The following is a 72089-nucleotide window of genomic DNA, read 5'->3' on the forward strand; positions in this document are numbered from 1 at the left end:
TGGTCAGCTTCATCATTTTAACATTTCTTTATAGCTTTGCATTCGGCCTAGTGCCGATTTTTATACTAAAAGAAAAGTGTGGCGAGACATGCCGTAATTTGCTCGATTCTGGTGCCGGTGTCTATAGAGCTCCTCCATTGATTTACATGGGTAATATTAAAATTGAAATATCTCAAGAACCGAATACCGTATGACGCTGAAACAAACTTTGAAATAAAGCTCTATCTGTTTTATGTCATTTTGCTGTTTGTCGGATTCATGTGATTTTACTATTAACTGCAGATAGCTCAAATTTAAATGCCGTTGGTTGTCGTTTTTGTCTGCTGAACGAAATCAAGATAGAGGGTACTGCCACAAAAAAGCTTTCCATATACTTTACGTGCTGAATAGGGGTCGCCTTTTGGCCATAAGTCGAGTTACGTCCAACTTTGAAATATATATTTGATATCATCTTAAAGGAGTATTTCGTGATCCTAGCATCCTCTTTTTATGACATTTTTCAGTAGATATCCACGAAAAAAGCTTATTTCCAAAATTTCAGCCTTGATTCCGATTTTGCGTTTGCGAGTTATGCATGTTTATGTGTATTACACTGCTCCATAGACAATGTGTTCTAATTTCGTTCTGGTGCACCAGAACGAAATTCAAATTTGGCGATATTTTTGCTAAACGAATTAATCTGCAAGAAATATTTGGTACATAAACATTATGTAGCCAGAGGTATCCAGTGGTGTAAAAATCTCAACTTTTTTGGGAAAAGTGGGGGATGAGGCTGTGGATCACGAAATGCCCTTTAACTAGAACAAAATTCTGCATAACATTTCTGAAAATGACTACACATTTTACATGTTTTAGGTCCGACTAAATTTTGAGATAATTAGTGCTATATAAAAAGGCCACATTTTCCCGTGTTTACATCCGACTGCTAACCGCGTTCTGACCTCGTTTGTTCATGCGCACATAATCGTATCACTCAAATTTTCACATTTTCTTTTCAAATTTGTTGAGATCACATTCACAAGTTCTTGTAAAACACTATTTTCAACACTGCAATTGTTAATATTGTACCGATTTAGTTTAGGCAAAGTCCGGGGGCAAAGTTTGGGACTACAGGCGTGATAAACTTTTACCGGAAACCGCTTCACAGGCGGATTAGTGATATATGAACCCTAAAGCGATATTTTATAGAATCATGTTACTGGTGTGCTATCTTCTGAAGATCAAATTAAAATTTCAAATGTTGCTACATTTTGTTTTGGTTTATAATTTTAATTGCATGTGGTTTTTTGTTCTACCTACTGAATACTAGTATAGCTGAAATAAAATGCAGGCCTATGTTTTCATTGTCCCCTGCGCGAGATATATTTTCGAATCAAATTAGGCCTACTGGTGCTATATCTACTGAGAATCAAATTAAAATTTCAAATGTTGCGACATTTTCTTTTGGTTTAATTTGGGACTATATGCGTTAATTTGGGACTATGTGAGATTCTAAATGCTAGGCCTATCTTCAGTAGATATAGCGAAAAAAATCCTAAAACGCGCACAGTTTCTCTGCGCGAATAAAAAAAATCGGCATTCGGCCTATATGCCGCGCTATTAAATAAAAGGGGGAGAGGTAAAAACAGAGAAACAGGCAGATGCGGGAAGTGATGAGTCTGTAATATCGCTTTAAACTTTCTGATCGGGACTGATGTATTGGAAAGAAAAAACTCGCCGCTACATGATGAAGTAAAAGTTTAGAGAAAATAATGTAAAACATTACTTCTAGAGTAGAAAGATGCAATGACTAGGGATGAGATTCTAAATGCTATCTTCAGTAGATATAGCGAAAAAATCCTAAAACGCGCTCGATTACTCTGCCCGAATAAAAAAAAAATCGGCATTCGACCTATAATGCCGCGCTATTAAAAAAAGAAGAGGTAAAAATAGAGAAACAGACAGATGATAATCTCTGCTTTATAAGTGCCGTTTTACATTTTGGTCAGCTTCGTCATTTTTACATTTCTTATAGCTCTGCAGTCGGCCTAATGCCGATTTTTCTCTGAGCGCGCAACCCCGTTCAATGCAGTTTTGCCGTTTCGAGCCGTACTGAATCATCATCTACAACGCGTGCTAGGCAATGTTTTTTTTTCTTTCTTTTTTTATTTATTTTATTTGCTTGCTATCTTCTGAAGATAGTAATTTTGGTCAGCTTCATCATTTTAACATTTCTTTATAGCTTTGCATTCGGCCTATTGCCGATCGAATTGGCTGCACGATTTTTTAGGCATGTGCCTACTATCATGACTATATACGACACGTGCAATTTAAGTTTTTTTCTCTCCTCCTTTTCTCCCTCTTTTCTCCCTCTTCTCTTTTTTTCTCCTTTTTTCCCTTTCTTTTTCTCTTCCCTTCTCTTCTTTTCTTTGCAAAAGAGTGGGGCGCCCATGGGCGCCCCAGGCTAAACTAACCGAGTATATGGAAAATGCCATACTGCCGGTCGGTTTCACAAGTTGCCGGCTCTATCATGCCACTCGCCGCCTGTCTAACTCCATCATTCATGATCAATAGCACCCTCGACAAAATTGCTCTCAAAACTTTCTAATTAACAAAGTGCATGAGGACGCTGCATTACTAATGAACATAGCGGCCTAAAGAAGGCATGTTTTGCGCAAAAATTTTGAGCCGGCCCTTAATAATTTTATAACCCCTCCTATTTTTGGTGTCAAAAAGTTTTGACCCCCTACCCTATTTCGGTATAAAAATGACCCCCAGTATAATCATGACCTCCCATTCCGAAGAAAATGACAGCCCCTTTTAGGCCTACGCTCTAAAAACTGTAGGGAAACGTAAGGAACACAGTCATACAGGGTGTCCCAGAAAAAATTACCGGGCCAATGAATTTGGACGTAAGTCGAGAAATAGACATCAGAATCCAAAAATCTAAACATCAGCGTGTAGCCCATCTTATTCTGCATTTTATACGCTAATTTTCGAATGATTGCGAAGAAATGAGCGATTACATAACGCATGCGTCAATTCACTTCATTCTAAGTTTGAAAGAAAGATCATTCAACACAATACGCAATAGTGGTTAACTGTCAATGGGTTTCATATTTTGTACCGTGAAATCCTTTTCGTTCTTTTTATATAGGGGCCTAATCTGTTTCTTGCAAAACATTTGATTAGCTTTGTTCAAATGGAGTCATATTGTTACACCCAAATTGTAAAGTGTGCACATTTTGTTGATTTTGTAGCTTGAGATTACAAAATTGAATACTCACCATTCATGCGCGTGGAGCCCGGGCGTGGAGCGCGCAAATTTTTGGAATGTAGGTACCGTAGGGCCTACATGCCTTCTCGTACATACCCCGTAATTTTACCCTCATATTTTTTTGACCCCAACCCTATTAAAGACTGAATTTTTGACCCCCCCAATATTTTCCACCCCCCCCCCCCACCAAAGTATTTATGAACACTCCCTTAAGGGATCTGGAATGAGCGTTTTGAGCGTTTCGACCATAGACATACCACCTAGACCTGTAACTGCCCATCCCTAACCATGGCAGTGGGTGAAGCCACGTATCCAAGGTGATTTTGGTCGGGTGGTCGGACGCGGAGAAATAAGCGTTCATGTCTGGAACGAAAAACGCGATCGTTTGCGTGATTGCTGCGCCGTTATCGCCCGCGTCAAACGCAACATGTTCTGCAGACGCGAACATGTCTGCTTGTTTGCGTCCGGGTTGCGTCCTTGTCAAAATCGTTGCTAAGCAGTGTTGACTTCACTACGCAAACCAAAGTTATAGGTCTAGGTTCTTGTTTGTCTGGGGTTTCGACAGTATTTTTTGTGGGACATGAGAGCACATCAGACATATCGAATTGCATTCTGAATACGAAGAATGTCTTTCTGATATCAGATAATTTTCATTTTTTGACATTCACGATATAATACAAATTTTATGACAAATGATTAAAACTTGATATTTTTCACATTTTTGATATATAACAGTCCTCGAAGTAAATTTTGTAAATCTAATGACATATTCTTAAAGTGTGTGTAGCTGGGAGGAAAAGCCGACGATCAACTGAAAATATTGACCTTTCGTATTGAAGATATGGATTTTTTCCCCAAAAGACCTTATTTTTTTTGGGTGCCAAGTTTTGGGAAAAAATCCATAGGCCTATCTTCAATATTTTTCAATTGATCGTCGGCATTTCATCCCACCTACATACACTTTAAGTATAGATCATCAGATTTATAAAGTTAACTTCGAGTACTGTTAAATATCAAAAATATCAATTTTTAATCATTTGCCATAAAATGTGTAGGCCTACGGTACACATTGCGAACTTCAAAAAATGAAAATTATTTGATATCAGGACATTCTTCGTATTCAGAATGCAATTCGATATGTCTGCCCACCCCTTAGGTGTCAAAAACGTCAAAAATCAGGAAAAAGGGTAGGCTTATACTTTTTCAAGCAAAATAGGCCTAGGTACCAAAAGCTACCAAAGTATAATGGCAAAATAAAAAAGGGTGAAATGTTAAGAAACATCAAAACTATTGATAATTAAACAAGAACCTAAACATGAATTTTTACTTTCTTAGTGTTAAAAAAATGGCAAAAATATGCCTACAAATGTAGGCCCTATAGGCCTACTCGCTGAATAGACCTATTATGTTACTCGTTTAGGGTGCGTTTCAATAGTAGGCCTATGATAGGCCTAAGTCCATAACGTAGGGCCTAATGTTAGTCCCGAAACAGCCGGGGGGGGGGGAGAGGCGGTGCGCCGCCACTGTTGGGGGGGGGGGCTCATGGATCATGATTATAATAGTTCATCATTTGCCCGGCCGCTGGCTGGGTTCATTGGCCATGATTGCCATTGAAATCGCAATGCTCCTTTGCCTCCGAATGATGAAGCTTGATGATTGCCCTGAATTACGCAATCATTGATCATCAAAACACTGCAAAATGCCGTTTTGTTATCGTATCCCCGCCTCGCCCGAGTTTAACCCGAGTTTAGTATGTCAAGAGCCAAAGGTCACTCAATCATAGTTATTAGTAGTAGATAAATAAAACCTAGTTAAAATAAATTGCTGCACAATGTTCAAATTCTTTACAAAGAAGATGGTTAACAATACAGAGATACATTTTATATTGTAAAAATACCAAACATTATATATAATAAATATCAGGAAAATAAACTACCGAGATGGTGTTTTCCCAGGGGTACATTTTCAATGTAAAATCGGGCCTAACTAGGGTTACTATAACCTATTGATTATTATAAACCGAACAAACCGCAAAATACCGCGCATGCACAGTGGCTTTATGAACAAATCGGCGATCATCATTCCGTTCCGACTCTTTTTTGTGGATTAGTGGCTTGACAACGTACCATATTTCTTCGTTTATTTTGCCGGTTTCGACCGAAAAACCTCGCCTAATGTGTAAGCTCAGTTATGTAAGTATACATGCCATTTTATCATATTCGTTAGTGTTTGTAGTTGGTGTAAAATTCATTTCTACGTGACAAATAATGCGACAACAACAACAATCGTATTCGTAATTCTGTGTGTGTTGGGTTTTTATTGTTCATTTATTGTGCAATTCCATTCCACGCGCCGGCTTTATCCGGCCGACCATGTATTAAAATATATGGCTTGGCAAACTATCAAACTCAAAGTAGTGCAATGGGAAACCTTTGCAGTGAAGTAAACAGTACTTGCTTCAATGTTCTTTGTTTCTGATGAATAAATGATATAATCTGAGACTGGGGCCTGTAATTTTGATTTGTCAATCTGTGTGCCTAAAATATCATAATTATTGCATGCATGTGCATGTTATTTTATTGTGATCATTATTTATGTCTTTATGATTAAACTGACGATCGTAAAATAACACGACCAAAAATCGCGGCCTATTACGACGTCGTGTCATTTCCCGACGTCGCGTCATTTGAGGTTGGTACTGTACTGGTAATGCTGGTTTCATTATATGGACAGAGAGATGTTTCAGATTCTTATCAAAACCCTGGCATAACCCCCTGGTGGAATATTGCACCCAGCATTTCACAAGGAAAATGCATAGACCAGCAGTGACCAGTGTAACATCACAGCTAGTTCTAGTAACTATAACTCAGCATACTGAGTTATAGGGCACTCTATTCATATCTGTACCACAAATAAGAAACATCACAATATGTGGGCTCATTTTGGGCTCCAAGGCAAGGATGTAGACGAGGAACTCTCAAGGACAGTTTTGGCCTGCATGGATGATTTTAATCCCCATTGTACCAGAGTTTGGGCGTACATGGATGATTTTAATCCCATAATATACTATACTACCATACCAAAGTTGAGATAATTGATCTACATTGATCTCAACTTTTGGGTGGGTTCAACATCCCCTGAGTTGGCAAAACCTGCAATCTTCATGGAGTAATTTACTTAGTGCAAAAGTGGTCAAAATATTGCTCTGCAAAATTGCTTTATTTTCATGATTTGGATTTATCATATTGAGCAGCATTCTACTTGTGATGTTTCTACACTGTGTAGAGAGGGTCTACAGCATCTCTGAGGTAAAACTGACAAATACAAGGTATATTTCTTGATGCTTGAAGTTTGTTTTTCTTAAACGTACAGTGCATCCCTATGTACCGCTGCAAGACTTCAGGTCCGTAGATGTCATTATGTTTATGATAAAGACTGAAGTCTTGCTGGCAAGACTAACATCACAGCCTGCTCTCCAACTATTAGGATGGGATCCTAGTTCCAATAATTGGAATTCGCGGCTCCAATCGTGAGTTCCAAGGAGCTATGTGTATTGTGTATGTGTCGCCGCAATTTTATATTGTGCATTCGTCACCATGATACATTATATGCACATGTACAATAACATAAACATGCATGGAGTGGACTTTTCGCTGCTCATAAAAATCACTCAAAAATCATCTTTTTAATATTTCTTTGGACGAAAGACGAAAATAACAAAATCCACTTGGTCAACAATGTTATTATTTTGATTTTATGCTCCAAATAGTCAACAAAAATATGTAAAGGAGGGGACATTTTTTGACACATTTTCCTTCATATCTCAAAAACGTTAGGTAGCATCACCGCCAAACTTGCCATGAGACAAGATACTAACCCATTGCTTCATGTAAATGCATATTTGTGTAGATTTTACTTGTTTTGGTAAACTTGCAAGTAACTTCTCTTAGTCAAATTCAATATTTGAGCCATTTCCATCAGTTAAGGGGGTACTACACCCCTCGATAAATTTGTGTCTATTTTTGCATTTTTCTCAAAAACTAATAACACCCTGGTAACAAAATTAATGTATATTATAGGGGCAAGAAATCCAATTACTACACTGGAATTTCAGTCACCCAAGTCAAGCGGTTTGTTATTTATGATAAGAAATAAGGTACCGCTAGGATGTACCTCGTTTCCTATCATATATACTGAACCGCTTGTCTTGACTCACTGACATTTCAGTGTAGTAATTGGATTCCTTGCCCCAATAATATACATAACTTTTGTTACCAGTGTGTTACTATTTTTAAGAAAAATGCAAAAATAGTCACAAATTTACCACAGGGGTGTAGTACCCCCTTAACATGATTCTGCGAAAAATTGATGTTTAAATAATATACAATCTGTATATCATTTGAAAGCTCTATATGACAGCAATATTATTAGACAACTTTGGAGTTGAAAAAGGCAACATCAAATCATTGTAATGCTGTTTGTAAACTTTGGTATAATTTGGCCATTTTCCTTCATAATATCCAATTAAAAAATAATATTTGAAAAAAAAACCAGTGGTTAACTGGCTAAATAATTGTTAGAACTTGAAAATTTGATATATATTTAAACTACTTTAAAACAATCACATTTAAAGATACTCTGATTTTGAACCCTCGTGAAACCCACTTGTGTACCCAGATTGTGAAACAGTCCACATGCGCACACCCATCCCTCTCGTCTGGCTTCAATCAGGAAGCGTTGAGAGTACCGTCCAGAACTCCAGATCCAGATCCAGAGATTGACTGTCGAGAAAGTACATCTACATCTATGCTGATAGTGATACTCAGCAAAGTCCACTTCTGAATGTGAAGCTGAGGTGAAAACTGTGAAGCTGGTGAAAGGTTGTGCGCTATTTTACAGGTGCAAGTAAAAACTGAAGCCCTGAAGACGTCCAATGATGGAGCTATGATGACGTCTGGAGGGAAAGCCGTACTGCTGTTGGCATGAAGGAGAATTTGTAGAAGTCTTTGGTGGAGTGTGTGGTGAGAAGTTGGTATCTGGCAGGATGGTAAGATCTAAGTCTGGGAGACTTGCATCACATGGCACTTGTCTGAGTTGAACCTCATCTGCCATTTTCTTGTCCATGAATGTAGCATATCTAGGTCTCTCTGTAGTATTCTGCAGTCATCCTAGCAGTGTTAATTAATCATAGGCCGATTAAACAAACAATCATCAGTGAATAGACGAATGGATGACGAGATGGAATCTGATATGTCATTAATGAAGGTGAGAAATAAAAGTGGTCCCAGAACTGTGCCTTGGGGCACTCCAGATTAAGGCTCTGAGTGAGTCCCGGGAATTGAGTCCCGCCCGATAATCTATTACCCGGCAGGAAATTTCCTGCCCGGTACCAAATTTAAGAAAATTTTTTTTTTTTTTTTTTTTCAAAGTTTTCCCCGGTTTTGTAGTGTCTCTGGACCTAGACCTAAATGCTGGTTTTCCTAAAAAAAAAAAATGAATTTTGCACATTGTTTTGTGTTTTTAATCTAAAAATTGATACATAGTTTTCATGTCATACTCTATTAATTAATTAATTTATTTATTTATTCTTTCTTTATCCAGGGTAACCTCTTCAGTATCTTGTACTGATCTCCAAGAAGGCCCTGCACTTAATTACAAAATATACAATACTTAATAAATAACATATCAAAACAAAGCTTATACTTTCTAATACAGAAATAATGGAAACAAGGAAAACATTTTAAGAAGACATGTTAAATAGAACATTGAGCAAATACATTTTTAAACATATGAAGGTTCATTGACTCATAATTACTGCGTCCATCAGATGCAAGTTTGTTCCATGCCTTGGCACCTCTATAATGAAAAAGTACGCTTACCCTGATTATTGCTCCAAAGTGGAACAATAAGGGTTTTAGAACTTTGACTTCAGCGTACATTTACCATGCATAGACTCTGTAAAAGAAAATTGGGAACTCAGATAATTTGGAGCAAGACCTTTCAGACATTTAAAAACTACAATGAGGAGATGGTTTTCCCATCTTTTATCAAGTTTAAACCAATTCAGAGAATACATTAAATCAGCTATAGGAGTTCTAATGTCGGCATTGAGCAGAATTCTAGCAAGTCTATTGTGAAGTATCTGGAGAGAGTGGGATAAATCAGCATTACAGTTTGACCATACAGTACTACAATAGTCAAAATGGGGCATTACAAGTGCATTGGCAAGCATATTTAAAGTTTTAGGAGGAAGATAATATTTTACTCTACTGAATAATACCAATACGCTTGGAGATATTATTTGATACAAAAGTTACATGATCATTCCAACTTAATTTTGGGTCAAGTACAACACCCAAATACTTAAATGTTTCAACCTTTTCAATAACATTATTTGCATGAGAAAGTGAAATATCATCAAATTTGTTGAGAACATGATTAGTACCAAAGACCATGAGTTTTGTTTTTTAACATTAAGAGTAAGTTTGTTTTCATGAAACCATTTACCAATACAACTCATATTTTTGTCTAATTCCTGTTGGAGAATAGCAAGATCAGAAGAGGAACATAAGAGAGTGGTATCATCTGCATACATCACACAATTACATGACACACTATCAGGCAAGGAATTAACATAAACAATAAACAACAGAGGCCCTAAGATTGACCCTTGTGGAATTCCTATGTTAATGCTTTTGAAGTCAGACAAAGAGGAATTTACATTAACTCGTTGTGCCCTGTTACTTAGATAAGATACAAACCAATTCAGGGTGTGATTTCTAATACCATAGTCATATAATTTGCTGTAAAGAATTTGGTGATTGATAGTATCAAACGCTTTTCTTAAATCTAGAAAAATAGCTGCAGTTGCTATACCATTATTCATGTTATGGAGAATGTAATCTGACACATCAAGAAGAGTAGAGTTAGTTGAATGGTTACGTCTAAATCCAGATTGGGCTGGGTTTAAAATATTACACATAGTTAAGTACTTATACAACTGATCATGTATAGCCCGTTCAATTATCTTACTGATTATGTTTAAAACAGATATTGGCCTATAATTACATACATCAGATTTACAACCATCCTTGTAAATAGGTGTTACTTTGGCAAGTTTCCACTCAGAAGGAAATGTTGCCGTCAATAATGACAAATTACAAATATGAGTAAGTGAATGACAAATTACTGGGGCAGCGAGTTTGAGTAATCTCACATCAAAATTATCAAGCCCAGTTGATTTATTGTTAGGAAAATTACAGATCTGGTCAAAAACATACTCTTCGGTTATTATGTCAAAATCAAACATATTATGAGTTACATTAGAATTATGATTGTCATTATAATTACCAATATCATCGGTATGTAAATCAATATCATTAACACTATCATCATTGACACTACTACTAGTACCACATGTATCAATATTGCATTTATTACTATCAAATTTCTGTGCAAGATCATTGCCTATTGAACTGAAATATTCATTAAATTCATTAGCTGTTTCCAAGTCACTGTTAGTTAAACCAGTATCATTCTGAACTGTTTTGACACAGGAGTTCTTTTTTGGAATCAATTTCTTAATGGTACTCCAAATCTTTTTAGAATTGTTAACATTTTGATTAATTGCATCAGTACAATATTTCTTTTTTAAAGACTTACCCAAATTATTCACCTTATTTCTGAGAGTTTTAGCTGCTTTCCAATCATCAGGATCATTGGTCTTATGTGCTTTAGAATAATAATAGTCTCTATCTTTTGATAACTTATGCATTGAATTTGAATGCATTTTTTTTTTTTTTTTCGGGTACCCGGGTACCCGCTCGAAAAAAAGTTTGGGTACCCGGGAGCCGAATTTCCCGAAAATGAGAGCCTTACTCCAGATAGAACATCCGATACTTCGCCGTCCACGGCAACTCGTACAGAGGAAAGCCACAAACAAAGATAGTCCCTGAACTGAAGGAACTCAGCTATGCAGAGAGATTCATTGAAGTTGCCATCATTGGCATAGGAGAGGAAGAGGTGTCTTGATGACAAAATAATGCATGGCTTCAACAACGTTCAGAAATCCAGCTTTATTTGTGTTGGCTAAAGAAGATACATGTCACAAGAGGCAACACTGAAGATTCAGAAGAGGCATTCAAGACTCAGCAAAGGCTTAAGGGTCAAATCCTTCACCCAAAGAGTACATGTACTGATGTAGTAACTCTGTGGAACGAGCTCCCGGATCATGTAGTGACAGCCAAGTCAGTCTACGAGCTCGAGAACTTTCAAGAATGGTGTTGAATTTGATGTGGTACTCTCCAAGTGGTACTACAACAAGTAGCCCGGGTACTCACACCTCGGTCACTACAATTTCCACTGAACATTCTTCTCAGTATGAAAGTCTGAGGCTCCTAGGCAGCTGGTCCAGGGTACACACACTGTATCCAATTTTTTTCAACAAAATATCACTTCTTACCGTTCTTCATGTGAATGAAGATAAGACTTTAAACAAAAAAAATTTTGGTGCATGTGTGAAAAATGTGGGTACATTTGAAGGTGTAAAAATTACCAAATGTGTACATCCATATACCGACTAAAGGGATGTTGCAGCCAAACAAAATTGCTTCACCTGCCCAATATCTTGCAGTCACCTGCTGATGATGGTGACATAAAATGTAAGAACTTGATAAGATGGGCAACTACCTGTACATGTAGCATGTGAAATTGTAGTCTTGATTCACGCCCGTATCCACCCGGGGCCACATACTGTATGTTACGCGTGTAAGTAACAGCCGACGACGGTGATCGATTATATACTGATGGTGGTGCTCAAATATACGGTCTTGATCAACCTGTATTAAATCTCTGAGATTCCAGATTTTAGACTACCAAATATAGAAAATAATGAGATGCCGATTGCCGCTGAATATTCATGACTTTAGCCATCCAATCATGTACCAAGATCTTGTTTGTTATAAACATTCGCGCCACGCCTGTGACAGCTGTTTCGAAAAACACAACCTTCTCGACCGCAGGATTGACAGCAAATGGGCAGTCTGATTATCGTACAAGTCTACAACCACCAATGAAAACAGCCTATTTCGTCAGTGCATTGGGTCATTATTTACGTACAAGTTTGTAAACATTAATGAGCTACACAAGTTGGCAGACCATATCACGGTTTGTACATGTACCATAGTGAAGATATAAAACTGACAGTACCAATAGCGTGAATGCTCACTATAGCTAAAATAATAGTTTCTCGATCATGAGAGCTCAGTAGGCACGCAATGACAATTGCGTCGGCGTACAATGCCTAGATGGACACAAGCTTTGAGTAGCGCTGCATTTCCTGTGCGTGCACAATCGATCGCGCTATCATGTCATTCCACTAAACTTTCGACATTACGCAGTGCATGCAGTACATTCATACTCTCATGATCGAGAAATTATTATTTTAGCTATAATTCACTCGCCAATGGTGCAAAATAATTGATTAGCGCAGAAACTTAGTTGATTTTGTTGGCCGTATAAAGCGGCCTGAGGACATTAGCTGGCCATAGCATAAGAGACCGTCTTGAACAAGACTAGTGAAATTGTGATGTTTGCAGAATTGTAAGTGGAAATGCCACTTATTTGACTTAGCAGACCTGTGATGGAATTTCTCATGTTGCATCTGCATAAGCACCCCTTTTCAATGTACATATGTGCTAAATTCTGTCAACTGTCTTCACAGCTTAATTCTGTCAAACGTCTTCCTGGCTTAAGAAGTTAAGATGGATAGTAGGATTATGATTATTGTGATTTCAGATGCACTGTATTTATTGATGGTTACATAATTTTGTTTGCATTTCATTGTTTTAATGAGAACCTCAAAGGCTCAAAAGTGATGGACTTAAGCACCCAGGGTGCTAATAAGTTTGAATATTACTGTACTGGGTGAGTCAGAAAGGTGTATACATGTAGATCTGTGTTAAGAATTGAATCACCCACTCACTCTCCTTTATGTACAGTAATGCAAGTGCTCTCAATTGCTGACATCACAGTGTTTCTTGGAATTCACAGTGCCCGAGGGTGGTTTACATTGACTCTGCTACTTGAATCATAGACCATCAGTGCTAATACTATTATTTCCTATACATTCCTGTGTATTTGCCTGAATCCTGGGTTCTTATATGAAAAGGAATTTCAATCTGCTATGTACTGTCTGTACATGTACAACAAACAAATAAACAAACAAATTGATGAAGCTATAGGCCTAAAGGAAACAAATTTTTAATATTGTCAACTTGTCAACAAAACCGTATCGCGATGACAGCACCATTGGGCAAGAATGACACTGAAAATGTAAAAATAGGCTAATGAAAGTCGATGTTATGTTTTTTGTAACATTTTTTTTCCAAATCATAATGAGGCAACTAGATTTCATTAAATTCATTATTTCCAGCATTTCATTATTTACAAAATAGCTGCCATTCAACACTTTACATGTATACCCTCCAATATGAAAGAGGACAAACATGGCCGCGCCCATGAACAGGTTGAAATGCAAGCAACACATCAACATGCATCAAAGATTAGATAAAATATTTCCTTGTGTGTGAAAGATGAGCCAAAATCCACTCTCTAAATAGTCTTCCACGTACAATTAATCATGGTTTTCATGGAAGAAAGGCCCAACTCCATGGAGTTGGGTCCTTCTTCTACAAATATTGGGTTAAAGAGGAATTTTTGTTCCTCCATGAAATCTGCTTTTCACTACAATAAACTTTCTTCCTAACATATTACATGCTTCTACTTGTGCAATTAATGGATAATTACCAAATTTCTGTAGCTATTTATAACACATCTGCTTACGGAACTACCGCTTGCAGTATATTAGTGGAAAAAGGGCCCAACTCCAGCTCAGATAAGACATGTACCGTTGCCATGGAAACATCATATATGATTTTGAATGTATGTAATAATGTATGGCCATGTATTAAAGGTTCCCTGAAGATGAAAACATTCTGTCTATAAAACTTTTCCAAATATTACGTTTTTTGTTAATATCTCAAAAACAGTTTTGATGGAGTTGGGCCCTTCTTCCACTCAGGTATTCAATTGTATAGGAATTTGCCAATCAAATATTGTAAATGTGGGTCAAAACAACTTGAATCGATGAGACTGGCAGATATTCATGATTGGATTTGACCAACCAAAAACAACATTTCCTTGATGAAGCTTGTACAGTTAATACTGATTTGTCACTCCATGTCTGACAAGCAGAGAATTGCCACTTGAGTGTGTTTTTGCAGAGCAGATTTTAAAAGAGAAAACCAAGTTCATTGTTGGTGTTACATAAAAATAGTCTTGCTCAAGGCCATAGATTCTTCAGAGAACAACAAAGGCTTTTCCTCTATACCGTAACCACCCGGGTATAAGCTTTGAGACAAACCTTCAGCCTTATAAGCCCACCCCCATTTTTGAAGTGAAATCTGCCATCTAGGGGGGTGGGCTTAAACCCGAGTGGTTACGGTACATATTAAATTTTGAAACTCTGGTACTTGTAACTTTATGTAATGAAATTTTGGTAAAATTTTGAGGACATTCTAAATGACACTCTGGTAATTCAACTTACTGACAATGAAATTTTGGCAATTGAGGATATTTTTTGAATATTTTAAACTGTTACTTTAACTTAATTGCACATAGTGCTATGAGATTTTATTCTTGCAATGCAAGATTGTACGAAATACTGCCAACAAGAAAAGCAGGGTTTTCACTTGTATTTTTTCATCAAAGAATCAAGGTGTCAAGAAATGGTTTTCCTAATGAACAAAAATGAGTATCGGGAAAGTTGTACAACACAATTTAGAAGACTTTAATTTCCTCATACATTGTAGGTGAATTAAATGAGTTGTTTTATGTGTACCGAATAATGTATACATAGTTACATAGGTACTTGTGTCATTTCATACACAGTAGATAACCCACTCTAGTCATGTTCAGACGGTTATAGAATTCTTGAGGATGGCGTGCTCGAGAATTGCGATTCCCAAGTCAAGTGTCCGCACGACTCGATTGAAGCCAGGAATCCGCAAGTTTTGCAATGCCTCTTCAATCATCCCTCATGACGTCAGCTCTGAAATTACAACCGGAAGCTTACTGTGATCCATCTAGTGGCGCATTGAAGTGAGCCATATTAAATTTAATTGATACACGGTCATGGTTATTTTATACTCGGCACTCGAGAATCTCAAAATGTGTCATTTACATGGCGGTAGCCCTTGAGGACCACTTGCTCATCATTAGGGGCATTTGTGAATTCCCCTCAAATATGTGGGGATAAATTTAGGGCCAAACTAAGGGATTGGAATCCTTGAGACCGTTCACACAGTGGATTGCCCCAAATTTTTGCTCGAGAACCGTGTTGCCATCGGTGTGAACGTGCCTTGTATTACGTGTAGGCCTGCATGCCTTGCCCTGATGATGATAATATACTTTGGATGCTGGCTGGCCTAGTTGTTTACAGGCTCAAATGATAAGAGTTGGCATCATCATCAGTTCATATTTCTTTTAAAACCATAGATGCTTCAGCAGCTGTTGTTGTGAGTCCAATGCTCAAGTGCAGTACATGTACTATACTATAGTAATAGTATACACTATAATTTGTTCAGCTTTATTGGCAAAGACTCCTAACATAATGGCAAAGACTCCTAACTCATTGGTAGCAGCATTCGCTTTAAATGGTGTAGCAGAGCAAAATGCTCCCAATTTTGGACAACCTACTACACAAATTTAAGCTTGTATAACAATTATCATAAGAACATCACTGTTCATCCATGTTTTTGCTATAAGTAAATCAAACCCTGCATAGTAGTCCAACCAGTGGGACCTGTTTAGTTGCAGACCATTTACTCAATCTCTGTCCACTGACTCCACTCCGGGCAAGAAAGACAAACTGCGTATGGATAGGGTGGTTCTCAGATTTTCACAGTTGGTCTTTCTTGCATGATCAAAGGTTGAGTAAATGGTCTGTGGCTAAAAGAAAAAACAACTTTGTTGATTGATGTAGAATCACTAAAATGGTATGCATGCTTTTGGGAGCAGCACCTACGCTACGCTAGCTGCGCTTTGTGTAATGCATTCTTGACTGTCAAGCGCTTATATAGTGAATTTACTCAAACATAAGTTGGGACTTTATTGAAGTAACAAAAACAAATTTTTGCCAGTTATATATTGAACGAAGTTATATGTTCTACAATATCTTGTCGATGTCAAAATTGCTCATAGAATCAAGGTGTGACATGTATATTACCGTATTGGTCCGAGTATAGTCCCACCCGTTTTTTATGTGAAAATTTTTCACAATTGGGGGTGGGATTATACTCAATTAAAAAAAAAAAGGTTTTTTTCCCGGTTTTGGAGTGTCCCTGGACCTAGACCTAGATGCTAGGATCATTCATGGTTGACCTAAAAAAAAAAAAAAAAAAATTTTTCAAGATATTTTGTATTTTTAATATGAAAATTGATACTTTGTTTTCATGTCATACTCTATTAATGATTTCAAAATGCATTCAAATTCAATGCATTTTGAAATCATTAATAGAGTATGACATGAATACAAATTATCAATTTTCATATTAAAAATACAAAATATCTTGATTTTTTTAAAATTTTTTTTTAGGTCAACCATGAATGATCCTAGCATCTAGGTTCTAGGTCCAGGACACTCAAAACCGAAAAGAAAAAAATTTTTTTTTTTTTTTACAATTTCTGAAATTTTTGAAAAATGGGGGTGGGATTATACTCGAACGTGGGACTATACTCGGACGAATACGGTAGTCTGCCAAACTGCTCCCAGGTAGCCACATTTTATAATGTGTCCAAAAATGTACCCCCACAGGCAACACTCAAATTCACTGCCCATACAAAGGATGATTTCCCCCTGAATCCTACACAATTGCTCAGGAAAATAACTTTCTAGGGTGTAAAAATATTTAATAATACCGGTAATAATAAGAATAATATTAATGGAGCGTATTTATACTGCGCAAAAATCATCAGTGAAACGCAAAAAACCTAAAGATTCAGGGAAAGCACAGCTAAGAAATCACAGCTAATAAAGTGGACAATTAGATGTACTAAGTTTGCAATCTCACTGAAATGTAGCCCCGTAAATTGTCAAATTGCAATCATTGCAAAATCTTATACAATCATTGTCGAAAAGTCTATTAGGGGATGAGTGCTAATTAGGTCAAATACGGTCCTTGACTATGGTATATACCTTGCCCCACTGAATATGCTTATAAATCCCTGAGTATGTCAATCATATTTATTTGCTTGTAAATTAATATCCATATTTTTTTTATATCTTGCAGATTGTTAACAACTCCTCAGTATTTGCACACTATATGGCGGTTGCTGCAGACATTGGCCAATTCTGCCGAAGCCAGCACAAGTAAAGTAGCCAAGATAATTGCCCAAGCCTATTATTTCACTGTGTATATATATTAACTTGAGGTGCAGGGCTATTCATCCTGTCTCCTCAATTTTACTGGAGTCTCTTGGGATCATTTTTACCTCCCCAAGAGGCTTTGAATAGTGCAATCGCTTTTTCGAAAGTCTCAATTTTCACTGGATGTGACGTCCTGATTCCAGAGTCCACAACGGGTACTTTGGGTCATCTAAATCTATCCCAACACTTATGGGGTAAAGTACTCGACTTATCTTTGGCTGCCCAGCTTGGCCCGCTGTCTCAAGGTGTCTGGTTGACGATACGGTTGGTGGAAGCAGCGCCCCCGTTCACAGCAACAAAGGAACTGCCAAATCGGTGACGCAGGGTGGAGATATATATATTTTGTTACTGGAGAAAATATAGTCGTCTCGTCCTGGTGCGAGTTGTGTGTGTCTGTTTTCATATTTCGTTGAATGAAGAATTACTCTATCAATATGGCACGAAGCGTCCGACCGGCGCCTGTGGAGATCGCGCACAAGCACATGCGCTTTCTTATAATTCATAATCCGGATAAACAAGGCATGGACTATTTCATCAAGGTAAGTTTAATGCATAGCATTGGTCACTGATCAGAATTGAATTGATTGACCAATCCCCATTTTGTAAAATTCTGAAAGTCTTTGTGATTTAAACCCATATTGTCACGCCTATGTGCTCAGTCCATGGTGCGCAGTGATGATGTTCGCTAACGACTGCCCTGCGGTATGATGCATTTAGGATTAAATCACAAAGACTTCAGAAATGTTACCAAAAAGGTAAATTGAGCACATTGTTACCAAGCCGTTACTACGGCTAGGTCTTGAAATCTAACTGTTTCTTTCTTCTTCCTCTGGCAACAGGTCCACTGTTCCTTCATGCTGAGGTCGATTTTGATATAAAATTGGATTGATTGAGCCCATATTTATTGGTGGAGCTATGAGTTTTAAAATATTGGACAAGACGTAGTTACTGAGTCCAATATCTTTAAACTCATTAAGACCAATAAATATTGAGCGTAAAGCATCCAATTTTATCATTATTATGTGTTGGATCCAATATTTTCACACACTTGGATTCATCAAAACATAATAATGACCGTACTCAGATTGTGTTGAACACCATTCCAATGTATTCCTCTGGTCATAAGGATTTTGAAAATGTTTAGTTAGACCTATCTAGGATGCACCATTCAGGGGTTATTATTGAAAAGGTCAAAAACACAGGTCATACCATAATATCGCGTCCTAAGAAGCAAAGCACTTGTGGCTTTGTTTATTTTTTTGAGACCAATAAATTTGTGTATTGTTTGAAAAAAATCCATCCAATTTTATCATTATTGTGTTTTCAGATTAACTTTCCTGAGTATGCAAATGAAGCTACTGTCCAAGTGGTGAAATAGTAGACAGGATGCAAGATTCTGAAAACATAATAGGCCGTGCGTTTTGAGTTGGGCCGGTAATGTGTTACATGTTTTCGCGAGATGAAAATTGCATGTTTTTTCTTTTAGATATGAATATCTTTCACATATTATACCCAACATATATAAAAGTATACATTTTCTGGCTGCAAATGAACCAAGGAATCCAAAAATGCACTTTAAAATGACACAGGGTGTAACACTAAGGAGTTATGAAACTGAAAATACCAAATATTTTAGGGAAAAAATGCAAAATTTGACAAATTAAAAAAAAAAGTTAGCTTACCCCACATATTTTAAAATTTCATATTTGAATTCCTCTCAGTCGGAGCTTTAAATACATATATAACATCATAGGGTTCAATAAAATTTAAATGATTTTGCGCCAGCCTCTTTCAAGGCATATTTTCCCATTGACTTCAATGTGTAACCAGAACGGAAAATAAAATATGCAAAATTGCTTCTCAAAGCAAATTAAATTACCTGGAATATGATTGTATGGTGTTATAGTATGCAGTTTAAAGTGATTTGTAAAAATGTGAAAAAAGAAATGCACCTCTTGCATCCTATGACCCCTGGGGTCACTTTTATTAAATTTGCTCCTCCTGATCCTCCTCCACCCCGCACATTATGCTAATTAGATGCAAATTATTCAAATGTTAATAACTTTTTACAACTTGTTTAAGGTTTACTGTATTGGTCTCATCACAAGCTTTAATTTGACACCAAATTTAACCACATAGGCTGCATATTAACTGAGAAAATTAAAAAGATGAACCCAAAAATGTCGCGCGCGTGTAACATCTCCACCTATTTACTGGCCCAACTCAAAACGCATGGCCAATAATAAAATTTTGTACCCCACTTGATATGTGACTCAACTTCTCTGTGCAGTAACTGAACTCACTTTCATTATTTTAAGAGTTATTTACCTGCCATTGTCATGAAGGTTTGACTTGCAAGTCAAGAAAATGAACAACATAGGCTTAGTTGACATGACTCTAGTACACAATATGGCATTAATGTTGAATATGTTTGACGCACATGGGGCCAATAAGTGAACAAAATAAGTTAAAAATGTAGGGTAAAATGGCTTAAAATTAAACAGCAATTTCAAACATAAAAAATACTATTATTTAATTTAAAAAAATTTCAGGTTTGTCAATATTCTGTTCATTTTAAGTTTTAAAAATGTTTCTTTGTCACTGATTTCGGGTCGAAATATGTGTACTGCTTTTATAGACCAATGGGAGGGAGCTCAGTACATACATGTACAAATGATTGCCCATTTATATCAGATGTAGTGAAGAGTTCTGTACTACACCATAATACTAGCCACAATACAGTATTTTAAACCGGTTTTGTAAGCACTTGCTGTAATGCAGTAGTAATAAACTCTGTGAAAGATGACTTGTCATTAGCAGAGATGCATTTGTGACAAGCTTTTACATGTTTCTTACTAATGTACATGTCGGCTCATGTGTAGGAAGAGAAGATTCAGCATGACCAGATTGATTTTTTCCCAGCCTTTCAAATCATAGAATGCAAAATTCTACCTCGCCCAACATTTTATATGTTCCTATCCAGGAAAAACAAAACAATAACCCCCCCCCCCCACACACACAAAAGAATCAAAAGAAATATATTTTGTTTGTGTTGAATCTTTCACACAGCTCCTCCTTTAATAATTATTATATTATAAGAGCTAAAGTCATTCTTACGGATATTCGAAACAGTAACAATAGGCAAGGTGTAGCAGGGGTTCTCCTCCCCAGCAAGAATGTTTAATAGTGCACTTTTTAAAACAAATTCTAAGATGTCTTTGCTTTCAGCTGTTGCTTTTGCATGTCCTGGTTAGCCAATTTTATTTCAGTATCTCTATATTGAATGAATGAATGAATGAATAATGAGGTTTATAACCATGATGGGCATACCATCAAAACAAGATGCTCACGGTGCAATACAAAATAAAAATTTGAAGGAAACAAACTTACATTGTATAAAAGTACAATCTTAATAGATGCGTGATAAAACCAAGTACCGTAAAAATAAAAAATTACATACAAAATTTAAAACATAACAAAATTAGCATAATGTCCAAAAAAATTAAACACAAAGTCATTTGTTTGGAGACACTTCAGTACTCATCAGATGTGTATGCTTTTCATGCAGTTTTAAAAGTAGTTTTGGAAGAGTCAAAATGTTCAGATCATGAATTCCATAAACATGGTGCTGGTAGTGCGAAAGGCCTGTCACCCTAATTGAATTTGAGTACAAATCTTGTGATGGATTGTAAGTTTTCACTTAGTGGAAACATTTTCATTAAAATAGGGAGAAATTTCAGTGTTATTACATAGGCGCCAATCTTTTGAGACACAACAACAAGTGCAATTAATTCTGACCTGATTGCAAGTAAAGGAGGACACTCATGACCATTAATATTGTGCTAACTCACTGCGGTCAAATCTCTTGCTTCTTTTCCTGGCTAAATTATTCAACTTATATACATGTAGTTGTTTACAGCTTTTCTTGACCCAAATAAAATCATTATCAGACAATAATTTAGTATCAAACTTTCATCAAGGTTTGATATGACATCAATGGATACACCGTTAAAAACAATCCAGAAGTACATGAATGAGTTTAAATGATACATGTAATACATACTTGACATCTTGAGATGTGCTTTTAAAACTTCAAAAAAAGCGCCCCGAAAATACTGTGATTTTGGTCTGCATGCTGTCGAATTAAATCAAATGATCCACAATTTGAGTGATTTGGGACTTTGATACTTGTTTTGTGCAGACTGAAGCAAAATTGCCCGAAACTAAACAATGATAGATATTACTATTGTGCAAACAGTGTTGAAATGTCCATGTGTCTAGTGCATTTATTTGTTACCGTACCGATTTGTAAAACTTGGTTCACTTGACATTTGACCTTAACCAATTGTGTTTTCAATCGGCCGTTTTTGTTGATTTGTTTAATAAACAGGAACTGAAGAAACGAGATATCAAAGAGGTGGTGCGTGTGTGTGAACCAACGTATGATACCAAACTCCTAGAGCAAGAGGGTCTACAGGTTTTGGTAAGTATCGCTTTTGATAGATCATGGGTCCATTTCACTAAACTTTTAACCCTTCGTAACTCAAGTAACCGTTCGTAAAGTTACGAATACCCAACACTAAACGTAACTTTTCGAAGGGTCCCTGTAGTAAAGCCCTATTATAGAAAAATTACTTAATTCGTGTACATCGTGGAACATACTCTTTGTGTGGCTGTGCATAGTAAGCTGTTGTGCGCAGATAACCTCGCAATATGGACGCGTAGAGTAGGCTCAGTAGCACGCGTTGTACGCTTGTGTATTTATAGCATGATAGTCGCGGAGTAACAAGCGTAGTTGAATGTTCCACGATGTACACAAATTTAATAATTTTTTCTATAGTAGTATTACTTACGAAGAGTACTGTTCGTAAGTAAGTTTTGTGAAATGGAACTTAGTCTCGTCGTAAGTTACCAACGATTTTGAGACTTACAATGCTTCGTAAAGTTTAGTGAAATGGACCCTATGTCAGGTTGCAGATTTCCAAACTGATTATATAATACTGTTATGCAAATGAAAGTTTTTCATTTTTCAATCAAACAAAATGATTTTAGCACTTCCTACTCTCTTTCATCACTCTCTTTGGGAAACCTCATCAGCACTAATCCACTGGGATTAGTTCAGTGGTAATCAAGACTAATCCACTGGAATTAGTTCATTGTTATGATGTTATCTTTATTTGCCAGAAGGTGAGCAGGTGAAGTAAACAGTACATCAAGGTGTAGTGTGGGGTATGTGTTTATTTATGGTGTCAAACAGAAGATATCTTACCCTTCCCAGAATCCTTTGCAACATGACACTTCATTTCATCTAATAAAATGATGCTCACATTACTTTGTACCAGTGTTGCAGTCAAGACCTATATGTACGAGACCAAGACTGAGAGTCCTTCCCACACAAGATCGAGGCCGAGACCAAACCTTCCAAGACCAAGACCACCCCTTCCAAGACCGAGACCTCTAAGTTCTGATACCGAGACTGAGATCTTAGTTTAATTGGGGGGGCACATCACTTCAATTTTTATTTAGGTTTGATCCCCTGGAATTTGGAGATGTTGAGTCTTTGGGAGCTGACAGCGCACCAGTAAAATTGTTTGAAAATCGCCTGGAAAGTGAGGAATGAGCAATTTATGGGTCATTTAGAGCTGAAATTAACAAAATCAGGGATCTTTCAGTGCGCTATTTTGGTGGAATTCAGGGATCTTTCAAAGCTATGCGGTTAAAAAACAGTGGTCTTTCCTGGAAGCATACCTGTATGCAGGGGCGTAGCTAGGGGTTATGGCATCCAGGGCTAAGGATACATAATGGCGCCCTCCCCAATTCTTGGAAACAATTGCGCACAAAAATTTGTACAAATAGGGCCTACCACTAATTCATTTTGTTTTGGTTATATTGAAGTCGAATATCGGTCTTAAATTGATCTTTCAAATGATTTTTTGACTTTCATCGCTTCAGGTCAATTTGGCACCCCCCCACCTTTCTGGTACACATACATGTAGAGTACCTACACAGTACCACTGCTGCTACTGAACAGGACCCACCAGCAGTGATTCTGCACTGGTACTACTCTGATACTCCCCTGGTATTGCACAGTACCAGCTAAGTACCTTTACGACGGTACTTAGCGATGGTGTACCTGTGCAGGAATCTTGTAATGTGCAAAGCAAATCAGTACAGAAATTTGAAATGGAAGAAATGCATCATGGGAAGTGTAGATATCTTCTCCCGTGTCAAACAAGGATACACCTGTACCTGATTCTTAACTAATACCCCATTTACACAGAGCCTGAAGTTGATTTAATATAAACTTTAATATAAACAGGGTGGTCATGTTTTGAACTTGACTTCAGAAGTCACTGTTGGTAACCACGCTTTAGAAAGGGTGGGTTTGAGAGGTCCACAAAATGTTTAAAAGGGTGGGTTTGAAAAATTTCTGGTTAAAATGTGTGTCCAAATATAAAGGGTGGTCACTGATAAAAGGGGTGGGTTTAGAAATCAACAATTGCAATCTCAAAGCTTACTGTAATTTCTGATTGAATGACACTATTAAAATGAAACACAAAAAACATTGAAATCCCATTCTGTAGTGTTTGGTCATCTAAAACTTCAATGTGTAATTCTCTTTGGATGCAAATCTGCACCTCCTGGACCATCATAACCACTTACATGTATCTATGATTAGTAACCACCCTTAGAAAGGGTGGGTTTCGGAGTTATGGTATAAAGGGTATAAAATAAAAAGGGTGGGTTTAAAATAAAAAGGGTGGGTTTGTACCACCACTGCCAACTATGGAAGTCGACTTCAGATGACCCAGAACAACTTGTTGAATTCAAATTTTACTTCAATTTGGCTTTTGCAGTGTAAATGAGCATGCAATTAGTTCAATCGAGTCCTTTTAATGGTTATTTGAAGCATGATTTACCCCCATTTTGATGGCTTAACTTTAAGTTCAAAACTTGTTTTGAAGTTTTGAACAAGGACGCACCTGCAATGGGGGACAGTTCTCTCTTTTTTATGCAATCAAGTGCTTCAATTCCTGGGGGTGCCAAGTGAAATCTTTTTTCATCTTCTCTCCTTTTTTTCGTTCCTTCTCTGACTTCCGATAGCAAATAAGTATGTTCCTTGTTAGGTCTAAAAACAGACTGAGGACAGATGAAGAACAGTCATTTTGATACAGCCTGTATTGACTCCCAAAAGCCACATAACATAATGCATCCTTATTGGATAACTACACATGGCTATCAAAATATAAAATATTGTACCAGCATTTTTCAACAAAGTCTCTAAATCAATTTAATGACATTATTGTGGTTTGTTTAAGCTTGCGTGCTACAAGATATGTACATACAGGTAATTGCAGAATGCATTCAAGCATGCTTAGGTACATTGGACAATAATTGGGAGAAATTATTTGTACATTTATGTGCTTTTCAGTACACTTTTGTGATCACAATCACATGCATGGTGGATGCAGACTCGCTTGTGTAACCTCTTTTGTTTTCGCCACATGTATATTTGTAAATGTTTGTCATTTTATTAAAACAACTTCCTGAAACTTGGTCATAAAAATTGCACTGAGGTGTAACCTCATGGATTTTTAATGTAAAATTATTTGGATTACTTTTCTTCAATTCTTTACTTTTATTCGAATATAGGCCCAATATAGGCTTACTAATTTTACAGAAAGAAATGACAAATTACAGTAAAATCATAAAGCATACATTGTACAAAAGTATACAAATCAAGAATTAAAATTGGCCCATTTTGGATCCTGTTTCTCCACCAACAGAGACTTTAATATCAATAACAGACCTACTAGTATTTCCTTGTCTGAAGGACCAGGCTCATTTTTTAGCACAAAAATGCAGTAGGCATATCATGAACATATTACACACTGACCTAAGTACAATGTAAAAATAGCCAAATATAACTTTTATGTATCCTTTTCAGCACTGAATTATCATTTGCTTTTAATAACATTATAAGTATTTTGTGAAAGTGCTGTACCAATCAAAAATTTTTATTAGATATGATCATTATGTCTAAAATTTAATATAAAAATATTTGAAAAAAAGTTCTTGGAAATGATAAGATTGATGCACATAACAATGAAACCAAAGGCATTTTCAACAAAGGCCATTTTATCACCACAAAAATGTAATAATGTAATTTTTAAAAGCATTTTGCAGTAATCACTCTGAGGAATTTGTCCTTTCAATTATAACCTTGGTTTCAAATTGATAGGATTGTCAAGTTTTTCAGAATAAAGTAAGGAAGTTGATAAATTTAAAAGCAAAATACCGGCCCGACGGGCCTCAAGTGATTTGCAATGTAGTAGATCACAGAGATGTAAATTGACAGATGATGGATACCGATTTACATGGAAGATAACCATTATGGTCACTGATGCTTTGTTGGGCTGAAAGTAATATTATGTAATCTGATATGAAGCCAATGCCATATAATGTTTAACCTGGTTTAAGTGACAATTTTTATAGAACATTATTTTTCATGCTTTTTCGCACTCAAGCTACCGTGAAAATAACAATGCACAAAAATGCTTTTGTATCTAGATCTTTGTAAGAAAACTAAAAATTGTAAATTTAGAAACAAGCAAAAAGTTCAAAATTGGGACAGCACAAAAAATGATGTTCACGAAAATCACACTTCTAGTTCTACATACATGTACTGTATAAGAGAAGATATCGCTAGTATCCCTGCATACAGCAGAACTCGCTCCGAAACTCCTGCGTGTTCGCAAGCGTTTCAAATTACACCCTATTCTCTTGCGTGTGTTCCCGTCTGAAACTCCCCATCTTTGAACTCACTTTATAGGCATTAAACCTGAATCGTTAGTGAAATCAAGACGATCCCTTGTTCACAGTGGTTCCCCTTCGTGTCTATGCTCATTTTTTTCACTAACGATTCAGGTTTAGATGGCAAAACAGTCAATGAAAGTTGTCCTAATTTCGGACAAACTTGAAGAAAAAACGGGGATCAGCCAAATGTATACAAAGCAGCGATCAATCGATATCGGGCTACCAAGTTGTAAACAAACCCGAGGTCACGATTCACGAGTGGTGTGAGTGGACAGCGAGTGTGATCAGAACAGAATGATGGAATCTGCTATGAAATTGTGGAAAATATCAAGTTTGATTGAATGTTTTGGGATATATTGGTAAGTATGAGTCTTTGTGTACCTAAATATTCGATTGTTACTTGGTTTGAGCCCGGTACGCGGGTCAGAGAGAGTTTCTTTGGCTGTTTGGTTGCATGCATTAAATGCGTGTGGATATTGCATTTTCACATGCCGTGTCGATCGTAATATGAATTTTATTTCCTTCTTTTTTCCGAATAAATACTTGACTTGGTGGTTTGGTTTTTAATTCTGATGTTTTGTAGTACATCCTTTATTGTTTCGAGATGAGATGACTTCCGGATCCAGGCAAAGAATGATATTCGTGCATTATGTCATCATTCGTCATGATAAAATCAGCTGTAGCATTGCTGCACGTAGACTTCATGCTTGTGATGTAATTGTTGGCTTTGTATTTTCATGTCGATCGTTGTAATTATTTCTTCTTCAAAGAATATTTTCCGAATAAATAGTTGTGGGTTGGTTTTTAATTCTGACAACAAAAATTTTTGAATAGGAGCTGAGATGAGATGACACCCCGAGTGGTACATGCAAATTAGAAATGTTATGAATGTAGTGAAATCCTAAAATAATCTGGTGTATTAACCATGTTAACTGTAATGTAGTATGTACTGCATCTGTGCATCATGTAGGAAGGGTAAACAACATGATTGTTTTTTCCTTTGTAATTTGTTGACTTGACAGAGCCCAACAACAGCAAAGTTCTACATGTACATGCAAATACATGGTTGTCCAAATTAAACACAAATAATCCACCTGATGAATTTCCTTTGGAACTCGTGTTTTTGGTCGGGAAGTTAAAAATTTATGTGTACCGTATACAAAACAGGGCAAGAAATCATTCAAATACAAAATTCATTTATTGCCTGTTCATGTGATGGGATTGTGTTTTCAGCAGTGGCGGTGCAGTGCATGCCGGGGGGGGGGGTACTAGTAATCCCCAGTCGGAGATCTCCTCTCCAGTTCCCCCCTTTGTGGAAATTTAATGAAATGCCCCCTCCGGCAAAAATATCTGATGCCGCCACGACTGTTCAGACTGTATAAAACGAAAGTGCTGCAATTTGATTTTCATACTTTGAAACTAAATTGTTTTTTGTTCCTTTTTGCTGTATACACAGGTGATTACCCAACCATGAAACAGCCCTGAGGCTTCAGACCGTCATCACATGGAAAACGGTTAACCGGAGAATGGATATCAAGTTTTACGCCTTCAGCTTGCGAAATACCTCAAGGGAATTACCTCAACTCCATCAACGTAGCACCAATGATAATACCAGAAATCCTAATCCACTCCCCAAAAAAAACCATCAAAAAGTATCATCGTATCATTACAGATTGCTTCCAGCAGAAGTTCTTCCCAAAGACTGCACAACTGGAACTCGCTCCGTATACATGGACATTAACTTCCATTAGACTCTACGCTGCATTACATGCATCACATGCTTATAAATGTAGCAAATTACATTAGGCAACCACAGGGTGATGTTCCAGATGTAGTTTAGTTGATAAAAGAGGGAGTCACTCGATTGTGCACCCTCAGAAATCAACTTCTAATCAATGTCTGTAGATCAGAAAAAAATGTGTACAAAACGACAATCTCCGTTTTCTGTTAAAATATTCAAAAAATTCCTTGGGTTGAACAGGTGTCAAATTTTATATAACAGGGTCCAAATTTCAAAATTGTTCAGATTTTGTCAAAAACTATATGCCAAAGTGTTCCGCTGGTGAGTCGTCTCCTAATTCTGACCTTTTGAGCTTTGAAACAGTATGCCACAGATAGATCAAACTATAATTTTCTGAATCGTTATTACCAGAGGTATACCATGCCGTGGTTTTTGACAAAATCTGACCATTTGTAAATTTGACCCTGTAGTATGAAATTTGACCCCTAGGGACAAAATTTTTTAACATAGCTTATCGTTTTCTACTAATTTTTAGGTCGCCCTAAGGAAAAGACCTTATGGTATCACGAAGTCGTGTGTGTGTCTGTCCCGTCTGTGTGTCAGTGTGTCAACAATTAATGTAAGGCTTTTTGATCTCATGTGTGTACATCCATATCAAAACGATGCACTTGTCGGCTGCTACATGTCAGACTCAACGCAAGTGGAGGTCACTTCAAATCATCCCAAGTCACATGGTTTAGAATACAGAGAACATTCCTTAAAGAGGAAGCCCTGCCAGAGCAGTTCTTCTGATGCTAATTGATGTAATAACATTAAAATTAATAACATTAAAACATCAATTAGGATCTATCAAATTCAGAGATAACCTTGTCACTGATTAATTTGATAACCAGGCAGGTTTGGTTCACCCCAGAAGAAATGATCTGGCGGGGCTTCCTTTTTAACCATGTGACTTGGGGATGATTTGAATTGACCTCCACTTGAGATGAGTCTGGTATTTATTCCTAGCTATTATTTGAAATGAGACACATGTAGCAGCCGACAAGTGCATCGTTTTGAAATGGATGTACACTATATGAACAGTTCAAATCCTATTGCAACCATTATTTATATGTTTTGTTTAATCCAAGTGTGTGGAAATATTGGATCCAACACATAATAATGATAAAATGGGATGCTTTACGCCCAGTATTTATTGGTCTCACTATGAGTTTTAAAATATTGGAATCGACTACATCTTGTCCAATATTTAAAACTCAGTCAATTTGGTCAATCCAATTTTATATCAAACTTGAGTCATAGCTGCACTATGGGAACCCTCATGGTGTTCAAGGTCGTATACGAGGTCCAAGTTCATATGAGGTCAAATTGGCTGAAAATGAAAAAAAATGGTTTAACAAAAATGCAAAAATAATGTTTCACATGAGTATTTACTGTGTGTAGTACTATATACAAATACAAATACTGAAGTTATTTTTCACTGCATGCATTTTTTTCCAGCTATTTTTTTTGCACTACATGTACATGTACAATGTAGCTTTTGGTTTTTGCTCAAGTAGGGGGAGGATTTTTTTTGTCAAAAAATCTTCCAGCCCCCCCCCCCCTGAAGTTAAATGGTGCATGCCCAAAATATTGAGCATATTTTGCAATTTTCAGGAAGAAAATTATTGTTTTCTAAACATGTTGAATATGGTACTGAATTGTTCATTTTTCCATTTTAACACAAAATTATTCATTGTTATACTGTATTGCATAAAAAAATTATGTACATTAAAAATAAAATAGAAAGAAATTAAATATAAAGTGTGGAAGCACTCGTATCTTTCAGTGTGTTGCAGTACATTATTTTGTAGCATTGCTTAAACTTTTTCAGAAGGGCTTTCTTTTTTTTTAAGTCGCCATTTCAGAAAAAAAGGTGACTTTATTTTAAAAGACGACTTATTTTTAGAACGGGAGATTTTTGTAAAAAATACGCCTTTTAAAAAAATAAGACGTCTTTTTAAATTAAGTCGCCTTTTTAGAAATAAGACGTCTTTTTAAATTAAGTCGCATTTTTGGCTCCAGCGAAGCTAAGGAGTCATCGTCATCAGAACCGTAGGGTTACACAATACAGTGTTGGTTTTTATGCTAAGGAATTTTTTGTGCTTGGCTTTAGGTTTTCAAATTGGTTTCTAAGTTTTGCTAAATTATTTTTCATCGATTGCACTCCCGATAGAGTTGAAATTCAGTTGAGAAAATGTGATTTTTAGTTAAAAAGCCACCATAACGAGTTATTACTTGGTTCCCCAGTGTGCTAGAGATTATTTTGGTCTGTATAATTTAACCTTGCGTGACAATGGCGCAAACCAACGGAAGTTTAACATTAAAATGTCTTAAAGATTTTAGTACTCTCAGGTTCAGATTCAAAAGTTATTTTGACTTTCTTAACTTTTCTTAACTATTTCTTTACAATTTAAATAAAGAAATAGTTAAGTAATATCAAAAAAATAGTCATGAAAATTGTCGAATCTTGAATAAATCGGAACAAAATGAATTTCCTAGTGGACTATTTTCCTTGCGCAAGTGCAAATTTTTGCTTGTTCGGTACCGCGGTTATCTCCCAATGATGTAATGCGTAATTATCCAATCAGTGCTGTCCTTAGAAATTAGCCCCAAAATGAACCAATCACAGACATCGTAATGAACAGTCTTTGGCAGTGGAACAAGTCAACAAAGAACCAACCAAGATGTCTGCCCCCACATGAATACACATGACAGATGTCGCCGGCGAAATTGCACTACGATAAGTCGTAAACATGGTTAAAACAAATGAAATTAAATATGTCAAAGGACAGATTGTTACTCTCTTTGGTAAAAATATCCCAAAGAGAGATCGCAAGGTGTCTGGGAGACTAGGAGTAGGAGCAGTACTACCTCTACGATCGATGCAATTTTCAAAGTCGGAAACCACTCAGTCATCAGCCATCATCATGGCATATGCTCATGCACATGATGCACTCATGGACTACATAGCACTGGTACATCATGGGTACATGTACGTAAACCGGGACGTAAACATGGTAAAGTCATAGTATTACTACTAGCCACTGAGTGAATTCAATCACCAAACCAAACATCCTTTTTCAACTGGCTTTTCAAAAAAAAAAATAGATAATTACGATGGCCCAAATATTTTCTCAAACATAAAAATAATGCCCAAAGACAAGTAATAATAATATAATATTGAATAAATTATGCCCACATAATACATAACGTCTATCTGTCTGTCAGTTTACTCCAGAACTCTAGTTTGAATTAGCCTCAAACATCATGGCCCTGTTCCTTCCTCACTAGGGCCCTGAATGCCATACGTCACGTAAAAGCGGGGCACCGTGAAGTCACGTCAGCGGTGATGACGTCAGTGTGAGTACCTCGGGCTAGTTTGAATTTGTACACGCGTTCTACGCATTCCATGCTAGAGTGCTTTGCTATCGTTTTTCAGGCAGACAGTGCAATTTTTTGCTGTTTGTTCTGGAGGTTCATTCTGTTAATGTTGAAATTTGGATGAAAGTTATTTCGATGAGTCAACTGCATCTTTTGAGCAAGATTTGCCTTATTTTGCGAAGAGTGAAATGTAATTTTAGCAACATTTTTGATGCAATCGCCTGTTGTGATCGGCTGTGTTTACTTCTGAACTTCCATTATTACACGGTGTCATTCTTCAGCAAATCCGACTAGATTTTGAATGCAATGGCAATGTAGAATGTGAAGCTATCGGTGAGCAAATTCTTATTTTTTCGGAGACTAGGGGTCGCGTGTTCCTCAAACTTGGTGGGTGGGTGCATCTTGACCCGAGACAGAACAAGTTTGTTTTGGCAAGTGGGTCAAGGTCACCCGAGGTCATTTGAGGTCAAATTAGTAAAATTGTCATGGCAAGAATTAGAAACTTGGTGGGTACAGTCCACATTTAGAACCAAATTTTTGGAAGGTCATTTCGGGTCACCAGAGGTCATCTGAGGTCAAATTAGAAAAAACTGTCCTATGGGCATGAAACTTGGTAGGTACAGTCAACATTTAGAGCCAAATTTTTAGAAGGTCATTTTAGGGTCACCAGAGGTCACACGAGGTCAAATTAGTAAAAACTTTTGGTCAAATTAATCAAAAGTGTTGGACGGGCATGGCAGGTACAGTCAATATTTGAGTCATATTTTTGGAAGCTCATTTTGGGGTCACCAGGGGTCATCTGAGGTCAAATGAGTAAAAAGTGTTGGATGGGCATGAAACTTGGTGGGTATAGTCAACATTTAAAGGCAAATTTTTGGAAAGTCATTTCGGGGTCACCAGAGGTCATCTGAGGTCAAATTAGTAAAAACTGTTGTATGGGCATGAACATTGGTGGATACAGTCAACATTTATAGCCAAATTTTGGAAAGGTCATTTCAGGGTCACCAGGGGTCATCTTGAGGTCAAATAAGTAAAAACTGTCAATGGGTGTGAAGCTAGGTGGGTATCGTCAACATTTGGGAGTCAAATTTTGGAAAGACATTTGGGGGGGTCAACAGGGTCATCTGAGGTCAATGTAGTAAAAACTCTTGGACAGGCATGAAACTTGGTGGGTAAGTCAACATTTAGAGCCAACTTTTGGAAGGTCATTTTAGGGTCACATGTGGTCATCCAGTGTCTGAGGTCAAATTAGTAAAAAGTGTCATATGGCCATGAAACTTGGTGGGTACAGTCAACATTTTAGAGCCAATTTTTGAAAGGTCATTTTGGGGTCAACAAGGGTCATCTAAAGTCAAATGAGTAAAAATGGCCGGACAGGCATGAAACTTGGTGGGTACAATCAACATTTAGAGCCAACTTTTGGAAGGTCATTTTGAGGTCACCAGAGGTCATCTGAGGTCAAATTAGTAAAACTGTCATATGGGCTTATAAATAGGTGGATACAGCCAACATTTATAGCCAAAATTTTGGGAAGGTCATATCTGGGTCACCAGGGGTCATCTGAGGTCAAATTAGTCAGAACTGTCTTATGGGCTTTAAACTTGGTGGGTACAGTCAACATTTGGAGTCAAATTTTTGGAAAGTCATTTTGGGGTCACCAGGGGTCATCTGAGGTCAAATTAGTAAAAACTGTCGGATGGGCATGAAACTTGTTAGGTATAGTCACTTTTTAGAGTCAAATTTTGGGAATGTCATTTCAGAGTCACCAGGGTCATCTGAGGTCAAATTAGTATTAACTGTCATGAAACTTGGTGGTACAGTCACCATTTAGAGCCAAAGCCTTATTCAGACTAACACTATTCTTGACATAGGCCTACTCGCCTGTATATAATTATATTTTGATGTGTTTTGGCCCATTTGGACTCATTTCCACCCGTTTCGATCCATGTCGCTAATTCCCTAAATTGATTGATGTATCATTGTATGCTCTGCAAATGAGATAGCTACCAACGTAACCAACCTATCAGATGTACCTGTTGGGGGAATGTGATCTGTCACATACTCCATATGATTTCACTTGTTGCCCATGCGACTCCAAGAACAATTACTTTCACTGTCACCAAAAAGCGCAGAGCCACAGCGCCATTGGTGCTCTTGTTAAAAATAAGACGTCTTTTTGAGGTTTTGGGTTGACAGGGGTTCGGATTGACGGTGTTTCGGACTGACTGGGTGACCGTGTCCCCGTAATTCTAACAAGTTGACAGCCCTGTGACTGTGTTAGGCCGTATAAAATTAATGTTTTGGTTCTCGTCCAGAGGATTTTCATGAATTGATGAGGGAGGGAGGTGTTTTGTTTTGTTTTTCAATGTAAAATTAGCATTGTCAGTAGTTTTCGGTCTTCTCCAACAGTGCTCGAGGAAGCGATGAGGCCCTTTTTTTTTTTTTTTTTCAAATGTGAGATTCTGAGGATAAACCCCTAGAGTACCACAAAAGACTTGGAAGTGATGCTTGTTCTCTAATAAACTTATTTATATGTATGAAGATTTCATAAATCATTCCAAAGTCTAAAAAAAATTGAAAAAAAAAAAAAAAAAAAAAAAAAAAAAAATCCCAGAAATTGAGGAGGGAGGGGACGAGAACCAAAATATTAATTTTACACGGCCTTAATACATCACTTGGCCCAGGTACTATTAAACGAGTACAGGGCGTTAGTCCGACACGCTGCTAGTCCGACACTCCGCTAGTCCGACACGCCCTAATCCGAATCTGAAATGCACTGCACCAGTCCGACGAAAACCATTGCGCTAGTCCCAATTTGAAAAACACTGCGCTAGTCCGAATTTGAATTGGGGGAAACACTGCGATAGTCTGATATTCGGACTAGTGCAGTGTTTTTCAGATTCGGACTAGCGCTGTAGTTTTCAGTTTCGGACTAGCACCATGGTTTTCAGTTTCGGACTACCGCAGTGTCGGACTGAAGAAGTGTTTTCCAAATTTGGACTAGCGCAGTGTATTTCGGATTTGGACTAACGGTGTGTCAGACAGAAAACTGCTTTCAGATTTGGACTAGCAGCGTGTCGGACTGTTGCAGTGGTTTTTATTTTCGGACTAATGCATGCTTTTTTTTCGGACTAGCGCCGTGCTTTTCAATTTCGGACTGACGCACCTCTAGTGTTGTCGGACTAGCGGCGTGTCGGACTGAGCGGTGGACACCTATTATTTCTAGGGAGCGGGATTGCAATTGACAGCCGCATTAATACCACACCTCAAAAAATAGAGTTGATGGGACCAGGGATATAAAGACAATTGGCCGTGGCGTGGATTCATGTGTTTTGATACCATATCCAAAAGTCAAAGATTGTTCATTTGTTTACATCATGTGCATAAATAACCATTTAGATTTACAATTGGGATTTTTCAAGTAGGTCCCTTAGTACATGGTGTTACGTAACCCAGTGCAAAATTTGCTACATTAGTGGAACCAATGCTTTTTAGCTTCTAAATACCCCTACTGAACAAAACCTGAGTTGGTTCCATTTTTTTTGAATGTGTCTTCGGCGGCCACTTTGAAATTCAAAATGGCCACTATATTTAGCCTTTTTTAAGCCATATTTGTCCCGAAAGTGCACAAAGTCATATTTTTCTTACTGATTATTTATACTTTTGATTGTCAAATCCACTAAGAACATAATTAGGATCATTTTCTAGAATCCAAGATGGCTACCAAATCCAAAATGGCCGCCAATTTGTCTAAAATGATCTGCCAGCTATAAGGACATTGATTTCTTTCCTTTTTTGCTGATTATTTTCACTACTTATGTTTCTGAGAATCCACTGAGAAATAAAAGCTTAATTTGGTCCATTTTCTCCAATCCAAAATGGCCGCCTTTTATTAAAATATGGCATACCGCTTTAGGGTGCATGCCACTAAATCCGCGTGTGAAGCGGTTTCCGGTAAAAGTTTATCACGACTATAGTCCCAACTTTGCATAAAAATTGTGCAAAATCGGTACAATATTAACAATTTTAGTGTTGCAAATCGTGTTTTGCTAGAACTTGTGAATGTGATCGCTACTAATTTGAACAAAAAACGCGAAAATTTGAGTGATGTTTACGATGATGAGCGCATGAACACACGAGGTCAAAACGCGGTTAGCAGTCGGACGTAAACACGGGAAAATCGGGCCTTTTATATAGCGCTATTTTTCTCAAAAAGTAGACCTAAAATATGGTGTCATTTTCAGATATGTTATGCAGAATTTTGTTCTGATTAAAATGATATCAAATATATATTTCAAAGTAAGACGTAATTCGACTTATAGCCTAAAACGTGACCACTGTTTTGCACGTAAAGTCTATGGAAAGCTATTTGGTGGCATGTACCCTTTAAGGAGCAATTCCATGCGTTTTTTATGCGTCTTTATCTATTTAAAATGCACGCGAAGAAATGAGGAAGGACATCAACAAGCGGCGTGCATGGACGCCGCCATGTTTTTCGCTGTATGTGCGTTTTTCATGAATAGGCTTACTTTTATTTCCAATTTAATAAAAGTTCCGATTTTGGTAGAAGTTTGAAACCTTTTGATATGAATAAAGAAGAGTTTCAAAATATTGAAAACATTGTTTATTGGTGTTTAAATTACAAAGAAGTTTTTCAATTTCATTGTTATTTTTTAACCAATTTTTTTGTCATTTAAACTCAAGTTTAGGCCTTCAATTTTAATAAAATTACATAAAAAATTAGATTTAAGATATTTAAGTTTCTAGTTTGCTTTATTTATACCACTGTCCAGTATTTTAAATTGTTATAACATTCAAAGTTTAATTTATATTTATATTTAATTTCAAATAGCCATTCATTACATTTGCTTTTTGGACAAAACGGGTTAAAAGTGACGATGGAGGGGGGGGTAGGCCTACTTGATTGACATTTCTTGTCTTTTTAAATATTCTGCAGGTACTGAGAATGTTTTAATTTTGAAGTTATGCACTTGCAAAAGATGTTCAAAGAACGTTTACTATTAACATCAATTAATATCTTCATGAAAATAGCAAATCAGCAACCATTGTGCATTCATGTGCATCAAAATGACGAAAAATGGCAATTGTTGGCTATCATGCTTGTGCTTGAAATCGGCATCCTGTCTAAAGTATGAAAGAAAATAACCCAAAATTTCTTACAATTAATTCAAAATGTAGTGAAAAAGATAACAAAATCATTTTCAAGGCCTAAAAGCGATGTTTTAGCCTCTTCAAGGGTGCATGCCACTAAATCCGGCGTGTGAAGCGGTTTCCGTAAAAGTTTATCACGACTATAGTCCCAACTTTGCATAAAAATTGTGCAAAATCGGTACAATATTAACAATTTTAGTGTTGCAAATCGTGTTTTGCTAGAACTTGTGAATGTGATCGCTACTAATTTGAACAAAAAACGCGAAAATTTGAGTGATGTTTACGATGATGAGCGCATGAACACACGAGGTCAAAACGCGGTTAGCAGTCGGACGTAAACACGGGAAAATCGGGCCTTTTTATAGAGCGCTATTTTTCTCAAAAAGTAGACCTAAAATATGGTGTCATTTTCAGATATGTTATGCAGAATTTTGTTCTGATTAAAATGATATCAAATATATATTTCAAAGTAAGACGTAACTCGACTTATAGCCTAAAACGTGACCCCTGTTTTGCACGTAAAGTCTATGGAAAGCTATTTGGTGGCATGTACCCTTTAGGCAATTACTATCACTGAGAGTAAAATACATGTATTTCATTTCTGTCAGATATGGGTAAGAAAATGATTCTAAACATCTTAAATAGTGCAACAACATTGTTTAAGGAGAATATAGGTGCATTTCACCTTTCAAAATGGCCACCAAAGTGTCTTGAAATTGGCTAAGATTTTAAGCTAATTTTCAGCATTTATGCAATGAAATGCAGAAAATCGCGTTTTAAAAAGTTGAAATTTCAATATTGTAATTCAACTTTAGACGTTTATGATAGAGTTGACCTTGAGGCATTTTAATGCCTAGTTGTCATCATCTAGTATTTTCAAGTTCCTCAGCATAGCTGTATTGGTGCACTCTTAATCTGCACATGCTTCTGTACAAGTCAGATTGTGTCGTCTGCAGGAACATCTTCTGGAGCATTTGCCTATTCCACATCCGCACCTAACAAGCTCGACAACAGACTCGGGAGCTATTGCAATATCTGACAGGATAGGTACTGGAATGTTATCTGCATCACTCGACCATCCTAGCTTGAACGGATCTGGAATATTTGGATTTACCACAAGGTTTTGACTACAAATATATGTTTGCATATATATATGCGCCCGCAGAATGTGTTGATGCCATGCACCAGAAGTTGGAGGATTTTATCAATCCCCCTGGTTGGCTCTTGAAGCGTTTCCATCTCAGTTTTTCAACTGTGTTGGCCTGTAGGTCATTATTTGTGCCCATGAGCCTGCACAAAAACCTCTCACAGCCTGAAACAACACTCTGAGATGGCATTGCTGCATCACCAAGTTGACTCAGTGCTGTGAGTTCTTCAGGTGCTGCTTCAGTGAAGGCATTGAAGGCAGTCTTCTTGCCTATACCTCTGATATGTCCACATGTGTCGCATCCTGCTTTTGATGTCCCAAGACGGATATGTATTGGTTTCAGCAAGATTTTCCTTCTGTTGTCACCTGTTCCCATAAGCATGATTGTCTGAAGACCAAGAACCGTTAGTCTTCGAAGAGCAAGGACCATAACACCTGTATCTTGGGTCATGATATAGACATTAGAGAGCTTGCGAAATGAAGTTACTTTAACTTTAACTTTAGCGTCAGAGGATTATAGAGGATTATGTATTCAAAACCAAGGTGGTTTTGAATACATAATCCTCTATAATCCTCTGGACGTTAAAGTTAAAGTTAAAGTAACTTCATTTCGCAAGCTCTCTATTCTGTCCAGCTTCAGATATCTCTGCTGCATGTAGCATGATTAGAGTGTCTGCTTCCTCTTGTGTACTAAAACCTGTCGATGGCTGAACATGATTCATGTTGCTTCTCACATGCAAACGTGTTACATTGACTACAGGAATCTTCAGCTTCAAAACTTTGTTTGCCAGGTAGATTGCGAAGGTGTCCTTAGTTTCATTGTTAGCCATAGCTTTGAGTCATGGAGAGGGTTGTGTCAGCAACCATTTGGCTCTCGCTGATGATTGGACTCCTAACTTGTGACGTCTGATTATATCTTTGATTGAGTTTTCTCTTCCATAATCATCAAAGATGACACGGCAACCTTCATAGTCAATGTAACACATCTGCATCATCGGTGAAAAGCAACATGAATGATGTTCAGACATCAACAGGTGTTAGTACACAAGAGGAAAGCAGACACTATAATCATGCTACATGCAGCAGGGATCTCTGAAGCTAGAAAGAATGTCCATATCATGACCTACATGTAATATATATACATACATACATACATACATACATACATACAAAAAACAAAAAACATGCAAAAGAAACAACATCAGCAATCGTTAAAAGGATGGGGTTTCAGGCTACATTTGAAAGTAGTAACTGTGGGAGACGATATAATGGATGAAGGAAGATTGTTCCAGATTCTGTTCCAGATTCCAGATTCCAGACACAGATGTTATGGTCCTTGCTCTTCGAAGACTCACAGTTCATGGTCTTCAGACAACCATGCTTATGGGGACAGGTGACAACAGAAGGAAAATCTTGCTGAAACCAATACATATCCGTCTTAGGACATCAAAGTGTTGTTTCAGGCTGTGAGAGGTTTTTGTGCAGGCTCATGGGATCAAAAAATAACCTTCAGGCTAACACAGATGACAAACTGAGATGGAAACAATTCAAGAGCCAACTTCTGGTGCATGGCATCAACACATTCTGCGGGCACATATGCAAGCATAATGTTTGTAGTCAAGACCTTGTGGTAAATCCAAATATTCCAGACCCGTTCGAGCTAGGATGGTCGAGTGATGCAGATAACATTCCAGTACCTATCCTGTCAGACATTGCAATAGCTCCCGAGTCTGTTGTCGAGCTTGTTAGGTGCGTATGTGGAATAAGGAAATGCTCCAGAATATGTTCCTGCAGACGACACAATCTGACTTGTACACTATACAATGTACAGTAGCATGTGTTTGTGGAGCAGATGAAGAATGTACCAATACAGCTATTTTGAGGAACTTGAAAATACAGATAACATGGATGATGACAACTAGGCATTTAAATGCCTCAAGGTCAGCTTCGATCATAAATGTCTGAAGTTGAATTACAATATTGAAAATTCAAATATTAAAAACATGATATTCTGCATTTCATTGCATAAATGCTGACAAATTAATCTTAGCCAATTTCAAGACATTTTGGCGGCCATTTTGAAAGGTGAAATGCACCTATATTCTCCTTAAACAATGTTGTTGCACTACTTTAAGATGTTTACAATCATTTTCTTATATCTAACAGAAATGAGATACGTGTAATTTACTCTCAATGATAGTAATTGCCTAAAGCGGTATGCCATATTTTAATAAACGGCGGCCATTTTGGATTTAGAGGCCATCTTGGATTGAAGAAAATGGACCAAATTAAGTTTTTAGTTCTCAGTGGATTCTCAGAAACAGTAGTAGTGAAAATAATCAGCAAAAAGGAAAGAAATCAATATCCTTATAGCTGGCAGAACATTTTAGACAAATTGGCGGCCATTTTGGATTTGGCAGCCATATTGGATTCTAGAAAATGATCCTAATTATGTTCTTAGTGGATTTTGACAATCAAAAGTATAAATAATCATTAAAAATATGACTTTGTGCACTTTCGGGACAAATATGGCTTAAAAAAGGCTAAATATAGTGGCCATTTTAAATTTCAAAATGGCCGCCGAAGACACAAAAAAAAAAAAAAAAATGGAACCAACTCAGGTTTTGTTAGTAGGGGTATTTAGAAGCTAAAAAGCATTGGTTCCACTAATGTAGCAAATTTTGCACTGACTTATGATAATTCTACGTAACACCATGTACTATAATTATAGTCAGCATTCTGACTGAGTGAGATATGAATGATGATTGCATGTGATACGTCGTGCCCGAGAAGGGTTCTGTGTGCCCGAATATCGTGAAATTATGCACTGCATACATGCCCGAATATCGTGAAATTATGCAAATGTCCATAAATATCTTGAAATTGTGCCCGAATATCGTGAAATTATGCAAATGAGACTTCTGTGGAACTTTCCTTTGATATGAATGTATGTATGCTACGCTACACGGTAGTGGAATTCGACAGGTTCGCTGGAAATCCAAATTTCAGATGACCATTTTGCATTATTGTGCAACAGTTGGACTTGACATACCCTGGAATATTTATTGGTATGTCGTTTTCTACTGAATATAAACATTTCATGGTTCTTGAGCATGATGTTTTCTAATTGCGATCTCTCGTTCGGTCCACGCGGGCCACGGTCATTGCATAGTAAACACCCGGGAGTAAACACAAGGTAAACAACTGAGAGAGGCAACTGATCAATCGATACCCGATAACAACGTATCACGTGATATCACGTGGTTTTAGCATGGTTTTAGCAAGTCGACCGCGGCAACCGCAAAGGATCTTGGATACTAGCGATATCTTCTCTTGTACTGTATACTGTTACGATCAGGGATGGTTATGATGTATTGTGAACACAGACCGTCTCATATAAAAATACATTTTGGCTAAACATGATTCTCTTCATCACAGATCTTGGAAAAGCAAGATCTGTGCTGTACATGTGGAATTAAGTGGTCATTTTCATGTGATTTTCGCGATTTGGAGTGAGAGAGATTTTTGTTATTTTCGCAGTTGCCCAGTTTTGACATATACTTGCAAACATTGTTTGGGAGGAAGAACAGTGACATACTCTAGATAATGTAAGGTGCCTGATAGTCTTTTATGCCATCTGCAATTCTGAACTATAGATGTACACAAAATTAAGATGTCACATTTCAAGTAGAATTTTGCATTAATGCAAGGCAGGTTTCTGATGCATGCATGGTTGACAAAACAAATGAGCATTATGATCATTTGATTTATGGCAGTGTTCTTAATTTTAATATCCATTAGGAAATTACTGTTAGGTTTTCATTATAAAATATTAATAGTGAACATTTATTTGATCAATGGTGACTTTGAAGTTGTTCATTTCCTTGTTGGTTTTCTGTGTAATCATATATATACACTGATAAAATGTATGATTTGACAAATTCTTGGCAAGGAATAAGACAAAGTGAAACCATATCAAAACATTGTATGATTAAGATATATATATATGTATATATATGTTTTGTGGGATTTGGGTATCATGCATTTCCTCCTTTCTAAAAGAAAGAAAAAAAGTTGCAATTTTTAAACAACTTTTTGCAAAACATTGGACAACTTGGCAATTTCATGACAAGCTGATGTTTTGAGTTCAGATAGGGGTTATGCAATGAAAATACTCACCAAATATGTATGATATGCGCCTATGCGGATCATATGCCAAGTTTCTTCGCATGGATGAAATGAAGCCATAAAAACTAATTAAGACATGTTTTGTGTATCATGTGTTTCCTCATTTGAAAAGGTAGGGGAAAAGATGCAATTTTAAACAGCTTTTTTTTGCATTGTGTAACTTTGCAGTTTCATGACAAACATGTTGTTGGTTTAGATTATGTAATGAAGATACTCCCACACATGACCCAAAATGTGTTGTTATGTATAGATCCCAATATATTAGCTACAATTTCAATTTCAAAAGTAATGTGTGAATATTTTCTGAAACACAGGATGTAAGTTTTCATGCATTATGTTAATCTAATTTCTTCAAATTGATTTTCAGCCCGTTTTGAGGCTTTATAAAGCCTAAATTCTCGTGCTTTTTTCTGCAAAGTCACTTCAGGCCACTAACTTAACATCTCTGAAAACAAAACAAGCACAACAGTGCGTCATTCCAAACCCACAAGAGCACAGCACTCCTACCTGTAAAACATATTATAAAAATGGAATTTTTTGTGGAACATTAATTTCCACACAAGCTTTTCGTGCTTAACACATGTACATGTATCACAAAAGTAAAAATACGCTAATATGTTCTTTTGTGTACAGATCGAAGTATGAAAGGGCAAAACCGCGAATTTAAAAATAAGCAAAGTAATTCAAACATGGCACAGTGCGAAAAATTACACATGAAAATGACCACTTTAGTCAAAACTTACTCTGGAGACAAATTTCCTTTGTCAACAGCACTGCTTATCTTTACATACTAAACGCTTTCAGTTAAACGTAATAATTTAAATATATTTTCTTCCGTTTTGTCTTGCTACAGGATTGGGCTTTTTGATGACGGGGAGTACCTTCTACGGAGGTCATAGATAAATGGATCGTCCTCTTGAAAAAGCGCTTTTCGGAGACACCGGGTAGCTGCGTGGCTGTACACTGTGTTGCGGGCCTTGGACGGGCACCGCTACTGGTGGCTCTGGCCTTAATGGAGGCTGGAATGGCTTATGAAGATTCGGTGGCCTTTATACGAGAGTAAGTATAATGTTAAATATGTATGGAAACAGAAGTTCAAGTTGTGTACAAAGGTAATGTCTAGAAAACTAGAAGTTTTTGCATGAAATGAACTTGCAATGAGGTTGAATTTATCTGATAAGCACACATGGAATGTTTATGTGTCGTCAGATTTAAAATGTGTGTGGTCTTATTGTAGCATTGTTTTCTACCTTACATTTAGGCCCATCGCCCATACATTCTTATTCCAGCAGTTTGCATCCTAGAAACAAAAATGTGTATCACAGGCCTATAGGACAGTACATGACCTTGTTTTTGTTCATACCGCCTAAACGAAACACAGGCCTAAAATTTCACACAAGTTATGAGAAAATATAAGCTGTTGTGTGATACCCAAATTAGATTTTGAATGAGGGAAAAGAGGGGAGGATGAGGCTGTCAATCAAGTCGCACACTTCTTACACCATACAAAAACCATACAAAACCATACAGCACAAAGCGATTGCAAGACCATGCATGCATCCCACATGATCCGATTACGTAATCATGCCAAACTTACGACGGACACATGCATGGCTAGCTGCTATACCCGTTCTGATGGTTGGCACCCGAGGGGTCGGTGGGTCAATTCCCGGGCAGGAAAAACAACTTTTCTCTTCATCTCCTTCCTTCCTTCCTTCCACTTAGGCAAAAAGCAGAGAGGGAATTGGGGTCAATAGCTTTCTGAGAGAGAAGCATTACATTGAACTTTATTTAACTTCATATTTCCCCTCTCAAAATGGCATATACACCAAGTAGCATTACACTTTTAACTTTCAGTCAGTGTGCCATTTTGCAATGGTACACTGACAAAAGTATATGTGAGCCTGCTTAACATTATCTCCACTGTTATTTGCTTTATGAAAACTGCAATGTGGTTTGAAATGGTTACATCCTCATCATAGACAAGACATCTAGTCATCTCCCTGTTCACTGCAGTATGCCTAATGAATCACAGGGATTGAATCACGACTTTATAAAATGCTAATCAGTTCCATAAATAGAAAACATATCACAAAAACAATGACACTTGCTAATACAGGGTGCTTAATCCGCCTCCTCAAATAAAAAAATAAAAAATGTAAAGAAAGGATAGAACATACATGATGCTATTTTGCACAATGTTTGAGAGACAAAGCTTTTGGCCTATGTAGCATAGCAACTACTTGTAGTGTTTTTTTTTTTAAAGTTGGTGTACATAAATCCCTGTGCAAAATGCAGTATGTGCTCTTAATCATGAAATCAGATAGGCAGTAATGGGCAATTCTATTTAAAATCCACACTCCCCCTGTGATGTCAGAAATATCTTCCACAGGGGAGTATGAATTTCAAATGGAATGAACACATTAGGCAGCTCCATTTGAATTTCATATACCCTCTGATGAGAGTAAGATTGATGATCTATGGCAGAGGGAGGGTGAGTTCCAAATAGATTTGGTAATGTGCTAATTCCATTTGAAATTCATACTCCCACTGTGTAATATATTTCCAAAATCTTCCACAGACGGAGTGTAGGCTTTAAATGGATTAGCCCACTGTTTAATCGGTTACAGAACATTGATTTTGGGCGATTTGTTTGTTGCAAGTTCCTCTTATGAAACACAAAATACGACATCAAAAGTGCCTAAATCATTCAATATTCTTGTTTTGATAACAGCACACGATTTGCAGCTCCTCATTATGAAAGATTTCAGTAACCCACTCATCTTTACATATTGTCCCCAAGTCTCTTTCGTCTGTCATTTTGACGCAAGAAGCAATACATCACATTAGTCTAAAGAGAATGCACCAGACATTATTTTCAAGAAAGAATCGGAACAACAAAATGACCTTTTCATGTGTGACCTTAAATTCAAAAGAGAGCCATTCAAGGCCGAGTTAATACAAAGTGAAGAAATAGATGTAAAGTTCTGCCTTATTATTTTTGTCGGCATTTATTGATTGATTATTTTCCTGTATGTGATTAAATATTATTTTCTTCATGTTACTTTTTTATCGCTTTTGATTTTATGATTCCTGGCGTATGGGTAGAGTTAAAAAATTGGAAACCGAATCCATTTTACAAAATTTGTATATTACTACATTTTGTAACCATCCAGCGCATATTATATTGATCAGTTTAATTTGATCATAGATTGATGGATATATCCAGTCACTACATTTGCTCTTGGACCTTGGTTGGGGTTCCACTGTTCATTCCAGGGGTGGGGAAAAACCCTTTAAATGGAACTAAAATGGTAACAATAATCCCACACAGCCTGGATCTGAAGATGGTGAACAAAAAGAACCTTTAAAATGTTCTACCTTATGCTGTGACTTTGTGAATTTTTATATCATCATTTTGACATTTTAAAAATGGGATATCACAGCATATCATAACTAGGAGACTTTCTGCTAAAATTCCAGCCATACCATGGGAATCCAACCAAAATTGCCTCTTGTGCCTAGCAGGTGGAGAGTGCCTCCGATGGAAAATAGGTACGGTAGATAGAGGAAAAAGATGAAGCATTATGTGAAAAGTAACCTTGGCGATTTTATGGTGATAGAGGTACATTCATCCTGTTCAGTTGGCAATCTTTCTGCCAAATTCAACAGACTAAATCAATAGTGTGAGCATGTCATTTACCGCATGGTATATTATGGCTATCTTGATGTGAAAATAATATCTTAGTATTATCATGTGCTGTGATATATGGCATATGTGTGCTTACTATCAGAGTGTGGCTTTGGGATGGTTCCAATCCAAGCAATAAAAATATTGACTGCATCAGTTGATCCTGTGCATTGATTTATAAATGTCTTGCTTCCTCTTTCTATTGAATTAGGTCCATTTTGCAGAGAATTATTGAACAAGTTAGCATTGATCTCAATTGATTTCATTACTCTCATTGTACTTCTGTAAATAGCAGATTAAAATGCTGAGTATGAGTTGTATTTAACAGCTGATTCTAAATGATGTGTTCACAGTCCTAAAATAGAACTTGCCATATCAAAATGTTCAGAAAGAGTCTGGAGAATCTTTTCTGCCATGTTGTCATCTTTGTAACCAGCATGTTTTTTACCCAAAAATGTCACATTTTAACTAGCTGTTTCATTAAAATTAAATGAGTAGAAACATCATATTTGGTGTGCATAATACAAGATAGATTGTAGCACACATCATCTTTTAAACTTGCAATATTTGGAAAAGGGCATTTATTTGTTGAAGGTTGAATTGAATGCATGAACAGTAAACACTCTACAAACATACTGTGCAACCATTAGGAAAATAAAAATGTGTTGTTGTTGTTTTTTTTGGGGGGGGGGGCAGGATTGGCTAGAAGCCTCAAACTCTAACTAAAACTCTTCTCTGCCCATTATCTCTATAGACTGATACATAATGTTGCTTTTCTTTCAAAATATCATACATTAAAATATATAATTTTTGAACACCTCACACAAAATGCTGTGTCTTATCTTGATTGTTATGATACCTCAATGCATCGACTCATTAACCTACAAATGAAATGGGAAGGATTGCTGACATAGGTCAGTCAGCATTGGTATTCAATAGTACACATTTGACACCTACATAGTAATACATCATGTTCATATTACTCATTCTAACACACTGGGTAAAGGTCTATGATAGCCCCAAGTCCTTGGAAACAAAGGTGTAGCTAATTAAATGAGAATTACACTGTGTATCTTCAAGGGAGCATCGCACCTTTGCTTGGCAAAGAATAAAATGCAAAATGAAACACAAGGGCTTAGAAATGTTTTTATTTATAGATGTCATCATGTGGAGTGTTGATGCCTCAACACCTCTCTTACTCAAGTGGGACTGGTGGGTGTACTGAGTCAATAGAGAGTAGAATTTTATTTATGTATATATTTTTGCAGAAACTAATTTTAGAATGATGCAGGCATGAAAAGTCATTCAAGTTTGTGAAATGCTACACACAAAAAGTGAAAAAAAGAAGAACAAAAACCACCCACAAGTGTTCTTTTGAGCCTACATTGTATTCTTCAAAAATTATCTGGGATTAGAATTTCACATTGATCACCAGTCTTGATTTTTGCAAATTATCAATAGAAAATACAATTGTTTTCTTGCGAATTTTTGTGACTCGCGAAACTCCCACAGCTGACAGTGCAGTTGTTTACAAACAAAGCAAAATGGGCTTGATGGACTGAAACTTAAGGATAGAAGTTATATTTTAAGAAATGATTGTCACTTTTATTATTAAAATATACTTTAATCACAATTTAATCACTTGCCTTTCTGCCAGTCAAAACAAGACATGACATTTCTCTCTCATTAACTAATTGCCAGGGCTGTCGATATTGACGATAACAAGCATAAATTGAATTGGAATAGTGGTGAAGCACTTGGTAATTTTTGTGTGTGTAAATATTTCATGCTTTACCGATTTTGAGCTAGTTAGTTTGATTGTAAATTTTTTTGTACATACACATACAAAAGAACATACTCTAGACATATTTATTTTCGCGCTGTGCTGGGTGCAAAAATTCGCAAAAAGGGTGCAAAAAATTAATGTTCTGTGAAATTGTCCACTTTTTCCATACTGTAGAGATGTAATGAAAGTTGTACTATTGCCATTAGACCAGGCAGGTTATTGCTCTATAAGATGTCATTGACCAGATCCTGTTTTGTCGTCTCATTGATTTACATTTGGTAGGAAATTCAAATCCATATGAAATATTTTAGCTCTTTACACTGAATAAAGGGCACTTCATGATCTGCAACCTCATCCCTGACTTACTCCAAAAACAAAAAGTTGAGATCTTTGTACCAGCAGAAACCTAGGACGCATAATGTTTGTGTGCATAACCTTTCTTGTAGCTTCCGTTGTTTAACAAAGACATCGTCCAATTTGTATTTTTTGGCTGCCAACAGACAGAAATTACGACAGAATGGCATGTGGGGCACTTTTAATACAATTATGCACAACTCGCAGATTTAATATCTGAAACAAGTGACATTTTGGGAATAAGCCATTTGTGTGGACCATATCTATTGAACCATGTCCTAAAAAGGGATGCTAGAATCAGGAAATGCCCCTGTACACTAAGTCTTTGTTTGAAATGGGTTAACTTAGACCCTCTTGCATTCTCTCAACGATACCTCTCTTCCAATAGATTTTGGCTTGGAACTTGAGTCATGCATGAAGTAGGAAAAAGGCAATCATCTTACATTATTGGAAGGGCAATTTATGTATTTGGGGAAAATTGTTGAGAGCCTAGGTGAAACTGCAGGGAAATTGATAGTGCAATTGTAAAATGCTTCCCCCAAGAATGATTAATCTTGGTACAGGTGGTGAGTTTTAGTCATGTATTTTGGTGAGAAGCTTACTCTTATTGTTGGTGAAGTCAATGTGTCTTTGTGTCTGCTATCAAACCTGACAAATATTTATAATTGTGTCTTTGAATTTTTCTATTTTTCTCTCCATAGAAAACGCCGTGGTGCCATCAATTCTAAACAACTTGATTTTTTGGAAAAACACCGCCCCAAATTGAGACTGAAACCCAAAAACAACAAGAATGTTAGCTGCTGCATAATGTAAGTTGGTCTCCATGGCAACCTGCATACAGCATCATCACTGTCGTCATGGCAATGCTACCTTGAAGATGGTGACTCCACTTTGTAATTATGGGGGCTCTTTATTCATAAGAAACATGTTTAGCACAATGACCTACACATTTATTTAAGAATTAATATTTTGATGACAATTTCATGTATTTTGTAACACTTTGGATTTATTTATAGTTTTATGTTGTGTAAGAATGTCAAAACGCACGATAGACTAAGTTCCAAGCAGGATTGTAATATTACATTGTAAATGGGTGATTGGCAGAAAACAACACTAGTTTGCTGGATTTTTAAACCAAGTTAACATGCAGCTAAACGTAGTTAACATAATCTCATCACAAATTATACTGGAATTAAATTGAAACTGTATTTTGACTTGAAAACTGGCTCATACCAGCTTTTACATATAATTATTACTTACTATTTTGACTTACTTACCTGGTATAATTATGTGAACCGAAACAATTGGATTTACAAAAGATGGTTGAAGAAAGAAAAATGATGGTAATTATAACATGAGTGCTTGTGTGAATGTCTAGTTACACAGTACTGTTGATTTATCTGTCTGACTCACTGACTCATTGTAGCATTGAAATGTTTTCTATTGAAATGTGGGCATTTATGTTACTTAACAGCACTAATATGTTTAACATTATTGTTTTATTACTGATACCGTAAGGCTGCGATCACATAGAAGTATACGGTATTCGCTATACGAAATACGCTCATTCGATAGGCTGAGTTCACATAGTATACTCCTATGTGAACTCAGCCTGATCGAATGAGCGTATTTCGTATAGCGAATACCATATACCGTATACTTCTAAGCCTAAGAGTCAATTCTACATACATCATATGGTCCATTGAGCTGTGATGATTTTATTTGCCTTATAGCAAAATTTGACAGGGTCTATCTTATTCAGAGTTTACTTGAAAGGAGATGAACAGTTATGCCAAAATTGTCATTGGTGACAGCACTACAAAATGCTAATTTTATGATCAAAGTATAATTACTCTGATTGATTTATTGATTGATTGGGTTTTGTATTGTTTTTCACTCAAATAAAATACTGTCAAGTATGCTTTTCACTCTTACTTAATCAGGGCTGCAAATTATGTGAGAACTTAGCTAAATTCTCCTAAATAAAATCATGACTTTTCTACATGCAATAAGTTAACTTAATTCTAGGAAGATGAGTTTGTGTGAATCAATTTTGATTCATGTAAAGTTTGACAAAATTGCACCCCTGCTTAATTATCAGTGACATTTCTTCAAATCTTTTTGAATATTCTTTATAAGATAGACACACAAACTTAATTTGAATAGAATTTGCACAGCTTTTAACCACAAGGAGGGCTGCTTGTTGCAGTATAACTCATAAATCTAGTCGGGGAGTTAAATACTTGGAAATTGTAGTCAAATATCCTGTAAACAGGTTTTGTGCGGTATGTTGTTGGGATTCCCACAAACCTGGAAGTGAGTATTAAATTGGTAAGCTTACACTAGAATAACATACATACTCATCTATCAAGACACAGTTCCATGACCTCAATGTGTTTGTACATTCATAGAATGAACTCCGGTGTGCTGGGTACAAAAACTCATACTCCACAAGTGGAGGTCAAATGCTGTGCAATGGTTATTAAGTGGAGGTTATTGAACTGTGTCAATGGGCTATTTCAGTTGAAATCCATACACCCCGCTACTGAAGACATGACTTTTAATGTTCCACACAGGGAGTATGAATTTCAAATGGGGTTACCTGAATGGGTGACTCTGTTTGAAATCTACACTCCCTGTGTGGGCGATTTAAGGTCTTGTTTTCCATAGGGGAGCATGGCTTTCAGCTGGAATAGCCCAGTGGATATGAGACTATTTTACATTATGTAGCTCGTATTGTTATTTCCTTTATGCAGCATTGATTGGTTCTTGTGGGTGGGTGCGTGATACACTCCAATGATCATGTTTAGCAAGAAACCATAATGTGAGGTCAATCACATGTTTTCATTGAAGGGATGAACTGGGAAAGTTGTGGCATTATTCTCTCTAAAGTTGTAATGCTTTTTGTGTGAGTGTGTGTGAAGCAGAGGCTGGTCGACTGCATATCCGTCTTTACACGCTTTTCAATATGGAATAAAGGCTAACCTCTTGTGACATCATCCAAGCAGCAAAGTTCATTTCCCATTGAAAAGCGTGTAAAGACGGATATGCAGTTTACCGTTCTGAGCAGCATCAATTCTATTATGTAGAATGTCAAACATTTTAAATATATTTCAGCTGCTTATACTGTCAGGAATTGATCTCACAAAGAGTTGATACATCACACATTTTAAATCCATTGTAACTCATCTGGTAGGATTTATACATGTTGAGACTCCATTATGCATTGAAGGAGTGTGATGTATCACAAATTAATGTTAGTGAATTCAACCCCAGCTAAAAATCCTCAGTTTTGAAAATATAAAAGCAAGCTTCACTACATTGCCATTAGACAAGTCAATTTAAGTACCAAAATGGGTGCTCCTAAACAAAAATGGAACACCCTATGTTTTTGCTTGCTTGAACAACATATTCAAAAAGGACAAAATAGGGCACAGGGAAAAAAATGTAAATTGACTCTTCTACATTTCACATGATTCTACATTGTCATGGAGACTGCAGCTTATGAGAGAGAATGCACAAAATCCTAGGAAACCTTTGGTGTTCCAGCACTCAAACATTTTTTATACTTAATACAACTATGATAGGGAAGCTGGATTTCCCACTAGTTGTTCTTCTTGCTTGCCTTCTGCTCAGCTAATTAATAAAAAACAATTGTTTCTGGTGTTGCAAAATGTGTGAATTATGAGTAAGTGACTTAACAACATGTGTGCAGAGATTTGCATTGAGAATATGTGTTAGGTATGTCATTCGTTACACCTGTTACTCAACCTATTGGGGTTTATTTCCTGTTAATAGCTATTGGCTTAATATGAAATATCTCCCAACAGGTAATAGGGAAATAAATGGTGCATCAAATTGGGCTGATCCATTTAAAGTCCTCCCTCCCCCAAGGAAGATTTTTGAAATGTCTTCCATAAGGGGAGAATGAATTTCAAATGGAATTAGCACATTAATCAACTCTTTTGAAACCGCCCTCCCTCTCTCGCAGAGGGTATATGAAATTCAAATGGAGTTGCGTAATGTGTTCTTTCAATTTGAAATTCATACTCCCCCATGATTAAGATATTTTTAACATCTTCCACAGGGGGTTGTGGATTTGAAATGGAATAGACCAACGTCTCCCAACAGGTAATAGGGGAAATGGTGTGTCAGAATTTCCTGGTTTAAAATAGTTGTTGGTCTCTATGTAGATATGTATTGTTGCTAACTCAGGGCTCACTATAAAGGAAGACTCGCACGCTTCTGAATTATACCTCCAGCAAAATCAAATTATAGCTCAATTCAGAATGAGTTTCATAAATGATTAAAAGATATAAAAAGGATCATATTTATAGCAAGTTTTACTTATTTTGAGCTCTGAGTTATTTCTAAAACTTGTATCATTAATGTGAATTAATTCTATAATAATTTCCTGAATGAATTACAGAAGTACACTGAAAGTGTCATAAATAATATTTTACTAAAATTATCTAAGTTTATTTGAATACGTAAATATGTCATCTATATGTTCATTTTTGTGTAAAACTCGCTCGCATCTTTGTCAATTGTAAGCTTCTTTTAAGATTGGAGATATTAAAAAAAATGTGGTCTATTTATTTGATTTCTTGTACAATTTAAGTATCTTTATTTTTTGTTTACTTTCTCACCTGCTTATGAACTGAAGTGCTTATTATTTTTTTCCTCTTGTAAAACAAAACGTTTTGCTATGAACTACTCATGCTTATAGAACTTTAAAACAAGCTTGTGGCACTTATTCATTACACTATATGATACAGTCAGTCGCCAAAGAAATATACTCAGTGTCCCTCCTGCCTTCCCGAAAATTTCAGCGAGTCATATTGAGGGTTGAGTGCAACACTACCGCATCTCCATTTTGAGAAAAATTTTTGAGAAAAAAATTCTGGCATCAACTCCATAATAATTTTATACTTTGTGTATGAACAACAAAGACATACCTCCATCATGGTTAATGCTGTAATTTAATTTCTTGGGTAAAAAAAAAGGTCTTTAACCCCAATACATTGATACAAAAACTCATACCTTGCAACTCGAGGTCAAATTTTGCACTATGATTGTTTAATTGAGGTTATTGAACTTTACAGTTGGAATGAGGCCATTGTGGTCCATAGTGTAGGCAATGGATGTAACGTATTTCATCGAATAGTCGCCCCCCCCCCCAAATAAACGCCCCACCACTTTTTTCAACCAAGATGTTTAAAAAATGCTGATATTTCCATATGCTATCTTGTGTAGTAAGCTTACCAAGTTGCTCACATGGTTGATAATAGCAGCAATAATTGGCGAAAATCTGCATCGGAAACCCGGAAGTGAACCAAAAGTCAGTGTTTCTAGTTCATCATTTTAGCGTGAATTTTACGCTTACCTAGTGATTTTTATGGGAATTGTGCTAAAAATGACCTCTGATAAACCCCCCCTTTTTGGAAAATGCAACGCCCCCAGGGGCGTTTATTCGAGGAAATACGGTAAGTCATTGTTGTCACCGGAAAGGCCATATTTTCTGAAATTTTTTTCTCATTTTTTCCAAAAAGGAAATGAGGCAGTGTTGCATTGCCCTTGATTTATGTAAATGAGTGAAATGTCCAAGCTTAATATGTAACATTTTCTTTCGAATGATAAACATATGTGTATTTGAATTGGTATTGTTAAATCCGTTTATTATTATCATCATAAATTATTATTAAAAACCTTGGAATTTTTTGTGCATGATAACGAGTGTGATGATGAAGATTTCAACCTTGTGAATTTCTGATGACATTTTGTTACATGATGAAATAATGGCTTTATTATAGTCTAATAAAGAACTTTGAGGTGCTTTTTATAACGACGAATAGATGGAATCAAAGAGCTTAATGTAGTATTGATGATACCGTTTTTGCTGCAAATTTAGTATTGTTCCTGCTATTTTTTAATTTTTCAAGGAAGATATATTTTTGCGTAGAATACTCTTGACAAAGCATAGTCATCCTTAGAGGTAGTTGCAGTAATTTGTAAAAGTTTCTAAATTCTTTTATTCCTTCCAAATGCATGTCCCAACACTTTTAATAAACTCTGGGCCTGCTATTCAATTGTATTGTTTAACTGATGAGTACTGGTGGTCTCATTTAAATCAAGTTTGCATGAAGTTAAAAAAAAACATTTCTGGTTTGTATTATTGGGGTTTTTTTCTGGGATTTTAGTCCTACAATCTTCAAATTCATCACAATCTCCAAAATAAACAGTGATGATGCTGGTTTTTGTTGGGTCTCTCTGCTGGATGTTGGTTCAATAATTTAATGTACTGGTATCTATGAGATTGGAGCCTTTGGTGCAAGTGTTTGGTCATGTAGACACATCTTGAGCAGAGATGCATGGGGGCAAGGGGATCCGATATCAGGTCTTCCCTCCCCCCTTTAAACCTTTTGAGTTGATAGTGTTTACAATTAAGTCTGTGGAGAGAGTTCATATTTTATCCCTCTTTGGCACAGTGCTCTCTGCCACTTCCTCAAATATCCAGTCTCTGTTTTAATTATAATCAAAACATTTTGCGAAATTTAACCAAAGAACATTTAGCAAGCACCTGACATACCTCTTATTATAACATTTAGAACTAAGGGAGAAATACTGGGCAAGAAAGGAAAGCTATTTTGCAATAAGTTTGTTTTCAGTCAGAGAGCATGATTAAAACAGACAAATGTGTACATCCATATCGAAAGGATGCACTTGTTAGCTGCTACAGGTGTCTCTTCACCTAATTAATAGGAATAAATACCAGACTCATCTCAAGTAGAGGTCTCTTTAAATCATCCCAAAGTCACATGGTTTTGGAATACAAAGAACACTCCTAAACCATGTGACTTGGGGATGATTTGAAGAGACCTCCACTTGAGATGAGACTGGTATTTGTTCCGAGCAGCTATTATGTAAAAAGAGTCGCATGAAGGAGCTGTCAAGTGCATCCGTTTGATATGGATGTACACAAATATGCTAACAGTATTATTCAAAAGTCACATTTCAAGGGATTAGTGCAACAAGGCTGCTATCTGCAATAGCTGCTCTATGGACATTTGACACTTTCTGTATTCTATGATGTACATATCTGAAAATATGATACCTGGCAGCTATTGCAGATAGGGCCTTGCACTCGGTATAATTATCTGTAACAAAATGTCGCCAGGTACATTGCAGTATTTTTTATGTGTATAAAATGGGGGGAATAGTAGGCTGAAAAATAAGAAGTGCATGCATGGGTTTGTTTTTTCACATACTGGTTTCCCCTCAACTAATAGTGATTTTATATTGCATTGTAAGTGTGATTTAATCTCTTTTAGAAATGGCTGAAATTCTGACAAAGATGGGACTTGGAACTTGCAATTGAGTCAATTATCTGAGCCACCCAGAGCAAAGTCAGACATTTTTAAACATTTCAATACATAAGTAAGAAATAGAGAAACTTTGGAAACAGGGATTTTAAAATAAAACTTTTTGCTAGGAATACTGAGTTTTCCATACTTTAAAAAACCCCACAATTTTGCAGTATTTTAAAGCTGTATGGGCAATAATAAACAACCATGAATCTCAATTGTTTACTACTGCCAACTTTGGCCACATTAAGAAAATCAGATTCTCTTTCATCATCTTTCTTGTGTAATGATCAAACCTTAATACTAGGAAGTGACTTTACATTTGGTGGTATTAAACTAAATTTCCAAATTCATGAGCCGTGTGTCTTGCGTATACGAGGTGAATGCAGAAGTGCTAAACAAATCAATCATGACAACAAGATGGTTGACCCATTGATCATTGAGTGCATAGAAGGTGGTGACTTTTGCCTCTTGTACGCACTCAGTGATCATAATTGCATACCCTGAACTCTATAGAATTGGGAAATTTATTTTAAGAGTAAAAATCCCACCTGCTGAAAGCACCCTATGTTAGTATCCACCCTTGGTTGGCTCAGGGCTAGTCCAGTTGAAATTCATACACCCCCTGACATGAGTGTGATTTTCAAATAGGTTTACCTGAATGGCCGACTCTATTTGAAATCTACACCCCCTGTGTGGGCGATTAAAGTCACGTTTTCCATTGGGGTGTATGGGTTTCAACTAGAATAGCCCAAATTCTGAACAATACTTTACCGAAGTGGGCAAAAACTGACCAAAAATTTTCCCTGTCGGCAGCTGATCATGATCTTGCCCTGCTACAAATGTGTTACATAAAATCACTTTTTCTTATTCTTTATTCCCTTTCTATCTGCGCTGTTTCAGATGAAGCAAGTACAGCATTGTCAAAAAGTCATTGAAATTAAGACCCGCCTGTCTTTTTTGTTGTTGTAAAATTTAAACCAAATTAAAGTGGTAAAAATAATGAATTGTATTGTATGTGGGAATTATTTTTTATTATTAAGAATGATAAACTGCCTTTATTTCAGTCCGATATAAACCTTGTTGTAGGTACAAGGAAATATAAATGAAATGCCTTCTACAGCATTGGGTTTTAACCAAATAAAATTAAATATAAAAAACGGGCTATGTCATTAAAAGTCCACACACACCCTGTGGAAGATTTTGGAAATATCGTCCACAGGGGGAGAATAAATTTGAAATGGAATTGGCACATTAAGCAACTTATAAAACTTGCCCTTCCTCTGTGGAAGGATAATGTTGAGATATTTCTGATATCTTCCACAGGGGGGATGTGGACATTAAATGGAATAGCCCAATATTATGTATGTTGTGTATGGCAAGTTATATATTGGGATTTGATACAAAGCAAGTATATTTTCCGTGTTTCTACACTACAGTGAAGCATATATATATTACACTCTTCGAATAAAATGTGAAACATGTTTTAAGACTAATTTGTATCAATGTGAAGTGAAAAGTATGACCACATGTAGAAAAGTAAGTAACACACGCAAGTCGTAAGACCTATCCAAGTCATACTTTGTTGTCCAGCTTCCTCTTATACTATAGTACTATGTAGGTTTCCAAACAATGTAGTCTCTACCACCATTCAAAGGGTGGATTTGGGCATAGCAACATGGGCCTTGTATTGGGCATAATGGGCCTTGTATTGGGCATAATGGGCCTTGTATTGGGCATAATGGGCCTTGTATTGGGCATAATGGGCCTTGTATTGGGCATAATGGGCCTTGTATTGGGCATAATGGGCCTTGTATTGGGCATAATGGGCCTTGTATTGGGCATAATGGGCCTTGTATTGTAGGTTTGATATTGAAACACCAACTTGACAACTTGTGGAAAATTAACAATAAATGCTTGTGCACTACAACATGACTTGTGTGGTCACCTGTTTTAATGTAGCTTGGAATGAGAATTGGTTTTTGGTGTACTTGTGTCAGTTTTTCATGATGTAGAATTTGCCCAACCGTAAGCATTTTCTGTAAATGATCAGATAGGGCAATAGTACCTGCAATTGTGATGATTGGAACCCTTCTACATTCGAGCCCAATCACAGGGCGAAATTATAGACTTATAAGTCCTTATGCACAAAAGAGTCAGACCTGGTCTAAGTGGGATTTAGTCCCAGGAGAAAGGATATTTTCCTTTACATTTGCTTAAGTTATTTTGTATTATTTTGAACTTTGCATTTAAATCTTTAGAATTTGCTAGCTACTCTTAGAAGCGAAAGAAGAACCATTCCTGATGGAACTAAATTACACTTAGACAGGTCTAGCTTTAGACCCGGTCTAACTGTTTTGTGCATACAGACCATAATGTTTTGGTACCTTGCACTGTATAAAGGTAGGGGTATATGTTCAGCTGAGCTAGTTCCTGTGTTCATACTGTCCCAATGTTCATGTGTTGACTGTCAAATCTAATATGACATATCAGGGTCAGTTGTCCGAGGGGGCAAAGGGAAAACATTTTCTTGACAGCATCATTATGGCCCTGTTTTACTAGGATTATTGTGCTAAGGATGCATTTTGTTTATAATTTTACACTATTTTGCCTATAATCAATGTAATTATAGGCTTAATATGTAATTATAAATTTTATCAACACAGGCACTAGCTCGGCTGAACGTATAGCCCCGTTCAACTTAACTAATGATGGTAGACAATATCAGGATTGGCAACCTAATAGATCAGAGACTTATCTGTAGACTTCTAATTGCCAACATTTGGCAACATTCAAATGCCTATTTGTAAGGACTGCCAATTGCCATCCCTCTTATTAAACAGAGGGTTGCCAATTGTCATCCTAGTATTACATAGAGGGTTGCCAATTGGCAGTCTATCTGTAAGGACTGCCAACTGACATCCTTCTAGTATTACATAGAGGATTGCCAATTGGCAGTCTATCTGTAAGGACTGCCAACTGACAGCCTTCTAGTATTACATAGAGGATTGCCAATTGGCAGTCTATCTGTAAGGACTGCCAACTGACAGCCTTCTAGTATAACATAGAGGGTTGCCAATTCTTGCGATTCACAATACAATGCACCGCCAACGGTTGCTCTTGCTAGTCCAATTTTTGACCTGCAGGGTCGACATCTCCTTTTTAGGTCACACAAGTGCCAAGGGTGATTATAATAATGTTGAAAACAGCTCCACAAAGGATTCCGTGTGATCAATAGTTTGAAAATGGATCTACTACAATTGTAAAATGCTGTTTTAGTGTGCATTCTCCTGTCACGGTAACATCATGACATTTAAACACAATGTCATGTTCCTGTGTTGTATTCGTATTACGCGGGCTTTAGATGTCGACATTTTCCCATGATGCACTGCATATTTTGGCGTCTTCCCAGCAACCGCTAGAGGCGCATCGTATTGTGAATCAACTGTCAATTGCCACCCTTCTATTACAATTGGGCTGCCAATTGAGCAGCCTATTCAGATCCCTATCTGTAAGGACTTGCAATTGCCACCCCTCTAGTATTACACAGAGGCTTTGCAATTGGCAACATATTCAGATACCTATCTGTAAGGACTCAATTCCCAGCCCTCTAGTATTAGTATTACAGAGGGTTGCCAATTGGCAGCCTATTCAAATACCTATCTGTAAGGACTGCCAATTGCCACCCCTCTAGTATTACACAGAGGCTTGCCAATTGAGCAGCCTATTCAGATCCCTATCTGTAAGGACTGCCAATTGCCATCCCTCTAGTATTACACAGAGGCTTGCCAATTGGCAACATATTCAGATACCTATCTGTAAGGACTCAATTCCCAGCCCTCTAGTATTAGTATTACAGAGGGTTGCCAATTGGCAGCCTATTCAAATACCTATCTGTAAGGACTGCCAATCGCCATCCCTCTAGTATTACACAGAGGGTTGCCAATTGACAACCTATTCAGATACATATCTGTAAGGACTGCCAATTGCCACCCCTCTAGTATTACACAGAAGATTGCCAATTGGCAACGTATTCAGATACCTATCTGTAAGGACTGTCAATTGCCATCCCTCTAGTATTACACAGAGGGTTGCCAATTAATTGAGCAGCCTATTCAGATACCTATCTGTAAGGGCTGCCAATTGCCACCCCTCTAGTATTACACAGAGGGTTGCCAATTGGCAGCGTATTCAGATACCTATCTGCAAGGACTGTCAATTCCCATCCCTCTAGTATTAGTATTACACAGAGGCTTGCCAATTGGCAACCTATTCAAATACCTATCTGTAAGGGCTGCCAATCGCCATCCCTCTAGTATTACACAGAAGATTGCCAATTGGCAACCTATTCAAATACCTATCTGTAAGGACTGCCAATCGCCATCCCTCTAGTATTATACAGAGGGTTGCCAATTGGCACCCTATTCAGATACATATCTGTAAGGACTGCCAATTGCCATCCCTCTAGTATTACACAGAGGGTTGCCAATTGGCAGCCTATTCAAATACCTATCTGTAAGGACTGCCAATTGTCACCCCTCTAGTATTACACAGAAGATTGCCAATTGGCAGCCTATTCAAATACCTATCTGTAAGGACTGCCAATTTCTATCCCTCTAGTATTACACAGAGGGTTGCCCATTGGCAACGTATTCGGATACATATCTGTAAGGACTGCCAATTGCCACCCCTCTAGTATTACACAGATGGTTGCCAATTGACAACATTCAGATACCTATCTGTAAGGACTGTCAATTGCCACCCCTCTAGTATTACATAGAAGATTGCCAATTGGCAGCCTATTCAAATACCTATCTGTAAGGACTGCCAATTGCCATCCCTCTAGTATTACACAGAGGGTTGCCAATTGGCAACCTATTCAGATACCTATCTGTAAGGACTGCCAATTGCCACCCCTCTAGTATTACACAGAGGGTTGCCAATTGCCAACATATTCAGATACCTATCTGTAAGGACTGCCAATTGCCACCCCTCTAGTATTACACAGAAGATTGCCAATTGGCAGCCTATTCAAATACCTATCTGTAAGGACTGCCAATTGCCATCCCTCTAGTATTACACAGAGGCTTGCCAATTGGCAACCTGTTCAGATACATATCTGTAAGGACTGCCAATTGCCACCCCTCTAGTTTTACACAGAGGGTTGCCAATTGCCAACATATTCAGATACCTATCTGTAAGGACTGTCAATTCCCATCCCTCTAGTATTACACAGAAGATTGCCAATTGGCAACATATTCAGATACCTATCTGTAAGGACTGTCAATTGCCACCCCTCTAGTATTACACAGAAGATTGCCAATTGGCAGCCTATTCAAATACCTATCTGTAAGGACTGCCAATTGCCATCCCTCTAGTATTACACAGAGGCTTGCCAATTGGCAACCTGTTCAGATACCTATCTGTAAGGACTGTCAATTGCCACCCCTCTAGTTTTACACAGAAGATTGCCAATTGGCAACGTATTCAGATACCTATCTATAAGGACTGTCCATCCCTCTAGTATTACACAGAGGGTTGCAAATTAATTGAGCAGCCTATTCAGATACCTATCTGTAAGGGCTGCCAATTGCCACCCCTCTAGTATTACACAGAGGGTTGCCAATTGCCAACATATTCAGATACCTATCTGTAAGGACTGTCAATTCCCATCCCTCTAGTATTACACAGAGGCTTGCCAATTGGCAACCTATTCAAATACCTATCTGTAAGGACTGCCAATTGCCACCCTCTAGTATTACACAGAGGCTTGCCAATTGGCAACTTATTCGGATATCTATCTGTAAGGGCTGTCAATTGCCACCCCTCTAGTATTACACAGAGGGTTGCCAATTGCCAGCCTATTCAGATACCTATCTGAATGACTGCCAATTGTCATCCTGGTATTACAGAGGGTTGCCAATTGCCAGCCATTTCAGATCCCTGTCTGTAAGGACTGCCAATTGCCACCCCTCTGGTATTACACAGAGGGTTGCCAATTGGCAACCTATTCAGATACCTATCTTTAAGGACTGTCAATTGCCATCCTTCTTGTATTACAGAGGGTTGCCAATTGGCAACCTATTCAGATACATATCTTCAAGGACTGTCAATTGCCACCCCTCTAGTATTACACATAGGATGGCCAATTGGCAGCCTATCCAGATACCTATTTGTAAGGACTGCCAATCGCCATCCCTCTAGTATTACACAGAGGGTTGCCAATTGACAACCTATTCAGTTACATATCTGTAAGGACTGCCAATTGCCACCCCTCTAGTATTACACAGAAGATTGCCAATTGGCAACGTATTCAGATACCTATCTGTAAGGACTGTCAATTGCCGTCCCTCTAGTATTGCACAGAGGGTTGCCAATTAATTGAGCAGCCTATTCAGATACCTATCTGTAAGGGCTGCCAATTGCCACCCCTCTAGTATTACACAGAGGGTTGCCAATTGGCAACGTATTCAGATACCTATCTGCAAGGACTGTCAATTCCCATCCCTCTAGTATTAGTATTACACAGAGGCTTGCCAATTGGCAACCTATTCAAATACCTATCTGTAAGGACTGCCAATTGCCACCCCTCTAGTATTACACAGAAGATTGCCAATTGGCAACCTATTCAAATACCTATCTGTAAGGACTGCCAATCGCCATCCCTCTAGTATTATACAGAGGGTTGCCAATTGGCACCCTATTCAGATACATATCTGTAAGGACTGCCAATTGCCACCCCTCTAGTATTACACAGGGTTGCCAATTGGCAACCTATTCAGATACATATCTGTAAGGACTGCCAATTGCCACCCCTCTAGTATTACACAGAGGGTTGTCAATTGGCACCCTATTCAGATACATATCTGTAAGGACTGCCAATTGCCATCCCTCTAGTATTAGTATTACACAGAGGGTTGCCTATTGGCAGCCTATTCAAATACCTATCTGTAAGGACTGCCAATTGTCACCCCTCTAGTATTACACAGAAGATTGCCAATTGGCAGCCTATTCAAATACCTATCTGTAAGGACTGCCAACTGCCATCCCTCTAGTATTACACAGAGGCTTGCCAATTGGCAACCTGTTCAGATACATATCTGTAAGGACTGCCAATTGCCACCCCTCTAGTTTTACACAGAAGATTGCCAATTGGCAACGTATTCAGACACCTATCTATAAGGACTGTCAATTTCCATCCCTCTAGTATTACACAGAGGGTTACCCATTGGCAACGTATTCGGATACATATCTGTAAGGACTGCCAATTGCCACCCCTCTAGTATTACACAGAGGGTTGCCAATTGGCAACGTATTCAGATACCTATCTGTAAGGACTGTCAATTCCCATCCCTCTAGTATTACACAGAGGCTTGCCAATTGGCAACCTATTCAGATACCTATCTGTAAGGACTGTCAATTCCCATCCCTCTAGTATTACACAGAGGCTTGCCAATTGGCAACCTATTCAAATACCTATCTGTAAGGACTGTCAATTGCCACCCCTCTAGTATTACACAGAAGATTGCCAATTGGCAGCCTATTCAAATACCTATCTGTAAGGACTGCCAATTGCCATCCCTCTAGTATTACACAGAGGGTTGCCCATTGGCAACATATTCAGATACCTATCTGTAAGGACTGTCAATTCCCATCCCTCTAGTATTACACAGAGGCTTGCCAATTGGCAACCTATTCAAATACCTATCTGTAAGGACTGTCAATTGCCACCCCTCTAGTATTACACAGAAGATTGCCAATTGGCAGCCTATTCAAATACCTATCTGTAAGGACTGCCAATTGCCATCCCTCTAGTATTACACAGAGGGTTGCCAATTGGCAACCTATTCAGATACCTATCTGTAAGGACTGCCAATTGCCACCCCTCTAGTATTACACAGAGGGTTGCCAATTGCCAACATATTCAGATACCTATCTGTAAGGACTGTCAATTGCCAACCCTCTAGTATTACACAGAAGATTGCCAATTGGCAGCCTATTCAGATACATATCTGTAAGGACTGCCAATTGCCATCCCTCTAGTATTACACAGAGGGTTGCCAATTGGCAACCTATTCAGATACCTATCTGTAAGGACTACCATTTTGCCATCCCTCTAGTATTTAGAGGGTTGCCAATTGGTAACCTATTCAGATACCTATCTGTAAGGACTGCCAATTGCCACCCCTCTAGTATTACACAGAGGGTTGCCAATTGGCAGCCTATTCAGATACATATCTGTAAGGACTGCCAATTGCCATCCCTCTAGTATTACACAGAGGGTTGCCAATTGGCAACCTATTCAAATACCTATCTGTAAGGACTGCCAATTGCCACCCCTCTAGTATTACACAGAGGGTTGCCAATTGGCAACATATTCAAATACCTATCTGTAAGGACTGTCAATTGCCACCCCTCTAGTATTACACAGAAGATTGCCAATTGGCAGCCTATTCAAATACCTATCTGTAAGGACTGCCAATTGCCATCCCTCTAGTATTACACAGAGGGTTGCCAATTGGCAACCTATTCAGATACCTATCTGTAAGGACTGCCAATTGCCACCCCTCTAGTATTACACAGAGGGTTGCCAATTGCCAACATATTCAGATACCTATCTGTAAGGACTGTCAATTGCCACCCCTCTAGTATTACACAGAAGATTGCCAATTGGCAGCCTATTCAAATACCTATCTGTAAGGACTGCCAATTGCCATCCCTCTAGTATTACACAGAGGGTTGCCAATTGGCAACCTATTCAGATACCTATCTGTAAGGACTGCCAATTGCCACCCCTCTAGTATTACACAGAGGGTTGCCAATTGCCAACATATTCAGATACCTATCTGTAAGGACTGTCAATTGCCACCCCTCTAGTATTACACAGAAGATTGCCAATTGGCAGCCTATTCAAATACCTATCTGTAAGGACTGCCAATTGCCATCCCTCTAGTATTACACAGAGGCTTGCCAATTGGCAACCTGTTCAGATACATATCTGTAAGGACTGCCAATTGCCACCCCTCTAGTTTTACACAGAAGATTGCCAATTCGCAACGTATTCAGATACCTATCTATAAGGACTGTCAATTTCCATCCCTCTAGTATTACACAGAGGGTTGCCAATTAATTGAGCAGCCTATTCAGATACCTATCTGTAAGGGCTGCCAATTGCCACCCCTCTAGTATTACACAGAGGGTTGCCAATTGCCAACATATTCAGATACCTATCTGTAAGGACTGTCAATTCCCATCCCTCTAGTATTACACAGAGGCTTGCCAATTGGCAACCTATTCAAATACCTATCTGTAAGGACTGTCAATTGCCACCCCTCTAGTATTACACAGAAGATTGCCAATTGGCAGCCTATTCAAATACCTATCTGTAAGGACTGCCAATTGCCATCCCTCTAGTATTACACAGAGGGTTGCCAATTGGCAACCTATTCAGATACCTATCTGTAAGGACTGCCAATTGCCACCCCTCTAGTATTACACAGAGGGTTGCCAATTGCCAACATATTCAGATACCTATCTGTAAGGACTGTCAATTGCCACCCCTCTAGTATTACACAGAAGATTGCCAATTGGCAGCCTATTCAGATACATATCTGTAAGGACTGCCAATTGCCATCCCTCTAGTATTACACAGAGGGTTGCCAATTGGCAACCTATTCAGATACCTATCTGTAAGGACTACCATTTTGCCATCCCTCTAGTATTTAGAGGGTTGCCAATTGGTAACCTATTCAGATACCTATCTGTAAGGACTGCCAATTGCCACCCCTCTAGTATTACACAGAGGGTTGCCAATTGGCAGCCTATTCAGATACATATCTGTAAGGACTGCCAATTGCCATCCCTCTAGTATTACACAGAGGGTTGCCAATTGGCAACCTATTCAAATACCTATCTGTAAGGACTGCCAATTGCCACCCCTCTAGTATTACACAGAGGGTTGCCAATTGGCAACATATTCAAATACCTATCTGTAAGGACTGTCAATTGCCACCCCTCTAGTATTACACAGAAGATTGCCAATTGGCAGCCTATTCAAATACCTATCTGTAAGGACTGCCAATTGCCATCCCTCTAGTATTACACAGAGGGTTGCCAATTGGCAACCTATTCAGATACCTATCTGTAAGGACTGCCAATTGCCACCCCTCTAGTATTACACAGAGGGTTGCCAATTGCCAACATATTCAGATACCTATCTGTAAGGACTGTCAATTGCCACCCCTCTAGTATTACACAGAAGATTGCCAATTGGCAGCCTATTCAAATACCTATCTGTAAGGACTGCCAATTGCCATCCCTCTAGTATTACACAGAGGGTTGCCAATTGGCAACCTATTCAGATACCTATCTGTAAGGACTGCCAATTGCCACCCCTCTAGTATTACACAGAGGGTTGCCAATTGCCAACATATTCAGATACCTATCTGTAAGGACTGTCAATTGCCACCCCTCTAGTATTACACAGAAGATTGCCAATTGGCAGCCTATTCAAATACCTATCTGTAAGGACTGCCAATTGCCATCCCTCTAGTATTACACAGAGGCTTGCCAATTGGCAACCTGTTCAGATACATATCTGTAAGGACTGCCAATTGCCACCCCTCTAGTTTTACACAGAAGATTGCCAATGCTTAACGTATTCAGATACCTATCTATAAGGACTGTCAATTTCCATCCCTCTAGTATTACACAGAGGGTTGCCAATTAATTGAGCAGCCTATTCAGATACCTATCTGAAAGGGCTGCCAATTGCCACCCCTCTAGTATTACACAGAGGGTTGCCAATTGCCAACATATTCAGATACCTATCTGTAAGGACTGTCAATTCCCATCCCTCTAGTATTACACAGAGGCTTGCCAATTGGCAACCTATTCAAATACCTATCTGTAAGGACTGCCAATTGCCACCCCTCTAGTATTACACAGAGGCTTGCCAATTGGCAACTTATTCAGATATCTATCTGTAAGGGCTGTCAATTGCCACCCCTCTAGTATTACACAGAGGGTTGCCAATTGCCAGCCTATTCAGATACCTATCTGAATGACTGCCAATTGTCATCCTGGTATTACAGAGGGTTGCCAATTGGCAGCCATTTCAAATCCCTGTCTGTAAGGACTGCCAATTGCCACCCCTCTGGTATTACACAGAGGGTTGCCAATTGGCAACCTATTCAGATACCTATCTTTAAGGACTGTCAATTGCCATCCTTCTTGTATTACAGAGGGTTGCCAATTGGCAACCTATTCAGATACATATCTTCAAGGACTGTCAATTGCCACCCCTCTAGTATTACACATAGGATTGCCAATTGGCAGCCTATCCAGATACCTATTTGTAAGGACTGCCAATCGCCATCCCTCTAGTATTACACAGAGGGTTGCCAATTGCCAACCTATTCGGATACCAATCTGTAAGGACTGCCAATTGCCACCCCTCTAGTATTACACAGATGGTTGCCAATTGGCAACCTATTCGGATACCTATCTGTAAGGACTGCCAATTGGCAACCTATTCGGATACCTATCTGTAAGGCCTGGGTGCTCAATCTCGCTGATAAACTCTTCGGCGTGCCCGGAACCTAAGCCGCAGACCCACGCCGATACACCTATGCTGAGAAATAAAATACTGTTGCGATATGCACTAACATGATAACAAAATGTGTGTCTGGTTGGCAACCTATTCAGATACCTATCTGTAAGGACTGCCAATTGCCACCCCTCTAGTATTACACAGAGGGTTGCCAATTGCCAACATATTCAGATACCTATCTGTAAGGACTGTCAATTGCCACCCCTCTAGTATTACACAGAAGATTGCCAATTGGCAGCCTATTCAAATACCTATCTGTAAGGACTGCCAATTGCCATCCCTCTAGTATTACACAGAGGCTTGCCAATTGGCAACCTGTTCAGATACATATCTGTAAGGACTGCCAATTGCCACCCCTCTAGTTTTACACAGAAGATTGCCAATTGGCAACGTATTCAGATACCTATCTATAAGGACTGTCAATTTCCATCCCTCTAGTATTACACAGAGGGTTGCCAATTAATTGAGCAGCCTATTCAGATACCTATCTGTAAGGGCTGCCAATTGCCACCCCTCTAGTATTACACAGAGGGTTGCCAATTGCCAACATATTCAGATACCTATCTGTAAGGACTGTCAATTCCCATCCCTCTAGTATTACACAGAGGCTTGCCAATTGGCAACCTATTCAAATACCTATCTGTAAGGACTGCCAATTGCCACCCCTCTAGTATTACACAGAGGCTTGCCAATTGGCAACTTATTCAGATATCTATCTGAATGACTGCCAATTGTCATCCTGGTATTACAGAGGGTTGCCAATTGGCAGCCATTTCAAATCCCTGTCTGTAAGGACTGTCAATTGCCACCCCTCTAGTATTACACAGAGGGTTGCCAATTGCCAGCCTATTCAGATACCTATCTGAATGACTGCCAATTGTCATCCTGGTATTACAGAGGGTTGCCAATTGGCAGCCATTTCAAATCCCTGTCTGTAAGGACTGCCAATTGCCACCCCTCTGGTATTACACAGAGGGTTGCCAATTGGCAACCTATTCAGATACCTATCTTTAAGGACTGTCAATTGCCATCCTTCTTGTATTACAGAGGGTTGCCAATTGGCAACCTATTCAGATACCTATCTGTAAGGACTGCCAATTGCCACCCCTCTAGTATTACACAGAGGGTTGCCAATTGCCAACATATTCAGATACCTATCTGTAAGGACTGTCAATTGCCACCCCTCTAGTATTACACAGAAGATTGCCAATTGGCAGCCTATTCAAATACCTATCTGTAAGGACTGCCAATTGCCATCCCTCTAGTATTACACAGAGGCTTGCCAATTGGCAACCTGTTCAGATACATATCTGTAAGGACTGCCAATTGCCACCCCTCTAGTTTTACACAGAAGATTGCCAATTGCCAACATATTCAGATACCTATCTATAAGGACTGTCAATTTCCATCCCTCTAGTATTACACAGAGGGTTGCCAATTAATTGAGCAGCCTATTCAGATACCTATCTGTAGGGCTGCCAATTGCCACCCCTCTAGTATTACACAGAGGGTTGCCAATTGCCAACATATTCAGATACCTATCTGTAAGGACTGTCAATTCCCATCCCTCTAGTATTACACAGAGGCTTGCCAATTGGCAACCTATTCAAATACCTATCTGTAAGGACTGTCAATTGCCACCCCTCTAGTATTACACAGAAGATTGCCAATTGGCAGCCTATTCAAATACCTATCTGTAAGGACTGCCAATTGCCATCCCTCTAGTATTACACAGAGGGTTGCCAATTGGCAACCTATTCAGATACCTATCTGTAAGGACTGCCAATTGCCACCCCTCTAGTATTACACAGAGGGTTGCCAATTGCCAACATATTCAGATACCTATCTGTAAGGACTGTCAATTGCCACCCCTCTAGTATTACACAGAAGATTGCCAATTGGCAGCCTATTCAGATACATATCTGTAAGGACTGCCAATTGCCATCCCTCTAGTATTACACAGAGGGTTGCCAATTGGCAACCTATTCAGATACCTATCTGTAAGGACTACCATTTTGCCATCCCTCTAGTATTTAGAGGGTTGCCAATTGGTAACCTATTCAGATACCTATCTGTAAGGACTGCCAATTGCCACCCCTCTAGTATTACACAGAGGGTTGCCAATTGGCAGCCTATTCAGATACATATCTGTAAGGACTGCCAATTGCCATCCCTCTAGTATTACACAGAGGGTTGCCAATTGGCAACCTATTCAAATACCTATCTGTAAGGACTGCCAATTGCCACCCCTCTAGTATTACACAGAGGGTTGCCAATTGGCAACATATTCAAATACCTATCTGTAAGGACTGTCAATTGCCACCCCTCTAGTATTACACAGAAGATTGCCAATTGGCAGCCTATTCAAATACCTATCTGTAAGGACTGCCAATTGCCATCCCTCTAGTATTACACAGAGGGTTGCCAATTGGCAACCTATTCAGATACCTATCTGTAAGGACTGCCAATTGCCACCCCTCTAGTATTACACAGAGGGTTGCCAATTGCCAACATATTCAGATACCTATCTGTAAGGACTGTCAATTGCCACCCCTCTAGTATTACACAGAAGATTGCCAATTGGCAGCCTATTCAAATACCTATCTGTAAGGACTGCCAATTGCCATCCCTCTAGTATTACACAGAGGGTTGCCAATTGGCAACCTATTCAGATACCTATCTGTAAGGACTGCCAATTGCCACCCCTCTAGTATTACACAGAGGGTTGCCAATTGCCAACATATTCAGATACCTATCTGTAAGGACTGTCAATTGCCACCCCTCTAGTATTACACAGAAGATTGCCAATTGGCAGCCTATTCAAATACCTATCTGTAAGGACTGCCAATTGCCATCCCTCTAGTATTACACAGAGGCTTGCCAATTGGCAACCTGTTCAGATACATATCTGTAAGGACTGCCAATTGCCACCCCTCTAGTTTTACACAGAAGATTGCCAATTTAGAACGTATTCAGATACCTATCTATAAGGACTGTCAATTTCCATCCCTCTAGTATTACACAGAGGGTTGCCAATTAATTGAGCAGCCTATTCAGATACCTATCTGTAAGGGCTGCCAATTGCCACCCCTCTAGTATTACACAGAGGGTTGCCAATTGCCAACATATTCAGATACCTATCTGTAAGGACTGTCAATTCCCATCCCTCTAGTATTACACAGAGGCTTGCCAATTGGCAACCTATTCAAATACCTATCTGTAAGGACTGCCAATTGCCACCCCTCTAGTATTACACAGAGGCTTGCCAATTGGCAACTTATTCAGATATCTATCTGTAAGGGCTGTCAATTGCCACCCCTCTAGTATTACACAGAGGGTTGCCAATTGCCAGCCTATTCAGATACCTATCTGAATGACTGCCAATTGTCATCCTGGTATTACAGAGGGTTGCCAATTGGCAGCCATTTCAAATCCCTGTCTGTAAGGACTGCCAATTGCCACCCCTCTGGTATTACACAGAGGGTTGCCAATTGGCAACCTATTCAGATACCTATCTTTAAGGACTGTCAATTGCCATCCTTCTTGTATTACAGAGGGTTGCCAATTGGCAACCTATTCAGATACATATCTTCAAGGACTGTCAATTGCCACCCTCTAGTATTACACATAGGATTGCCAATTGGCAGCCTATCCAGATACCTATTTGTAAGGACTGCCAATCGCCATCCCTCTAGTATTACACAGAGGGTTGCCAATTGCCAACCTATTCGGATACCAATCTGTAAGGACTGCCAATTGCCACCCCTCTAGTATTACACAGATGGTTGCCAATTGGCAACCTATTCGGATACCTATCTGTAAGGACTGCCAATTGGCAACCTATTCGGATACCTATCTGTAAGGCCTGGGTGCTCAATCTCGCTGATAAACTCTTCGGCGTGCCCGGCACCTAAGCCGCAGACCCACGCCGATACACCTATGCTGAGAAATAAAATACTGTTGCGATATGCACTAACATGATAACAAAATGTGTGTCTGGTTGGCAACCTATTCAGATACCTATCTGTAAGGACTGCCAATTGCCACCCCTCTAGTATTACACAGAGGGTTGCCAATTGCCAACATATTCAGATACCTATCTGTAAGGACTGTCAATTGCCACCCCTCTAGTATTACACAGAAGATTGCCAATTGGCAGCCTATTCAAATACCTATCTGTAAGGACTGCCAATTGCCATCCCTCTAGTATTACACAGAGGCTTGCCAATTGGCAACCTGTTCAGATACATATCTGTAAGGACTGCCAATTGCCACCCCTCTAGTTTTACACAGAAGATTGCCAATTGGCAACGTATTCAGATACCTATCTATAAGGACTGTCAATTTCCATCCCTCTAGTATTACACAGAGGGTTGCCAATTAATTGAGCAGCCTATTCAGATACCTATCTGTAAGGGCTGCCAATTGCCACCCCTCTAGTATTACACAGAGGGTTGCCAATTGCCAACATATTCAGATACCTATCTGTAAGGACTGTCAATTCCCATCCCTCTAGTATTACACAGAGGCTTGCCAATTGGCAACCTATTCAAATACCTATCTGTAAGGACTGCCAATTGCCACCCCTCTAGTATTACACAGAGGCTTGCCAATTGGCAACTTATTCAGATATCTATCTGAATGACTGCCAATTGTCATCCTGGTATTACAGAGGGTTGCCAATTGGCAGCCATTTCAAATCCCTGTCTGTAAGGACTGTCAATTGCCACCCCTCTAGTATTACACAGAGGGTTGCCAATTGCCAGCCTATTCAGATACCTATCTGAATGACTGCCAATTGTCATCCTGGTATTACAGAGGGTTGCCAATTGGCAGCCATTTCAAATCCCTGTCTGTAAGGACTGCCAATTGCCACCCCTCTGGTATTACACAGAGGGTTGCCAATTGGCAACCTATTCAGATACCTATCTTTAAGGACTGTCAATTGCCATCCTTCTTGTATTACAGAGGGTTGCCAATTGGCAACCTATTCAGATACATATCTTCAAGGACTGTCAATTGCCACCCCTCTAGTATTACACATAGGATTGCCA

The 72089-nt window shown here is 38.0% G+C and overlaps 1 protein-coding gene across 1 annotated transcript; it reads left to right on the top strand.

The window, feature by feature from the left end:
• The first annotated feature begins 5298 nt into the window (after positions 1-5298).
• Positions 5299-57385, top strand: LOC140151279 (protein tyrosine phosphatase type IVA 1-like). Its single transcript, XM_072173560.1, is given in 5 exon segments — positions 5299-5448; positions 17605-18280; positions 22132-22224; positions 43083-43288; positions 48762-57385. Coding segments are annotated over 4 exon segments (537 nt in total). The 5' UTR covers positions 5299-5448; positions 17605-18154; the 3' UTR covers positions 48874-57385.
• The last annotated feature ends 14704 nt before the right edge of the window (positions 57386-72089 follow it).

The sequence above is a fragment of the Amphiura filiformis genome, chromosome 4 (assembly GCF_039555335.1).
Source record: "Amphiura filiformis chromosome 4, Afil_fr2py, whole genome shotgun sequence".
NCBI classification, from domain to species: Eukaryota; Metazoa; Echinodermata; class Ophiuroidea; order Amphilepidida; family Amphiuridae; genus Amphiura; species Amphiura filiformis.